The sequence below is a fragment of the Vombatus ursinus genome, unplaced genomic scaffold, assembly GCF_900497805.2.
Source record: "Vombatus ursinus unplaced genomic scaffold, bare-nosed wombat genome assembly UNPS02014973.1, whole genome shotgun sequence".
Lineage (NCBI taxonomy): Eukaryota > Metazoa > Chordata > Mammalia > Diprotodontia > Vombatidae > Vombatus > Vombatus ursinus.
In genome coordinates, this window is record NW_020954751.1 from 12,874,887 (window position 1) to 12,946,975 (window position 72,089).

Here is a 72,089-nt window from a genome sequence, read left to right on the forward strand (position 1 = left end):
TCTCCTGCCTTTTGTGGCTAACTCCTTGAGAAGGCCATCTACACTAAGTGCCTCCACTTCCTCTCCTAACTCTACAGTTTGGCTTCTGATCTCATCATTCAACCGAAGCTACAATCTTCAAAGTTACCAGTGCTCTCTTAAATGCCAAATACAAATTTCGTTTTTCAATACTTATCCTTCTTCACCTCTCTGCAGCCTTTGATGTTGTCAATCACCCTCTTCTCCTTAATAGCCTCTCCTCTCTAGGTTTTCAGGGCCTCTCCTGGTTCTCCTCTTATCTGTCTGATCCTGCTTTCTCAGTCTCCTTTGCTGGATCTTCATCCAGGTCATAGCCACATATTATCAGTGTCCCACGGGGCTCTGTCCTGGCCCCTCTTCTTTCTTTATACTGTTTCACTTGGTGATATCATCAGCTCCCATGGATTTAATCACTATCTCTATGCAGATTCTTAAATCTACCTTTCCAATCTAACCTCTCTGATGATCTCCAGTCTTGAATCTCCAACTGACTAATAAGCACCTTGAACTGGATATCCTGTAGACATCTTAAACTCAACTAGACCAAAAATGAATTCATTATGTTTCCACCCAAACTTTCCCCACTTGAAAAATTCCCTATTACTGTCGAGGGCAACACCAGTCACCTCACCCCACTGTTCGCAACCAAGGTGCCACCTTCAACCTTCTCACAATCTCACCCTTCCTCCACTCCCATACCCAATCTATTGCCAAAACCTGCCAATTTTGCCTTGACTACACCTCTATCTCTCCTCTGATACCACTACCACCCTGGTACAGGTCCTCATTTCCTCACCCTTGTCCCACTGCAATAGCCTGCTGGTTGGTCTGCCTACTCTACATCTCTTCCCACTTCAATCTATCCTCCACTCATTCTCCAAAGCCATTTTTCTAGAATGAATGACCAGCCATGCTACTCAATAAACTCCACTGGCTACCTATAACCTCCAGGATCACATTTTAAATCCTCTGTTTGGCATTCAAAGCCCTTCATAACCTAGCCCTGCCTCCATCTTTCCAGTCTTCATATTCCTTACATGCTCCACATACTCTTTGATCCAATGACACTGGACTCCTTGTTCCTCACACAATATACTCTATCTCTGGGCATTTTCTGGGTCATTAGATTTAGCTTTTAAATAATCATAGTAATGTTGGAGAGAGAAGTTTTGGTTGAATCAAGTCAGAAGACAGACTGCAGAGAGCTAAGAAGAAAATGAGAGAAAAGAAAGTAGAGGCACCTATTGTAGATGGCTTTATTGAGTTTAGCCATAGAAGAGACAGGATTATAGCTAGGAGGAACAGGTGGATCCAGTGAGGATTTGTTTTTTGTTTTCGCTTTTGTTTTTTTGAGGAGGGGGAAGAGATGGGCATGTTTGCAAGCAGCAGTGAAGCAGCCAGTAAAGAAGGAGAATTGAAGTGTGAAAGTGAAAATGCTGGAGAAGACAGGGATGGAATGGGATCATTTGTGTATGTAGAGGGGCTTGTACTGTCAAAGAAAGGGGCTGTCTCATCATGTGAGACAAGGGTGAAGGTGAAGATAGACAAAAGTGAAGTGATTTGAAGAGGAAGGCAGAATCGGCTCAATATTTTCAGTAAAACATGGGGCAAGGTTCTCAGCTGAGAACATGGGGAAAAAGAAGCGATAGCAGGTTTGAAGAGGAATGAAAATGGAAAAGCTTTTGTGTCGAGTGAGATAATGATTCAATTAAAGAAGTGTAAAGTCTTACCTTGCTATAGGGAGAATACAGTTGAGATTATGTAACAAAAATTTACAATTGATCTAGTCAGCATGGTTTCTTGAGTTTCTTTTGGCAATATGTAATTATGATCAATGACAGCAGATGTTGGAAGTAGTTCAGGGTTGAGGTTTGGCAGGGCAAGATAGGAGATATGATAAGGGGGCAAGATATGAATGGTATAACTCACTGTTGGTCCATAAGTTGGATGACAGCAACAACAACAACAACAACAACAACAACAACAAAAAGCCAGGAAATATAAGCAAAAATGGCAGCTGCTTTTTTTAAGCTTATCATCACGAAGAAAAGAGAATAGAAAGAAAAAATGCCAGTGTATGTTATTATCAATGTCAATGATATTTGAGGGATCCCAAAAATTGGCAGAGGTACCACAACATTGGAGAAGGGTAAATGTGGTTCCCAATTTTGGAAGGAAGGATGGAAGGGGGGGAGAGACAGAAGAAAAAAAAAGAAAGGAAGGAAGAAAGAAAGGAAGGAAGAAAGGAAGAAAAGAAAAGAAAGAAAAGAAATTAAGAAAGAGGAATCTAAAAACTTGTCCTGTGAGCTTGACTTCAATTGTTGACAAAATCAATAAATGATCATAGTTGTTCTTTATTGTTGTTGCTATTTGTCCTTTGTTCTTGAAGAGGACCACAACATCATGACATTGGGAAGGTAATATCAAGACTTGCAAGTGAATTGGATTTAAGTGAGGCAGGGCTGTGCAAAGTCACCAGCCTCACTCTCTCCTCTGGAGCCATCTGGGTCTGGTGGCAAGTTATAGATCAGAAGACTGGAGATGGCCTCAGAAGCAGTGGGAGACCTTGCTCTTTTAAGCGAACGTCTTTCCCAGGTTTCAGTTTGTCAGAGGCAACGTCACTCAGTGACATCTAGAAAAGGAAGCAGTGATTGCAAAGAGATAGACGGGCTTCATCAAGAACAGATTTTGCTTTATGGACAAGATTATTAAACCAGTAGAGAAGGGGAATGTTGTGGAAATAGTTTGACTGGATGTTAGCAAAACTTTTGATAAAGTATCTGATACTATTCTTTTGGGAAAAATGGAGAGATATGGATTAGACTATAATATACTCTGATGGATACCAAACTGATTGAATGACTAATCTCAAGGAGTAGTTATTAATGGTTAATTGTCAACATGTCAGGTGGTCTCCAGAGGAGTATCCCAGGGAATCGTGCTTGGCCCTGTGCTATTTAACATATTTATCAATGACTTGGATAAAGGCACAGATGTTATGCTCATCAAATTTGCAAATGATACAAAGCTAGGAAGGATAGCTAATACACTGGACATCAGACAGGCTCCAAAACAACTTCGATAGAGAAGGGCTATATGTAATAAGTTGAAATTCAACATATATACACCCACGTTATATATATGCATATATATGTATTAAAGCTCAGAAAGCACACATGGTAAAGGAGTACCTCACTTCCCCTATACTTTCTTTTGCTGGAATCCCCAAGATAGTCCACTGAGGTATGGCACAGCTTTTCTACTGGGGTCTTTGTAGAGCCCTGCATCTGTCTAGTTTGTCCTTAGTTCCTAATGCTGATCCTATCAGTAGTACACTGAGAAAAAAGTCCAAATCACCCAGATGCTTCAAAGTTCACAAAGCTCCTCTGGCTAAGGAGGGTGCAGAAGGGAGGACACCAAGACTGAGGCTAGCCTAGGTTTCTGTTTCTACCTTTGTCTCACAACCCTCCCCACTTTTCCAGCAGTTTAGCTGGACAACCCACCTCTCTCTGCTACCAGAAGTTTGAATCTAATTCCAACAAGCTTCCTGTTCTTTTACAGGTCCCAGAGAGCATGACCAAGTGTCTCATCCAATCTGAATAGTCTTCTGATCACACCTAAGGAAATGTGTTCACACCTTGTTCACAGAGTGAAAGATGAAAAGTGTTCTCACCCAATACATCAGGGCATGGTATCTTACCACTTGCTTTAAGTAAGGTAAAGGTAATGTCTAGGGGCTGATCACTATCCCTAAATGTGATTATTGTAGAAAGTAGTTTCTGACAGTCCTGCTCTCCTGAAGAGTTCAGATACTGGTACAGGAATCTTTTTATGTTTGTGGGGTCCATGGAGCAAGTCACAGCCAAATGCAAGGCCAAAGTGAACCTATCTGTGGGAGAATTTCCTTTTGCAAAATGTTTTATTCGTGGAGATATGTTGTTATGTTAAATTTTGAAGTTTCCAGAGGAATCCTAGGTTGGAAGCACAAGCCAAAAGAGAATACGACAGATAACTGGGCATGATACAAACACAAATTTTTAATGAGAAGCCCCAAGACTAAAGTCAGCCCAAATTAAAGCATGCTCATAGTGCTAAATAAAACATGTGACCAAACTTTGGATCAAAAAGTGTGTGCTATAAACAAATTAGTCCTCTTGTACAATTCGGAAAACTGATTCTGAGAGCGGTTCCAAAAAAGAGATATTCCCAAAGTGTTTTCAACAATGAGACAAACTGGAATAAGCGCAAACCTCCTAAGGTAGTTACTTTAAAGGATAACAGTCATTTGGATAAGTTCTGACATGTTTATTTAAAAACATTTATTTCAACAAACTTTTTAGAATAATAAATTATGACTCATGCTTAAATTGTAATACAAAGCTCCCCATTTAAAAGTTTCCATTGTAAATAACCTCCATTAAAAGGGTTGCATTTTAGAAATGGCCACCAAATGAGCGTTTTAGATTACCAAAATGCCATACTTACCATTCTCAACCCACAAGTTTTTTGACATCCATTAAAGAGGGCCCATTTTAATGGAAAATATTAGTTTGGAGACAAAGGAAACATTTTTTATAGCTTTCAGTATTTACTTCATCCTTATAATTTTTTCCTGGAATTTGTCTGCTTTATATGAATTCGGAAAGGTGTTTTTTTTTCATCCTTATAATTTTTTCCTGGAATTTGTCTGCTTTATATGAATTCGGAAAAGTGTTAGGCTTCTTTTTTTAAAATTTGTTTGAGAGAGAGCACCGGCCCTGGATTCAGGAGGACCCGAGTTCAAATCCAGCCTCAGACACATAACACTTACTAGCTGCGTGACCCTGGGCAAGTCACTTAACCCCATTGCCTAGCTAAAAAAACAAAAAACAAAAAACAAAAAAAAACTTGTTTGAAAGGTTTAATATGGGTTTTTTGTTTGTTCTGCCTCTCTTCTATGTAAATTTCTTGCCCAGTTAATCAGCTATGTAGTTAGTAGAATGTAAATTGCATGAGAGCAGGACTGTTTTGTCAAACTGAGTCAAAAGGCACACGATGACAAAGTGCTGGTTTTTTTTAATCATACCCTTGACATTATTTGTCCATCCATAATACTTAGTTCTAAAACATTTCATTTTTTCAATGAATCCCCAAGTTGCAAAGTACCTCAGAAGCCATTAAGTTCAGCTTATACCTGGACAAGAATCCCCCCATCTCATACCTGGCAAGAGAATACCCAGCCATTTCTTGAACACCTCCTCCTCCTCAAGCAGCCCATTCTACTTTTGGATAGCTTTATTTATTAGAAGTCTGTTCCATTAGGCCAAAATCTCCATTTCTGTAACTTTTGGGCCATCCTTGCTCTTACTTCCCTCTGGTGGCAAGTAAAACAAATATAATCTATCTTCCAAGTGATAAGCCTTCAGATCCTCTCACAGGCCCTTAAATTTGTTCTTTAGGCTAAAGATCCCCCATTATTTCCCCTAATTCCCACATGGCATGATCTCAAGGTACTTTCCCATTCTGACTGCCATCTTCTGGAAGTTTTCTAGTTTATCAGTGAATGCCCTTCTTAATGGAATGCCTACAACAGAAATTAAACCCTTCAGATGTGGTCTGAACCAAGCAAAACTCAGCAATATGATAACCTCTCTAGTCATAGACACCATGCCTCTCTATGCAGCCTTAGATCTCATTAACTTAGGCTTTTTTATTAACTTTTGGCTGCCTTATCATAGGCTCACTGAGTTTGTAATCCACTGAAATTCTCAATCTTTTTCACACTAAATGCTAGCTGGACACATGCTTCCAATCTGTACCTGTGAATTTTTTTTTAACCTTCAAGTTTAAGAAAGTACAGTTACTCTCAATAAATTTCACCTTACTGGATGCAGCCCAATCATTTAGCCTGCCAAGATCTTTTTGGATCCTGGCTCATTCATCCCTGTTGGCAATCCTTCCTAGTTTTGTATCATCAGCAAATTTGGTAAGTGTGCTATCCATGCCATCAAGTTCCCTACTCTGTCACAAAGGAATGAAGCCAGGGGAAAGGGGGGGGGGGGGAAGTTTGCTTGCGGGTGAAGGCACTAAAAATTATGATAAGCAATTTTTTTTTTTACTTCAAGGTATATTCCTAAGATTCAGTCATATTTTATAATCTTGTTCAGAAATCACCAATGGTAATGACTAAAAAGACACTTCTAAGTATTACAGATAATTGTTCTTTATGTGTTCTTTATATAAAGTCTATGACCTAAGTCAGTCCCTCATTTTACAGATGAGAAAACTGAAGCAAAAAGAACCAAGCAATATTTGGGGGAGGGGGTCGGGACTCTGGGACATAAGCTTTAGCTGCTTAGGAGCCTACACACTAAAACATTCACTTATTTATACAAGAACCTCAAGGACTCTCACTCAAAGCCCACTGAACACTTAAAGACAATTAATTACAGTGTTGGTTATCTGATTTCTAGGCCCACAGTTCATGGCGAACTGCAAATTCTGAGGTGTGCGTGAAAGGATGGCCAGGAATTAACAGAGGTAGATAAACAAAATTCCATGAGCCATTAATAATGTTATAATGTCCCAAATGAGGGACATGATAATCTCACAGTACTCTTCCCTGGTCAGACCACATATGGAATACTATACTCAGATTTGAAGGCTACAGATAGAGGAAGGACATTGACGTACTAGAACACATCTAGATGATCATGACCTGATTATCAAGGATGACTCAAAGCCAAGTCAGGAAGAGGATCAGTTTAAGAAATGAGAGATGTCTAACCTATAAAATAAGACTTGGGGAAGATGTAATTACAGTCTTCAAATATTTGTCAAATTGCCATATGAATTCTGCCTGTTTTCTTGGATTAGAGTACTAGGTAGAAACTAGAGTGGTAAAGATTTTGTCTCAACATAACTTCATTCATAACCTAAAAATAAAATGGGCTATCTTAAGAAATATTAAGTTCTCCACCATTAGAAGTCTTTAAGAAGAGGCTAGATAGTCATTTGTCCAGGATGCTACATAACAGACTTAAAGTTAAACACTGAACTATCAGGGGTGGAGAACCTGCCTCAAGGTCACATGTGGCCCTCTAGGTCCTTGAGTGAGGCTTTTTGACTGAGTCCAAGTTTTAAGGAACAAATCCATTTATTAAGGGGATTTGTTCTGTGAAGTTTGGACTAAGTCAAAGGGCCACACTCGAGGACCTAGAAGGCCACATGTGTCCTCAAGGCACAAGTTCCCTGCCCCTAGATTATCCCTAAGGTCCTTCAACTTTAAGTTTCACTCATTCTATAAAACAAAAAGCAGCAAAGCATTTTTCTATACAATAAACAGAAAACTAGCCTCAGTCAAGAAGATCTGGGTTCAAATTCTGTCTCTGACAAATACTGTTTTTGTGACCCTGGGCAATTCACTTAATCTTTTAGTGCTTGAGAAAACTCTTTTAAGACAAATACCAGAACAGTTGCCAATGTACATTGGCAAAGGGAATTTTCTCACTGGCATTCTCTAACAAATGAAATCACAAGTTCAGACATTAAAAAAAATCTATATGATAGCTTACAGATTAATTGTTAGAGAAGAAACAGGAGAAATCATAAAAAGCAGACAACAAGAACTCAAAAAGCATAGCTGGGGGCAGCTAAGTGGCACAGTACATAGAGCACTGACCCTGAAGTCAGGAGGACCTGAGTTCAAATCTGGCCTCAGACCAAACACTTGACACTTACTAGCTGTGTGACCCTAGGCAAGTCACTTAACCCCAACTGCCTTAAAAAAAAAAAAAAAGCATAGCTATCCAGGGACATTTATTGTAGGGTCACATAGCCCCGCAAATCTCAATAAACCTTAAGAGCATCACTTCCTATAACACAATATATTGGTGATGAGTGTTCTGAAAGGAAAATCTGAAGCATTATTTAAAAAAAAGTCAAATTCTGTTCATTATACTCTTAGGAAGGGAAACAGTTCATCTGAGAGAGATTTGCAGCAAAAATAGTTAGTGGGAGAGTGTACTTTATTTAAGCAAATTTTTAAAAATCAGTTGGGATTCTAATAATTTTCAAGTACCTTTGAATCCTTCATTTTTTTTCTAATAAAGACCAAGATCATCAGAGTAGGATTATTTCTCCCTTACCTATGCCGTAACAAAAAACACAGATTCCACAGAGATGGTTACGTAACTTTCTGCAATAAGCATGTATTACCTTAAATTTCCTATAAGTCTAAAGATTTTCACTACCTGGAGATAACTGTGTCCATTTAAAATTTCAAAATCAAAACTACATTTTCAAATTCTTAAAATATGTTTAGTTCAATTTATCTCAGTTAAAAAAAAACAGTTGTAGTTAAGCATACAGTAACAACAAAATACACTCAATTTACATGCATCCACAAGTTAAACAAAAACTAATACATGGACATGTTATGACTTAAATGAATACTGTTATGGCAGTTAATACTATTCTTGGCTCCATTATTGTTTCAGTGTTCAAACATTAATAAATAATTAACATGAGAAATGAAGGCTCCATTTTTAATGGTAAGAAAATACCATGACAGACTCCAAGAATTAAAAAAGCTCATATGAAGACATGATCTTGGGAAGCCAAACTGAGAAACTACTTTGTACAAAGCACCATACTTAGAATTATGATTGTGAGTGACAAAAACCTTTGGTAAGGGTACAGGCATTTCATTTACTTTAACAATAGTTCATTATTTGAATTATCCAATTTAGTCTCAAATTAGGAATTTATTTACTTCACATTCTGAAATGATAAATTATGTCAAGAATGTTGCATTCAAGCTCTTACAGGAAAAAAAATTGATGTCAAGATCAGATTTTGTTAAGACTGCATTAATTTGAGAAGGGAAAAAAATACCACAAAGCCTTTTCTGGACAACAGTAGGCATTTTGAGATAATAAGTTTAAAAAATAAAATGCAAGCACCACACTGAAATATTTGTATGAAAATAGGTGGGACTGGTTATACACAACAGCGTCTAAAGTATTTAAAACATTTATTTAAATAAGTCTTCATTTAAAATAACACACCACAGTACTCATATATCAAACAGTCCAACATAATTTGGCATTGGCCTGGTAATTCCTGAATGGGCAAACAATATAAACCACAATTTTTGGAAAGGCCTCAAGTCCTATAATTCTGTACAAGGTAAATGACAGTGTCAAATTACTTCTGCATCATAAAAATTACACTTTCTCTATATTTCCCTATTTTTGCATCCTGTAACTTTTTTAGGTTACTGTTTCTGCTTCTTTTCCTCTCTTCACCTGTAATTAAAGAATGGCACTGAACATGTGAAAGTGGTTGAGAGAATTTATAACTAATTCTTTTATGTGACAGTTTAGCTCTTCATTTTTAAAATGGGCTGTTATAAGTAAACAAATGCCAACTGCAAAAATAGCTTTAACATATTATGGCTGTAAATATTACAGTCATTCTACAAGTTTTAAAAGCCAAAGCAGCAGCGTAACAACCTTGAATAGCCAAAATAAAATTCCTACCTGACAATTCTCCCCATAACATTTTTAAAACACCATACAAGGTAGGAAATTGGCTTAACTAATACCCATTTATAATTATGTAATTAATAGTACCTATTCTGAAAAGCTATAAAGATTGAGAAAATTAAATCTCATTCACAATTAAATTTCAATGAGATATAAAAGAACAGAAATGAGCAACTTCTATTCAGAACAACAGAAAAACACGACCTCAGACATAAGCCACTTAACCCCAATTGCCTCACCAAAAAAACAAAAAAAAACAAAAAAAAACAGAAAAACAAGGCAAAAAAAAAAGGTTCCTCATCAATTTTGACTATACAGTAAAAAAAAAAAAAAAAAAAAAAACCCACAAAGGCTAGTTTTGCCCACAAAATATTTTTTTTTCCAGAAAGCAAGTTCATCGATAAAAAAGACACACATGTTGACATCTCAAGTATTAGCATAATTTAGATATTTCAGCAATGGAAATCTTATGGATAAAGATGAAATTTTTGAAAAACCCTCTTCCTCAGCAGAGCACGAGAACCTTTCCAGTTCTGTTCAACTTCACTATTTGTACCACAAGCCTTCTTAGGTTCCAATTTCTTCTCTTAATTTTTTCTTGTCTATAGAATTCACGTATCCTTAATTTTCAACTCTCACATACAATTTCCATTTTTCTCTCCCTCTGTTCTCTTAACTATAAAAACAGAACACCATGCTTAATTTTGTGATAATTTCCCCCATAAAACATACCAAAAATTATTAGTTTTTCTTTTCTATGAACTCAAAACAGAACACAATTACTCAAAATTGGGAGTTTTAAGGTAAAAAAAAAGCAAAAAAAAATGAAGTAGAAAGTACATTTTATAATGTGGGGTATTTTCTGTAAGTGGGAAGATATGCTCATTAACTTCTGGCTCTTAAGACTCAAAAAGATCAAAGAAAATGAAAAAAAAAATATCCAGTAACACTTAAAACAAACAGCTCAATTCCACAATGACTGAATGAGTCAACAAGGAAAGAGAAGTACTGTGCACGAATGGAAATTCATTATCTCAAATCAGGCCCAAACTGATACTAGGGACAAGAACAATGATGGAATTAAAAACCTTTAGCAAAATGACCAATAGTTTTTGTATATGGGAAAAATTCAAAGCTGATTTGAAACAGCCATGAATAAGAGGATGTTTTCATGCAAGTATATGTAGTTAATAACAAAAGCAAATCCAATTCTATACAGTACATCAAAGACTTGGAATAACATAATAGCCTTGCTATATATAACATATGAAAAATAAAAGTGGAAAATAAAAATGTTGATTGCCACTACTGAAAAGGCATTTCAATAATTTATATGAAATTAAGAAGCCATTTTTTATAAAAAGATGTGCTAAGAACACCAAGTCACAATAAGTTAGTGTTTTAATAAAACATGCTTAATTGCTTGTTCCCATATCTATACATAGTTACTGTCTTAATTCCTAAATATTGTGACAGCATACTTAATAAGTGAGGTACATTATTTTACATCTTTCTAAAGAGATTCTAAAACAGTTAATTTTTTTCTTCCAGTTTTTTTTCTTCTTCTTCTCCTCTAAAGAACAACAAAGGAAACATTCCTAAAATGCAACCAATAGTCACTCCAACAGCTTTGCCCTAAGGAAACAAAGAAGAACAAAAAATAAAATATTTAGTATCACTTTTTTAAAAGTTACTTTATTCCTGAAAGAGATTTGCTTACTTCACTATCTATGTAATTAGAAAAGTAATTGAAATATATTATAAATTCAGGCTTAGTATTTCTTCTGATAGAAGCCACATTCTCTCTTCTGACAGTCTCATTTCTCCCTAAGTCCTCAGAGATGCTGTCGGGAGCCAAAAGCACTATTTCAGCTTAAGGGAGGTGATGCCCCTCCTCTGCCCCACAAAATACTGTGCTCAGAAATCCTGATCAAGTAAACATGGTATTTAATTTCGGTGACAAAACTCTAACAAACTGCTGAGTTTATCCCTAAATGTAAACATCAATGCATACTGGATAAGATTTTTCTTATTTTCACATTTGGTTCATTTCCTATCAACATATTATTGAATTAAGCTTATTACTTTATTCACTGAATTCCATTAAAATCTGTAATTTTTTAAAGTTAGTATATTACAATGACTACAACAATACAAATGGAAAGAAAATAAAAATAAAATTAAACAATGAATAGTTAGGATAACCAAGGTTGGTCCAGAACAAGAAAGAGAAAATGTACTTCCCTTCCTTCTTCACAGACAAGGGGGAATATGAGTGTTGAACACTGCATATATTATCAGACTTGGTTATACACACATACATATATAATGCACTTTGCTGACATATCTTTTCTCCTCCTCTACTCTTTGTTATAAGGAATATTTTGCTGGGTAAGGGATAGGGAGAAATATATTTAGGAATGAAAGTAATATAAAAACAAAAGATACCAACAAAAACTAAAAATGATTTAAAAATCAATATTTACTATTCTTTGAGGAAAATCTCAAAGATGAAAGAAATTAAGAACATAAAATCATTAATTTTCTTATTAGTTGAGTCAATTAGTGAGTTTTCCCCAAAAAAAGGTTTAAATACTGCTAAAAATCAAATCTGTCTTCTGGAATTGCTCACAGGATTCAATCACATTACAAATTACAATGTTATTACAATCTTACCAAGTGCTTACAAAAATGCTTACCAAGTGCGCACTAAGGCGTGTTTGCCACATATCAACTTGCTTGGGTGTGAGATCAGGAATTGACAGGCCTAACCTGGAAGCTAAAGCTTCAACATAGCCTGCAAGACTTAAAAACAAACAAATAAGTTAAGTGGCTATAATGTATTTTTATATAATGTATATAATGTAACTTTTTTTGATACAATGATTAATTTTCTGAGGCATAAAACCCTTCAATCTTTCTTCCAATCAAAAATAATAAAACTGAACAAGCATTTATTCAGCACCTGCTATATACCAATCCCTTCTTTCAAGGAGCTTATTATAGTCTATTGGAAGGAAACAGCACTTACTATACACTGAAAAAAATACAAAATATTTACAAAGGAATTAGGGAGGGGGAGGAAGAATACTATAAGCGAAAGGAATTTAGGTTATCAGCACTTTAGCTGAGCTTTAAAGAAATATCGATTCTATGAGGTAGAGGTGAGAAGAGAGTGTATATCAGAATTAGGTGGCCTAAGCAAAAGCAGGCAGATGATAGACAAAATGTGGATACAAAGAACAGCAAAGAGGCCAGTTTAGTTGTAATACAAAGTACATGAAGGAAAGTAATATCCAAAAGCCTTGAAAAAAAGTTTACAGCCACACTGTAAAGGGTTATCTCGAGGTAAGAGGGTGCCCCTGGAGGTTCCTGCACAGAGGACACATCTGGTCAGGCTTGCGCTTTAGAAATATCCAAACATCCTTTTGCAGCTGTGTGAAGGATAGATGGAAGAAGGGAAAGGCTGAAGAGAGGGAGACCAATTAGGTGGGTCATCGTACTAGGAGAGGAAAGAGATGATGAGGGCCTGAATGAGGGAGAAGGAAACATGTGGTAAGACAGACTCCACGATGACTCCACTACTGTGAGCCTGAACAATTAAAAGGAAGGTGGTACACTCAACAGACCTAGGCAAGTGAGAAAAAATTGGGAACGTTGGTGGTGTGAGTGAAGGAAGAGTCTAAGTTCTGTTTTCAACATGTTTCATTAGTTGGAAATATCTAATAGACAGGTAGAAGTAAAGGGCTGATGATTCAGGAAGGACTGAGAGTGGACATGTGGATCTGCAAAGTCTGGAAAGAGTTGACAACTAAACCCATAGGAGCTGATGAAACCCCCAAAAGAGAAGTATGGAGAAAGAAGAGAAGACCCAGGATAGAGTCCTGAGGCACACCTACGTACAGGGAATGAGACAATGATGGTCCTAACAAAGAACATTGAGAAAAAATAACAAGACAGGTGGGAACAGATCCAGAGGAGAGCAGTGTCAAGGAAATCCCGGGAGGAAAGAGTGTCTGGAAGGAGACAGTCAAGAAAGCCAAATCCTGCAGAGAGGTGGAGGATAAATGAGAACTAAAAAGGATCATCACTTCAAACAATTAATACATCACTGGTAAATGTGGAAAGAACAGTTTCATTTAAGTTTTCTCTTTACAGACAGAATACAAGTGCCTTGGGCGCAGGGAATGTAATTTCTCTCTTTGTATCCCTAATGTCTAGCTGACACATTTATGATGTCATAAATTTAGACATTGCCTCCAACCATACAGAGCAAAACCTATCCATTCCTGCCCATCCTGTGTTACTTCTGCCCACATTCTTCCATAAGTTTGCCAAAGGGAGTCAATCACATAAGCTGGCAATTTTCCTCACTTTCTCTTGACATTTTGATAGTAGGGTTAGTGCCTCAATAAACATTTATTAAAGTCCCTGCCTTCAGGGAGCTCACAATCTAATGGGGGAGACAACATGCAAATAACTATGTACAAACAAGCTAAATACAGTAGAGTTTGAGTATTCTGGATGTCCATCTATAATCGCTTGATTTCATCACATAACTAATCCACATTCTTGCAACATTTTTTAATGATGTTCATCAACATTCCTCATTGATTACGTGTTGTAGCCTAATCATCTCCACCACATTATCCTCTATTGCCCTCTTTGCAATATATTTTTGGAGACTGTTGTATTCCATTAGAACATAAACTCCTTGAGGACAAGGACTGCATGGTTCACTTTGGTCATTGTATCCTCAGCACTTAGCACAGTGCCTTAGTTCATAATAGATGCTTAATAAATATTTGTTGGTTGATTCTTTGTTTTGCTGCCTTAGAGCAATGTCTACAGAAGATTGACATTGAAAAGACAGGCCCTTATCTTCATGAGAAGCTTGAAGTCATTAAAAGATCTTTGCAATTTCACAAAAGTCTTGTTTATTGATTATGAAAAAGCATAGGGTTAGGTAGAACAAAACACTACAGTATATACTGTCTTACAAGGTTTCTCCCATCCACACATCAAAATTGTTCAAGAACCCTTAAAAGAGATAATCCTGATCAACCACCCTTAGAGTGTAAGCTCCTTTCAAGTAGGTATTGTTTCATATCTTGTGTCTGACACACAGTAGGTGCTTGATAAATGATTGTTGCTTAATTCATTGATCAGGTAAGACATATGAACAGAGATGCATCCTTGCCAAAGGTGTCTGACATTGTGACAGACAAGATCTAGTGCAAAGTATAGAGTGAAGAAAAAGTACCGAGTGGAGAGGTCAGGATGTTTATGGATGGCATTGTACTTTTCATGGCAAACACCAAAGTGTTGACAATCTCTTGGAAAAGTCTTGTCAGCATTCAAAAGTGGTGAGTCTGACCATCCACAAGGAAAGATCAAGTAGATGAAAGATGTCTATTTCCTGGTTTGATAACTAATTGAGCAATAAGGCCAAAAAAACTGCAAGGAACCAAGAATTGATTTTAAAATGTTTTAAAACTATTTAAACGTCATTTTAAAATGAGCACAAACAGTTTTTTTAAGAGTTTGGCTGTGAAAGAAAAGAGAAAGGATGGTAGTTAGGGGAAGGTAGGGTCAATTAAAGGTTTTTTAGGGATTCAGGAGATCCAGGCACATTTTTAAACATTTGAGTAGTCAGCCGACTAGGAAGAGAGAGGGTTATGAAAGGTGCAAGTTCCCCAAGAAAATAGAAGGAGATGAGATGAAAGTAATTTTACAATTTTAAGGCACACTTTTTTTAAATGGCCTTGAAGTACTGGCTACAACTTTGAAATTATACCTTGTAAATTTTTTTAATCTTGCAAAAACAACAGAATTAATTTATATGAGCAACTCTCTACTACCTTAGCAAAATTTCATTAATTCCAAAAATATTTTAAACAGGTTTTGCAGTGTTTTATGTTTAAAATATATGACAATTAATGATATAAAGCCTTCACCACTTGGCATATGGAAGGCATTAAGAATACATAAAAGAACATTCAAAGAAAACTGAAGCCCTCATGATTTGAGAATGCCTAACAGAATCAGAAAAGAAAACCAAAGATTCTGAAATGTAAAAGATATCAAATCCATGCCATGCTGCATTCTAATTCAGAGATGATTTTATAAATGTAAAAGAGAATTAAATACTACTAGATTATAAGATCCATGCAGGGAGAGATCACTTCTTACGTAAGCTTTGTTTCTCCTCCAGCACCTAAATGCAGTGGTCGGCACATAATGGCATTTAATAAAAGATGAGTGATTTGAATTATTTCAAAAAATTCTCTCTTGGTTTGGCTGACTTTACTCAACACATCCAAAAGCATCAACAGTGGGGACAGAGTAAGTCAGAATCACCTACCATATCATTACAGAATGTGACAACTTAGATGACCCTCAGTCCAACCTAGCAGAGTGCAGAGCAAGAGGGACTGGGCTTATTTATCACCTGTAAGACCTTGTACAAGTCACTTATGATGGGCGATGGCCTCTAAGGTCTCATCTAGTTTTTACTCCTTGAAGAGCTAGTCTGCAAATGCCTCTTTGCCAGCAGCTCATCTAAGATTTACAGGGAATGACAAAATGACTTTTCTAATTTTGCCCTGACATTTATTAGCTATACAACTATAGGCAAGTCTCTTAACCCCCTAAAACCTCAATGGCCTCATCTACCATGCCTGCACCTCACATGGAGGCTGTGAGGAGAATGTAAATAAAGTGCCTTGCAAACCTTAAAGTATTAAGTGAATGACAGCTACATTATTATGTTATGTTATAAAGTTTTCTGATCATCATAAAGCCTTAGTTCTGAAAATCTCAGTTAAAAATAAAATGTACATTCTTGCAAATGTTTCAAGTTTTAAAAACACAAAACTTACCCAAGTCCAGCTAAATCTGAAACAAGATTTCCCAAAGCAGCAGCTAAAGGATTAGAAAAAATTATTTGAAAAGTAAAATTAGAAAAATGCTTACCAAAAAATCATAATTCAGAGACTCTAACATTAACATATTTCCCAAACTATGTGAACTTATGACCACAGAATAACTGACCAAGATAGAAATAGCACCCCCAAATTAAAAAGCAAAAACAATTTCACAGAGGACATATTGTTCTACCTCCAACAATTAGCATTTTTTTTTTAATTCTAGCAACTGATGTCAACTCGTAGGGAGGTGCCAGTGGACATCCTAGGGAAAATTTCCTTGATCATGTGCTATATAACATGTGTCTAAAACTCCAATAAAGACAAAGAAGATATACTTGTCAAATCTGCAGATGACAAGAAGCTGGGAGGCAGAACTAACAGGATCCAAAAATATTATAGGCTAGAATGATTGGGCAAAACTAACTAAGAAGAAATGGAATAGGGATAAATACGAAATTCTATACTTGGGTTAAAAAAAATAAAACTTAAAGGATTTAGGAGGGAGAGATAGGCAGCTGTTGGTCTAAAAAAGATAGGGGATACAGGGATGGTACCAGAGCACAAGTTCAAGGAGTCAACAGTGCGTGACAAGGCAGCCAAAAAGCATCAATCAGCTTTTTGAATACCATGCAAATGTGCCTTCAGAGGCATAGTATATTTGTTTAAATCACTTAACATCTGAGTGTCAATCTCATCTGAAAAAAAAAGGATAATGATAATTGCAGTATTTACCTAATAAGTATATTATACCATCGCGTTTGATCATCACATGTAAAGCACTTTGCAAACCTTAAATCACTACACAGAGGCAACATGATGCAGTGAATTGAGGGCTGGACTTGGAGTCAGTAAGATCTAAGTTCAAATCTCCCGTGACCCACTTACTAGTTTATATGGCCCTGGGCATGTTACTCAGACTCCCTCAGTTTCTCATCTGTTAAGTAAGAAGTTGAACTAGATGACCCTAAAGTCCCTTCAAATTCGAAATCTATAATCCTATGATCCCAGAATGAGGGAGTTGGCAGTTCTGTCCCACTCTCCACTGGTCAGTCCATTTGTGCAGTATTGTTTATTTCTGGGTGCCATATTTTAGGAAGGATACTGTAAGGTGGAACAAGAACTGGAGATCATGTCATGCAAGTGTCAGCTGAAGAAACTAGGGACATTGAGCCTGAAGAAGAGAAAAATTGTATACACCATGATAGCTGTCTTTAAGTATAAGACCAGTTACATGTAAAAGAGATTAGACTTGTTTTGCCTGGCCCCAGAAGGTAAAAGTAGGAGCAATGGATAGAAGTAACAGAAAAGCAGGTTGAGCTTTGCTGTTGGTTAAAAAAAAACAAAAAAAAAAACAAAAAAAACAACTTCCTAGGCACAGCCATACAAAAGTGGGAAGGATAAGCTCAAGAGGTTTCTCTTTCCCCGTATTGTATTTCTGCTTATGCAAGGTGAAGGAACAGAGAGAGTTGAAAATGACTCAGGTTTTGACCCTAAATTACTGGAAGGGTGGTGGTGGTATACAAAGGATCCTAATTGTAGAACGGGAAGGGATCTCAGAAACCATCTAGTGCAACCTCCTCATTATACAGGTAAGCAAACTGAGGCCCAAGGAAGGTTACTACTCAACCAATGTCACCAAAAAGCAAACATCAGAGGGAGGATTTGAACCCAGATCTTCTGACTCCAGAGGCAAAGCTTCTTTTATTGTACTATAGTGCAAAATTTAAATCTCCAGTGATTCCCTATTAATAACTTAATAGATGCATCTCATAGTACACGGTATGAACCCCTCCACTATACCAATCACATTCTCCCCCACGTCAAAATTATTTATATATGTGTTTCTTCCTCAGTTAGATTTTAAGTAACTCAAGAAAAGTGTACATATTTCTATTTGTATCCCAGACCTAAGTCTTTGAGAGGCTGGAGAGCTCCATGCCAGCTATGTTAGAGAGCATTCTTAGAGAAGCACATGTCTAGACTGCCTCTGAGGTAGATGCCTTCCATATCTGAAATTGTACAGCTTTGTCCTTGGCCCTTCTTCCCTCTCACTTCTCTCTCATTTGGTGACCTCATTTACTCCCATGGCTTCAACATATTACCTCTATGGAAACGACTCTCAAATTTAAATTCTTTTACCTTCAATCTCTGTCTAGAGTTCCGGTGCTATACTTCTAATTGTCTTCTAGATATGCTATAACATGGCAAGTCCATAATGTTCAAAACTGAACTCCATCTCTCCCCAAATTCTTCTCCCTACTCAACTTTTCAATTCCAGTCAATATTACCATAGTAAAGTGAGAAAGGGACCAACTCGGAAATCTGAGGATACAGGTTCAAATCTTGCCTCCGACATACTATTATCGGTCTGACTTTGCGAAAGTCATTTAACCTCCCTGCGACTCAGTTTCCTCATGTGTAAATGAGGAAATTGGACTAAATGGCCTGTGAGGTTGTTTCCCATTCCAGATCTATGATCCTATGTATATCACTACTGTTCCAATCATCCAGATCTTTCCCATTCCACATCTATGATCCTATGTACATCACTACTCTTCCAATCATCCAAGACCAAAACCTCAGGCATTTCCAATTCTTCCTTCTCCTTCGCCCCATATAACCAGTCAATTGTCATGTCCTGTCAAATCTTTTTATTATCTTCCTCCTCTATCCCTTTCTTTCCATCATCACTGCAATCATCCTAATTCAAGTCTTCATCCCTTACTGCCTACTCAGTAGACTATTAAATAATTTTTCTAGTTCCAGTCTACCCTTTATCCAATTTACTCCTTCATACCACTTTCAAAGTAATCTTCTTAGTGGACCATTCCAGTCATTCCTCTAATCAAAGACCTTCAATGGCTCTCTATTACTTACTGAATAAAATCTTCTCATAATACACTGAACCTCTTCTCTATCCTGATCATATTCTCTCAAATCAAAATTTGTATGTTTTTTTCCATAAATTGGATTTTAATGACTTTAAGAATAGTGTCTGTGTTGTATTTGTTTTTGTATCTCAATCACCTAGCAGAGTATCTTGTACTTTTTTCGAGGTCCAGATTTGTATAGAAAAGTTCTAGAAACTCCACTAATGAAGACTTGCAACCTAGTCATAACATATTCTTCAAGAGTTTTTTCCTAGGGCACTGAAAATTTTAATGACTTTCCCATGGTTACACAGCCAGTATGTATCAGAGACAAGATTTAAACCCATTCTTCCACACTGTAAGGCTGGTTTCATGCACAGTAGAAACTGATTTTGTTGAACTGAATTTAATTTGTTGAACTGAATTTTCATCATCTGCCTTCAATGTAAAAAACATAGCAACCATAAATCTCACCATCAAAAATGGAAAGGTTGTGTTAAGGGAAGAAAATCATATCTTACGGTACTTTTTCTCTTTTGCCTCTCTAATTTTCTACCTAATTGCAAATTAAGTGTGATATAGCAGAAAGACTATAGACATGTAGTCAGAAGACTTCAGTTTAAATCATAGTTCTACCACTTATATATTTTTATTCAGTAAGTAATAGAGAGCCATTGACGGTACAATCTATGCAAGTCAAAGGGAATGCTCAATGGGAGTAAATATATTGCCCAGGAGCAAAATATAACAAAATGTTTTGAGCTCCTCAGAAAGGTGCTACATAAATACAAAATGGGAGACAATAAATAATTTCTATTTTAAAAGACACTTCAAAGGCAAAATCTATTAGAACAAATTATCTTCCTCAATAAGAATTTTGGGGGAAAAAACTTTTAGCGCATAAACAGTAATAGAAAGATCTTTTATTTATATTACTTGCCTGCCATAGTTGAAATCCCCAAAATAATTCCAATAGACAACTCTATTTGGGTTCCCTAAAAATGAAAAATAGGAAAGACATTTTTAATATTTTAAAATGAAGTTTAAAAATAAAACATAGAAAACTACAAAACTTTATACTGAAATAGATATACTGATTATCTTCTTATTCCAGTATTACATATTATACCATAATAACATCAAAAAATTCTTATATCAGAGATTTCTAACATACAGTTTCATATTACATAAAGTATATAGCAGAGGTAACCTTAGAAGATATTTTAAAGTTAGGTTTTGTTTTTTGTGGAGGGAAAAAAGGAATATACATTACTATAGATATTGAACAAAATCAAGCATATTTTACAGAGAAAGACATTTTAGAAGATGCTTGAACTAAGAGAATACTTGCTCATATATAATTTTAATACTGAATGGTGACCTTTTTATTAATTTACTTTCTACTAAAAGACTAAAAAAGAAGACATTCATTTCCTAGGGACCCCTAGAATTAGAGGGCCCTCCAAATTATTCTTTAATATTAATACTTTTAATAATTCATTTATAAAGCTTCATACAATTTGAGTTTAGATGACTCATTTACAAAGAGAATTAGCAGTATTTGGGCCAATAAATCTATTGCATAAGACAAAGTCCCTTTTTATTTCTATAACACATTTAATCTAAGGAATTCAAAAGTATTATATAGACTTTTCATTACTCCCCTGAGAAAGAAATTAGATATTACTACCTCCATTTTAGAGATGAGGGAACTGGGGCAATAATATATTAAATTATTCAATTGGAATTGATTATGTAGAACTGGGAAGTAAATCCCAGGTTTTCATTTTCCAATCTAATCACTCTGCTACACTTCAGTCAAGATGACTGACCTCTCAAGTCTTTTACACTCTTGTCTGAGAACGTATAGAAGATTTGGAAACCTCTAATCGTGTTTCTGAGAAATATTACACTCTTTGATATAAGGGAATATGGAGTTACCTGTCAGGAATTTTTCACACAGTTGAAAGATGAAGATTTAAATTATCTTAAAGTTTGTTTTGTTTCATTTTTTCCTATGGGACGTCTTTGTTTTACCACTATAATATCTAATACTTGCTATATATGTGCCCCAAACAAGCTGATGTGTAAAAAGCCTACCAGGTACTTTTAATTACAAAGTGGTAACCAAAGTGAATTTTCAAAGAAATAAATTCAGAAAAGAAAAAAGGAAAATACAAGCAAAACAAAATGAATGATGCTAAGTATTTTAATCTGCTAGAAATGAAAAGTAACTTGGGTACTAATATAAAAGCGAAATAACTAGCAGCTTCAGCAATATAAAAAATATTTATTGCTTCTTTTGAGAGGAATGAAAGGGCAGGTATAACAGTGAAGTCGGAGGCGAAAATGTAAATAAAAATTATTTTTCAAGTAGCTGCTAACTCAGTTTCACATAAGAGACTTATTTGTCTTCTAAATAGCAAAAAATAGAGGTGGAAAATTCCCAGATAAAGCAAAAGACAGTTTTGGGGACAATTTAAATATAGCTGCTAGATCACTGTTTAAACCCAACTTAAATTATATTCAAGTATTTCAAAGTTTTGCTAATATCCATTGTAACAAAATTGGATGAAATATGATGCAATACTAAGTATATATAAAAATGATGTAAGAAAGAGACTGTCTCTGTATGAGCCAAAGCTTTACACCATACAGGTCAGATCCTAGTTCAGTGACATTTGCAGACTTCTGACTAGGAATTCTGCCATGAACATTGCTGGGGAAGCAAATGGTAAGGAATTTAACCCAGGCAGTTAAGGGACCTCAAGTGCCCAGTGAAACAGGGGAGGAGAAAATTAAGAATCCTGTAAATTCTTTTATTTCTATAACACATTTAATCCAAGGAATTGACATTCAATGCACAGCAGCACTACAAGGTAACAGTAAGATAAAACAAGACCACCTCATTTTTGTTTATTGCTGCAAGAATTCCCCAATAATGGCTTTTCTTTTTTGGTCTGAGGAGAAACTATGCAGGATGTTCTGTATTAGTTTTAGCTGTTACTATTTAGGAGATGAATCTTCTTTCAAGTTAGTTACTTTCTAAATGTCCTCCTTGTACTATGCAAAATAATAAGGTGTTTCTTTACTTTTTCACTATGGTATTATGTAATAAAAACTGGAGACTAATATCACAGTATTAAATATGTAAACATAATTCAATCAATGAAGCACTATTACTATAGGGAATCTGTCTGGGGCTTATAAATTCAGTCAATTCTCATATTTATAGAAACAATGTAATAGATAATCTGAAATGTTAAATAATCCCAAAAAATTTATCTTTGGCTTCAGAGTATGTTTTTTAATAAACATTTACGCTGACAAATAAGATGATCAGGAAATTTACTTAAAATAAAATAATGGGGGCAGCTAGGTGGCATAGTGGATAGAGCACTGGCCCTGGAGGCAGGAGGACCTGAGTTCAAGTCCGGCTTCAGACACATGATACTCGCTACCTGTACGACCCTGAGCAAGTCACTTAATCTCGACTGCCTCACCAAAAAAATAAAAAGAAAGTGCTTCAAATAAAATAATGAAGCCATAATGTGATTTGCCACAAAAGCATAAATCCTTATGATCTGCCATATATATGTGCATATTAAGTTAATTTTGTAATCAACTATTCACCATGGATATATTTATTATAATTATATATGATCTATTAACTATTTCAATATTATAGTGTACTAACTACATAATATAACAAGCTATACTCAGACACATAAAAGCAATCAACACTACATAGTAAATTCTGTTCTAATATATAAATGTAAGCAGCTAAATATCAAATAGGCATTATTTTCAAATGACTAGACTTTTTAAAATTATGTTTTAGGGATCAAATCCATTGCTACACCTCATGTATCCTATTGCAATCTTCTAGGGTCTCCAGTTTGTCTAGATTTTTTTCTGGTAAACTCTCAATTTCTTCCTTGGATTACTATTAACAATGAGAAGTCACAATTATGAAACATATTAATCTCTTTAGATAAGGAGGATTGAAAGTACAAAACACTACAGCTAAACTGTATTAATACTAGCAATACTATTTAATATGTTTAATTATACCTTAGGGAACTGAAAGATTTAATTCACTCCCTTCTTCCTCTCTCAAAAGTAAAGAAGATATTTTCTTTTCTTTTTTTAATTTTCTTTAATTTCTTTTAATTCTCTACTACTACGTTCATTTCTGTTCATTTTTTTTTAACAAATGCTAATCAATCCCCAAACTACAACTTCTTCCTCCTATTAACTTTCAGAGATAGTTTTTTATGGTAGAAAGAATGCTAACTGAAGCACTGGAGAGACCAGGGCTCAAATACTACCTCTGGTACTTACTAGCTGTATGACTATGGGTTAAGCCACTTAATTTCCTTGAATCTCCAGTTCCTCATCTGTAAAATGGGGATAATATTTGTAGTACCTCAAGAGTTGTTACGAAAGTCAAATGAGGTCAAGTAAGGTCATGTAAAATGCTTTAAGGGAAAATGTACAAATTTTTAAAATACAAACCTGTTTTGTAAACTAAGAATTATCTGTATATATCTCTAAAGAACATCAGAAAATATGTATATTTATGCATATATATGCAAATGTATGTACATATGTGCACAGTATATACATATACACATTTGTAGTTTTTTCTATTCAAAATAAGTTTGAATCACAAAAGAAGCAATTGAAAATATAAACCTAATCAATCCAAATTGATGATATAATCAATGCTGCACATTACATTGTGAAATGTTTCCTCTGAATCATTTCTTAAAATTTAACTAAGGTAAACAGTTTTTAAGAAATATAATAAGCAAAATAATATATTTTCAATACATAAATTAAAACTTCATAAATGAATGAACAAGAAAATGTTTAAGATCATATTAATTCCTTTACTAAATAAGAAGTGGGGGGGAAAAAAAGGAACTTACTGCAACAATCATAATTGCATTATCCAAAAAGCCAAACCCTACGAAAGGTAATGCATTGTGGATGAATACTGAAAAACATCAAAAAAACAGAAAAGCAATAAATACCTTATATAGTTTAAGGCTGCCACAACTTTAGCACAAAAAAAGGAAAAAAAAAAAAAAGAAAAACATATGGTCAAGTCTTCCAAAAGTCTTTGAAACTCATGGAGTTTATGTTTAATACAATATTTCTGTCATTTCCAGAATGAAACAGTAGTTAATAAATATTTATAGTCATGGTGCCTAACAGGCACAAACAATACTAAAGCTCCAAACTCTTCTAAACATTGTATATATATAATATGTAAAAAAGATTTGTTTACTATGATTGTGTGTTTTATACTGATAGAAACATAACAGGTACACACTTATAGAAGAAATAAAAATAACAAATAGATAAATAACTTTTCCATGTTTGACCTGGTCACAATGCTACTAGGAGTAACCTGTTTCTCTCATACATAAAGATATAATTAAACTTATTTCAAAATTAGGAAAAAAATGTAAGCTTTAGTAATGAATGATAACCCACGAAATCAGTAAACCCAAGTAAAATGATTCTGATAAACAAAGGACAGTATTCAAAATATCAAGAGAAACTGGTAACTTCACACAAGTCATAAACATTGACCTTCCAAATATGTAATTTTTCTCTCAACTTATTATCAATACCCAGAAACTTAGTTCATGTAACTATAGCAACTACTATTGTATTTAAAGGGAAAGCAATAGGATCCCTACCCAAAGGTAGCAACTATCCAGATGTCACCTTAATCTGAAGCTGGTTTTGAGGCCTATCCAGTGTAAACAAATACCCACATAGAGGTTGATCACAAAATCACTCAAGAAGTGGCCTCAGAAGTTATCTATTCTAAATCCCTTCATTTTACAATTGAGGAAACTGAGGTATAGGGAAATGAGGTGACTTGTCTGAGATCACATAGCTAATAAGTGTCAGGAATAGAATTTTAAATATCTGATAGTGTGCTTTGTCTACTGTGCCATACCTATCTTTCTAATATTCTACAGAAGTTTGTACTATTCAATTTACAAAAATAATAACAGCAGTTATATTGGGGCTCTCTGATCAATAAAGTGGAAAAAACCCCTCTAAATTCACAATGTCTTAATTTGTTGTTTTTCCTAAAGATTAACATCAAGGGAAAACTGTCAACAGTACCCCACTGAAACAAATTTTACATGATAGCATATGACAAGGAGCAGTTAGTATATGGGTTCAACTAATGACATTTCATAAAATTACTGTAAAAACCCTTACCTTACAAAGCAAAGCCAAAAGATAGCCAAAGGAGTTATGTGGTATGTTTTAATGCTCTTAGGACTCTTGTTAACTCCTGTTAACTCAAGTTTAACAGAATCCTATATGTCAGCTCTCACTGTGGTAAGCTTTGTAGCAAAAAAAGAAAATCTTTTTTGGCTAAACGCAAATGGTAAAAAGAACTTCTTACTCACGGCCACTACCAAGGATTTTAAGGACGAGGAAAAAAACAGTGAATCATAACCTAACTATAATTTCTTTTCATGTTCTACTTCTCATGATCTGCTTATGGTAGAAATGACAGGAAAATATACCTTAGTTAAGCAGTATGTTTAGTTATACTAAAAGCTGACAGAGATGATAAAAATTTAATAAACAACATAGCAAACTTCAAAGCAGTAGAAGAGACTCTTTCAATTACAGAACTATAAATTAACCCAGCTTTGATCCATTAATCATTCATCTTCCTTAACTAGACTCAATATTTCAGTATTAACATTTTAAGGAATCCATGTTATAAATGGGAATACTCAAAATCACTGAATTCAAAGCTAGAAGAAAACTCAGAGCCCATCTAGTCCAAATTATTATCGAAAAAAAGAGAAGACATCCTACAACACATCAGAAAAGTGGTCAGGAGACCTCTGTCCGAAATCTCCAACAAGAAGGAAGCCATTTCCTAAGAAGGCGGCCTATTCCACTTTGAGGCCAACTCTAATTCTTAGAAGTTTTTCTTTATTTCAAATCTAAGTTTGTTACTATGAAACTTAAGCCCATTGTTCCTATTTCTATAGTTTCTTCAACTGAACCTTTTTGGAGACAGGAGGAAGAGTTGAGAGGAGCAGAGAAGAAGTATAGAGTCGGGCTAGAAATGAGTGACAGGTTTGGAAAGGAGGACAGAAAAAGAGACTGACAGATGAACTTAAGAACTTTATAAGAACTACAATTCTTATAAAAAGAACAAAATAAATTAGTTTAGTTATTGACAATTAAACACCAATACACTATACTAACTATATCAGCAGTACCAAAGCAAGTACTAAAATCCCCAAACGTTTCATGAAAAAGATCTCGTTATATGGAGAGATGAGGCCCACATGAGGTAACTATGAAATTTATGGATAGGTGAAACTGCTTTACATAGGATATTTTATAATTTGTGCTTTAATCTGAATCTCCAAGATAGAGTTATAATAGTTACATATACATATCTTAACATTTAATGAAAATATTTTTTGGTATAAAGGATGTCTCTCTGGGAGAGGGGAGAAGGGTAGACAGGAAAAAAAAATTAAGATAATATTAAAAAAGATATCAATAAAAATCTATTTTTTAAATGTTTAAGAAAGGATCAGTAAGTTAAGATTTATTTTAAAATGGAATCAGAATTACCCTCCACCTAAAAATAGTTATCAAGAAAAAGCAAAATAGCATAGGGTGGCTTTGAAATCTTAACTGTACAATATCTTTATATTTACTAATCAAGGTAGTTGTCCTTTAATAGAAGTTTAAGTTTTATTAATAATGCAAAATAAGATAAAATACAAAATGTTTGGGGAAAGTACTTCCTTACTACCTGCAAAAAGAAGGTAGTTACTCATTTTGGTAAACAATACTTTATGGAAGAACAGGAAAGAGAGATAAGGAAAGGGGAAAAAAGAATTAGAATCGCCATTATCATATCTTACTCATTTCAATTGTCATTTATTGAGCATCTATTATGTGTTAAAACAGAATTAGATGCTAAAGGAAAAAAAAATCCTGCCTTCAAACTTGAAGGGAAGGGAAGGGAAGGGTGTGAAGACAACTTGTATACCATTAAGTACATACAAAATACAGAAAAGAGTATATACAAAGTAAACTGGGAAGGGGGGAGCAGAGAGCACTAGCTCCTGGGGTGGGGGGAGGGAATCAAAAAAAGCCTTTGATAGAAAGGAATCTCTCTCCTGGTTCTCCTGCTACCTGTCCCACTGAAGGGGGGGTTTTGGGGTGCTCTTAGATGCACAGAGGCACCCCAAGATCGTAGAAAAAAGCCCAAATCACGGCGCGGATCTGCCTGAATGAATTCAACTCAGATCTTCTTGCAGCCAGAGAAAGTTTATTAAAGATAAGCACATAGGCCAGACTCCAAAGGAACCCCAAACATCAGTGATCTAAATGGGGTTCAAGGTGGTCAGGTGATGCTCACAAGAAAGAGCAGCATGAGGCAGTCTAGAAAACTCAGAGTATGAGTGGGGGCTGGGCCTAGGGTGGTCAGGTCAGGTGACGCCCATCAGGGCGGGCATGAGGGGTCTCAGCTTCTAAGCTTGAGAACAGCTCAGCATCAGAATGGGGGAAAGGTGAGCCTTAAGTACAGACTGAGGGAGGAGCCATCCAGTTTGGAGTGACGGGAGGAGGGGTCCAAGGAGTGGCCAAGCAGTTTGGGGTGAGGGGAGGAGGGGTCTAGGGAGATCTGGATGGGGGTGGCCAGCAAGCTGCGGCAAAAGGAACACTGGCGCCTAGCTAGGATTAAGGGTGGGAATGGCCAGGAAGGCAAAACAATGGGAAAGCCAGTTGATGGGGGAGGTGGACCCTTTGGAAAAGGGTCCAGGTGAGAATTTCCATTTGGAATGTCTGAGTGATTTGAACAGACAATGAGAATAGATAATGAAGGGAGCTGGAAGGGGAAGTTTGCTTTCAAAGGGCAGTTTCTAAAACTTTAAGGGTTTCCTGGGACTGGTAAACAAAACTGAAACCAGGTTCCTTTCGTCAAAGAGATAAGTGAGTCTACAAGCAATCTAAAAGTTTTAAGATTTTTCTGGGAATTGTGGGTAAACCTCTTCACCACTGCTCCTTCTCAATTTCCTTTGCTGGGTCATCATCCAAACAACATTATCTCACTATAGTTGTCCCCCTATCCCCAGGTTCCATCTTGAACCCTCTTCTCTTCTCCCTCTATGCTACTTTACTTGGTGATCTCATCATCTCCCATGAATTTAATTACCATCTCTATGCTGACGATTCTCAAATCTACCCCTCTTGCCCCAAACTTTCTACTGACCTCCAATCTCCTATCTCCAACGCCTTTCAGAAATCTCAAACTTCATGTCCAATAGACATCTTAAATTCAACATGTCCAACTGAACTCCTTATCATTCCCCCCTAAACCCTCTCTACTTCTAAATGTTCCTATTACTTGTCAGGAGTACCACAATCCTCCCAGACTCTCAGCTTACAATGTAGAGGACATCCTCAACTCCTCACTATTTCTCACCCAGCCCCAATCCAATCTGTTGCCAAGGCCTGTTGAAATCACCTTTGCTACATTTCTCTCCTCTGACGCTGGTGCAGGCCTTCATCACCTCATACTTGGACTATAATACCACATAGCCTACCAGTGTGTATACCTGCCACAAGTCTCTCCCCACTCCAACCCATCCTTCATTCAGCTACCAAAGTAATTTTCCTAAAGTGCAGGTCCAGCCACATCATCCTCCTAATAAACTCCAGTGGCTCCTAAATACAAAATCCTCTTTTTGGCATTAAGAGTTCTCCATAACCTTAACCTAGTCCCTCCTACCTTTCCAGTCTTCTTACACTTTACTTCCCAACACATACTCTTTAATCCAGTGACATTGGTTTCCTTTCTATTCCACAAACAAGGTATTCCATCTCTTGGCTCCAGGCACTTTTTTCTGGCTGTCTTCCAATGCCTACCATGCTCTCCCTCATCCTGGCTTCCTTCAAATCCTAACTAAAATCCCACTTTCTTTTTTTAATAGTATTTTATTTTTCCCCAGATACATGTCAAGAAAATTTTTAGCACTCATTTTTATAAGACTCTAAGTTTCAAATTTTTCTCTCTCCCCTCTCCTCTTCTGAAAATGGTAGGCAAGTTTGATGTAGTTTACACATGTGCTATCATGTAAAAATATTTCCATATTAGTCACAGCTATGAAAGAAGAAACAGATCAAAAGAAAAAAAACCCACAAGAATGTATAAAGTAAGTGAAAAAAATATGCTTTAATCTGCACTGAGTCCATCAGTTCTTTATCTGGATACAAATAGCATTTTCCTTCGAGGAGTCCTTTGTACTTGTCTTGGATAATTTTATTGCTGAGAAGTGAGGGTCATTCATAGTTGATCATCACACAATGCTGTTGATAAAATCCCACCTTTTTACAGGAACTTTCCTACCCCCCTTTTAATTCCAGTGCCTCCTCACTTAACTATTTCCCATTTATCCTGTATATGGCTGGTTTGCACATATTTGTTTGCTTGTTGTCTCTCCCTTTAGAATGTGAGCTCCTGGAGGGCAGGGACTGTCTTTTGCCTCCCTTTGTGTCCCTGGTGCTTAGCACAGTGCCTTGGCACATCATAGGCACTTAATAAATGCTTATTTGTTGACAAACTGAAATAACACCTAAACTATTCCTTTAAGAAAAATAGAAATTCTACTAGGCAAAGGTGAGGAAGGAGAACATTCCAGGCAAAGGGGACTGCCTATGCAAAAGCACAGAACTGTGAAACGGAATGTCTACGTTTCAAAGTATTGCACTCCATTAACCCTTTTATTTAGTCTAGTAATAAATGGATTTCATAAGTCATAAGAAGTGCTTTAATATCCCTTGGAAAAACAGCCATTCAATAATTCAGTAATAGTTGCTGTTATAGCAATATTCAATATTTAACTCAAAATTTTAACCTTTCTAAATTCGTTATCAAACTTGAAATAAGCATCTTTCCCAAGGCAACTATGAGCCTAATGTCGAGATTTAAATCCCAGTTCCCACCTTCCTAAAACCAACTCTTCAATATTTTCCATACAATAATATACTTTGACTCATAAGCTTGTTGTGCTGGGAGGCTTTCCTTAATGCTCTGAGCTCACTCCAACACTCTCTTTACTAGTGCTTGGGGGAAGCAATACCCATCAAAGAACAGTCTACCTATCATTACAGTTCATATTCTCAAGTCCTATGATTCCTAACTCGTTAAAAGATGGATCTATTAACCAAAAGAGCAAATAAATACTTTTCCTAGGGAACTGAAAAACTCTCTACCACCAAAGCAGTTTTTTTTTCCCTTCCAAAGGATAGTTATTATACTTGAAATATTTTAAACTCAAGTTTTATCAATAAAATGCTCCACAGTATTGTGATATTTCTTAACAAGGATTACAGACCTTGTCCATCAGTACAATCAGTACATATCCCATAAGTACATACATATGATATACATAGTATATATTTAATTCACTAAAATTCCTTCTACTACTAAATAAAACCATCAAAATCTAAAAGATACACATTCAACATTTATAGAACTATTACCATATCTCAGCTGTCCCTGGGAAGGTGGTGGGGCCTCCAATTTTTCTATGGGGGAAAAAGCATATGATGCAATTAGTTACTTTTTCATACATTTCTGATTTCAATGTTGTATGAAACATTTTCTTTTTAATAACAGGAATTTACAAAAGATGAAAAAATCTGAATTTACTTTTATGCTACATTTCACTTAACCAGCTACATATATTATTTAAAGACAATTATTATTACCAGAATGACAATGATAATTTCACAGGGCTAGTAAATAAGAATAATCCCAGATCTACCCTGTTCTATGACCTTTGGTTAATTATTGAGGTCACCTACAATATGAAGAAGCCGTGTTGATCAATTAGTGTCAGATACACCACAAACTATTCACAATTATATTAGATCTGAAGATATTAATGATTTATAAAATATATGTCTACATTAAAAGCTATCCTGCAATTTTTCATACATTTCTAAAAAAAGAACCTTTCATTTATGAAAAAAGAACACAGATCTTTGAGGTAACCTTAAAAACAGCCATGGAATATATTTAAAATAATTTATAACAGCAGTAACATTCCTAGATCTGTGCCCTATGCCTTGGTTTTTTTCTTTTATTTTTTTACCTTGATGAAACCAAAAGAATCGTTTATGGACAATAAGGAACAAAATAGCTTTGTTCAAAGAGCTGAAAAAGTTACAAGTGCTAATTAACATTTCTAGTAACAGCACAAATATGCTAGTTTACAAAAACATATTTGAAAATTATAAAAAAATTCCTTTTGATAAAAGCTGGAATGTTTAAAATATTATCATCAAATATAAAAACTACATGATTACTCTATACCAGCAAAGCAGCAACCTGTCTACTCTGAAAGAAGTAATGATCTCACCAGCTATAAGTTCAAAACAGTTATACAATGATAGATAAAAACCATATTATCCATCTACCAACAAGAAAAAGAATGATCTTAGAACAAACATGAAAGAACTGTGTTAAATTCATGATCTTCTTTTAAAGATTCAACTCTGTTTTAAAGTAGATCTATTACAATGTAATAAAAAACATCATAAACAGAAAAGATACTAGTTGGGCTAAGATCTTTCTAATATAGTCACTTAGTTTCAGATAAGGCCAGATTTTAAAGAATTCAAGTAAAAATTAAATAGGATAGATATTATATATTACATATTACAAGGCACAATAAAGAAGCAATATAACATTTATGGCTTCATACTTCGCTAAGAATAAGAATATCACTACGCATAAGAAGGTACAAAGAGATTCACCAATAGTCAACTTGCTACCAAATTAGTTGGAAACCAAACTAGAAATATAATTTTTAATGTTAGAAATACACTGGACATCACAGAATTTGGAATTAAACAAGATTTTATTCCCTACAAGTTCTCTTTTACCAGTACACCACAACCTACTTTCAAGACATGCAAATACTTCTTCTGATATGTTTTTCAAAATATAATTTACCCCTGTAGTCCATATAGCTTTCTGGTAAAATAAACATGCAAAATAAGGGGTTACATACCAGCACTATCTGTTAGTTGCATTACTCTCATCATCACCACAGTTCTGACACTGTGAGGAGAGGTCCTTGTCAGTTGACTGGAACTTCTTGGAATACCTAAAATTCAATAAGCACGACCTTCCCAGTGGAATAAGAATTATATGGCGCCCCTGGCTTCCATCTCTTCAAACTGCCTGAATATTGAACAAACACATTAATGTGTTCTACACTGTGTGAAAAGAAGGTGTAAGGGACAGGTTTATGAATAAATGTGTAGTAGTAAAGAGACGTCACTCCAATAATTATTTTTCTTCTTTCCCACTACACATAAAGATCTGAGAAACAAAGGCAATAGGAAAATCAAAGATGGGGTGGGGGTGGGGGAATAAATACTGCAAGGAAGATAAAGCAAAGGTGAAATGGCATACAGGTGAAACAAAGCCATGATTTAGAATAGATTCTGTCTCTTGTCTAAAGTACTTGCTGAGAAATAGTAAGCAAGCAGAATGATGAGTTCTAATTAAGTGGAAGAAATTTAGTTAGAATAAATTCAAAGATATTTCAAGGATTTGTGATTTCATCAGTGTGGGTCCTACCTCCAATTGCAAAACTGCTACAACTTAGTAGAGCGTCTTTGAGACCAAAGAATTCAACACCCTGCAGTCAATCTGGTGCAAAGCCTTTACAAACTGTGTGGACCTGTCACTGACATGTTCCAGAAGTCTTTTTGTTTGATACAGTCCACAGAGTTAGTGGTCTATAGGCACAGCCTTCAAGAACTAAGCTTATCTACAGGCCCAACAAGGCATTTAAAGTAAGCTATTAGAGTTGAATCCATAAGTATAACTTTTTAAAAATAACAATTTACATTGTTAAGTTTTGAAGATTTGAATACTATACATAAACTATCCTGTGTATGCTGAATGTTTTGTTTGTTTTAACAAATAAGAGAAAAAAAAACCTTCAGAATATTTTACTTAATTCCTAGTTGATAACCAACCCTAACTGATTTTATCTTCCATTTCAAAAACTGGAAAACATACAACCCACAACAGAAATAAGTGTTACTTAGAGATTAAACAAGTACTAGAATTCTATACTATGGCCTAAAGACAGACCAGTCACAGATGTAATCTATGCTGAAATGGATCCAAGAAAAACTAAAGTGATTTTTGTACACAGGAGTAAAGAAGATAATAAACAAATACTAACTTTAGAGGGGCTCAGTTCTAAAATATATTATACACTGAGAGTTTTAGGATCTAGTACTTCTTTATTTTTCCTGTCTTTGATCTTTTTATACTACTAACACTATACTTAAACAATTTCTCCTTGGTACTTCTACTATAAAGGGGGTGTGGGGCAATAAGGAACTAAGTTATATGTGAATAGGGATCCTAGTCCACCTCTCTCTGGAAGAACATTCATTAACTCTCATCTCTGTTTTCTAAAGAGCAGATTTATCTATAGTAATCAGTGGCAGAACTTCAACAAAAAGAGAAGTGGGGGGGGGAGAGGGAGAGAGAGAGAGAGAAATGGGGAATATGATATGTAAGTGACTAAAAGGTAATGACTTCTTTTCTTTCAAGTTTCTTCAAGAGCCTTTACTCTCAGGAAAAAAGACTCAAGCAATTGCATGATAATATTATTTAAGTCTTCCTATTCAATTCAATTTACAAAGCACTGGTAGAGTGCCTACTATAGGGGAGGTATGGTGCTACACACTAAAGATAAAAAGATGAAAACAAAACAGCCCCAGCCCTCAAGAAGCTTACATTCACCTGCAGGAGAGGTAAGGTTAGGGGAGGGGCAGGAGAAGGAGGACACAGGAAAGAAATGAAGCATACTGAGGCAGGGAGGAAGGGGAAAAGTCCAAAGAAGGTGAGAGAAAGACAAAGATAAGGTGAGAAGCTGCCAGGCCAGGTTAGCGGAACAAATATTTATGATCGATTCTCTATCCCAACTTCCTTCAAAGGCATGTCGCTTCAATTTAAGCTCCCGCATGCCCTAGAGAAACAAAGTATTTTCTGCTTTAATAAGCCTTTTTGCTGGCAGCTCAGTAGCTGTTTCAAAGCAGAAAAGTAACTGTGTTAGAAGAAAGAAGAGGAAGGGGAAGAGGGGGAGAAAAGACTTAATGAAAAACATATTTCTTAATTTTCTTCTCCAAATAAGGAGGTGCAGAGAAAAATATGCAGGTAATTCAGTAACAGTGTCACACTAGAACTATATTATATTCAAAATGAAACTTTTGGGGGCCAGATTTGTGGTTTCATTAGTGTAGAGAACACCAAGTGTGGAAACTCCCTCTATTGATGCAGATGGTGTGAAATTAACATTAGAAATCAGAGAACAGATAATCTATTTAAAAGACACACTTCATTAAATAATGCTTTGTATTCAATACAGAGGATTAGTGAGGTATAGAGAAAGAACACTAGATTTGGAATCACAGAATCTTGGCTCTGCTGTTTACTACCAACTGTGTGACTTTGGCCAAATCACTTGGGCTTCAGTTTTATTAGCTGTAAAATAAAGGCTTTGGACTAAATGAACTCTAAATTCCTCTTCAACCTTTGGGACTGAAGGGAACTTCAGGGGTCAGCTGGCCGGAAGTCTCTTCCTATTCTGCAATGTCTTCAGCAACATCCCTGACATATATTCAGACAACCTGTGCTTAGGCCACTAGATGGAACCCTGACTGGAGTGCTGGACTTGGAATCAGGAAAATCCAAATTAAAATCTTACCTCACTTAATGTGTGATCCTGGGCAAATCACTAACCTCTTTCAGCCTTAGTTTCCTCTTCTACAAAATTGTAATAATAATAGCACCTACCTCCCAAGGTTGTTATGTGGAGAAAATGGGATTTAAAACACTTTGCAAACCTTAAAGAGCTATATAAATACTAGCTAGTAGTAGTAGTAATAGTAGTAGTAGTAGTAGTAGTAGTAGTAGTAGTAACCAAGAATACGGAAATTTGATTGCTAGTTCTACAATTTCATCAGCTAAGAGGCTTCCTTAAGAGTGACTTTACTTGTCAGAGTCTCAATCACCTTCTCTCTAAAACAGGACTATTACTATTACTTACCATCTCACCAGGCTATTGATAGCCAAAGTACTTCGTAACTGGATAGCAACATGTAAAATACAAGCAATTAATCCAACAATGGGAAGTTCATTCCTTTGTGAAGCAGAGATTGCCAGACAGCCAGATAGGTAAACTCTTTTTATCAAATCAAAACCTGTCTTTTTAACTTCTCCCCATTTGTCCTAGCTTTACCCTTTGGAGATACATAAAATAATTTAATTACCTTTTCTATATTTGAACTCTTTAAATATGAGCATATATTAGCTTTTTAAAGAAAGAGTGGAAAGAGCAAAGGACTTGGAGACAAAAGACTTAGGTTCTACCACTCACTAGCTAAGTAACCTCAAGTCACTAAGCCTCTCTGAAGTTTACCCTGGGCTTCTAAAACTTCCCCATCCTGATCCTCCAACCCACTTAATAGTTCCTTTACAGTCATCTTCCTTCCACGCAAGACTGAGTATGCCTCATCTAATTTTGTTCTTTTCAGTTCAATCACTTCTATACATTTCTATATCACTTCTAAATCAATAGTTTAAAGTAGCAATGTAGCTACATTTGAAAAGTAGTTATGAAGCAAATAGAACCATACAAGGAAGAAAAAAGATGTCTTTTAAATCTATGTATCCACTTTCATTCTCCCTCCGCACTTCAGTCCTACATTTCCATCTGCCTACTAGATATTTCCACTTGTGTACTCCTATAGCAACTCTGCATTCTGCATTCATCTTCTTTTCTAAACCTGCCCCTCTTACAATGGCCCTAAGGTCACTTTGGCATCATTACTGACTTTTCCTTCACTCTCACCCCCATATCCTACTGATGCTAAATCCTACTAATTCTCCAGAATCACTATATATCCATTCCCTTCTCTCTACTCATGCTGCCACCACCCCATTCTGGCCTTCATTATTACTGTTTCGACTACTACACCAGCTTCCTATTTCCTGTCTTCAACCTCTCCCCATATCGAGATCATTTTTCACATCCTAGCCAAAATAATCTTCCTAAAAGACAGTCTAGTCTGTTCAAAAGCCTTTGTCAGCACAACAGGAAATGGCTCTAATAGGCAAACTCTTTATCCTGGCATTTAAAGACTTCAACAATCAACAGAATGAGGGGATTGGACTAGATGTGCCAACCTAACTTTCCAACTTTGCTTCACATTATTCTTCTTTTTGTATTTCATAGTCTTTCCAGATTGAAGTAGGTGGTGTTTCCAAAACTCACATCATCCACTTCATACATTCCATCATGGCCCCCATGCCAAAAAAGTACTCCTTCCTCATTTTTGCCTTTCAGATTATCTCTTAAAGGCTCAATTTATCTTAAAGGCTCAGCTAGTCTTAAAGGCTCAGCTTAAAAGGGATTGTCTTGAATAGGAAATCTATCCTGATCCCACAGGTGAATATGTTCTCCTCCTTAAATTTCAAACATTTTGTCAAGATCTCTTCCTTTGCCTCCATCATATACTATATGGTATCATGCTTATTTCATATACCAAACAATCTCCTTCCAATACCCCAAAGTAGGATGTAAGCAAACTGAGGGCAGCAAACAAATTTTATTTTTACATCCCCAGGACCTTGTGTGTTATCTTGTGGATAGCAGGTACTTCATAAAAGATTAGTTGAACTGAATTTCCTCATCTGGAGAGAAAAAAATCAATGAGAAGTTTGAGAAACAAAATAAACATAGCAGAGAAGCAAGAAGTGGCAGTGCTAGGGAACTTCAATTATCTGGAGAATGTTTTTCTCTCTACCTAGGCAGCAAGGTGGCACAGTAGAGTGCTAGGACTCAAGTCCAGAAGAACTGAGTTAAAATCTGGCCTGAGACACTTACCAGCTATGTGACCCTGAGCAAGTCACTTAAACTCTGTCTGCATCAGTTTCCTCATCTGTAAAATGAAGATAATAAAGAGAAACTACCTCCCCAGGTTCTTGTGAGGATCAAATGAGATATTTGTAAAGTGAGTAGACAGTACCTGGCACATGGTAAATGCTTTAAAATGCTTGTTCACCTTCCTTTTCCCTCCCTAAAAGCAGATGGGCTAAGGAATTCTGAACTTCACTTAATTATAACTTCATCCTTAAAAAGGCAGAGGAAGAAACAAGGAACTGCTATTCTGGATATGATCCTGATCAACAAAGAGGAACTGACTGATGATGTAGAAATTATAGGAATCTTGGAGGTAAATTACTACTCACTACTGAGCTCATAATGAAGAAAATCTATGCAAAATCTGACATATTAGAAATCAAATTTCAAAAAGATCCACTTAAAGGATAGGTAGGATCCAAAGGACTGATATATTAGAGTGAATGGCTATCCAACAGAGTTACTCAAGAATAAAATCCTATATAAGAAAAAATTATTTCAATGAGGAGGAAAAGAAATCTGTGTGACTTCACTGGAAACTTATTAACCAACTCAACTTTTAAAAAGACATGTATAGTGGGGGCAGCTAAGTGGCGCAGTGGATCAAGCACCAGCCCTGAAATCAGGAGGACCTGAGTTCAAATCCGACCTCAGATCAAACACTTGACACTTACTAGCTGTGTGACCCTAGGCAAGTCACTTAACCCCAACTGCCTAAAAATAAAAAAATTTTTAAAAATTAAAAATAAAAAAAGACATGTATTGAACACAGAAGCAAGGGCAAGGAATTGAAGTCAAATATACAAGAATAGCACAGTCATGTAAGAAATCCCAAGAGTCCTAAAACCCAGGATAATCCAAGGTTGGGAACAAATGCCTAAATCATGAAAGAGGATGATTTGGTTTTGTTTGTTTGTTTGTTTGTTTTAGGCACATTATGGTCAAGAGGAAGACCAAAGTCATAGGTCCAGTGCTCAGAGTAGATGGGATGACAAGGGTAGGAGAGTGAAAAGGTTGAACTCATAAGGTCTTATATTGTTCCTGAGTTGTTTTTTTGTTTTCCTGCTGAGGAAATATTTGGAATGGGATGGGGAAAGGGGTAGAGAGGGAAGAGAATGTTTAAAAGGGAATAAAAAACAAAGATAAATAAACACCACCTTCAATAAGTTCAAGTTGCCAAGGCCAGATACACTATATCCTGGGGAACTAAAATAATCTGTAGATGTGATTGCTGAGCTTCCATGTACGATTCTTCAAATACTCTGGGGAAGAGTAAAAATGCTTCAGTAGTGGAAAAAGAAACATGTTACAATTTTGCCATTTTGTCAAGCTCATTTCCTGGTATAACAATGAGTATAGCTACAGCAACTGTATTTATACTGAACCTCATGATCTACATGGCCTCCAAGAAGTCAAGCGGAAAGCCATGGATCTTCATCCCCAGTCAAAAAAAAGGAGTTCCACAAATGGGAAGCCCACATCCCTAACATATGTTCCTATAATGGAGATCCTATGTCCCATTCACATCTTCGCCCCAAAGCACCCCTATAGTCGGGGGGGGGGGGAGAAGCCTAGAGTCCTATATTGTGCACCATCAATAAAGTCACCATATTCAGTTTTTAAAAAAAAAGGTAAAAAGGTAAAGTCTTCAAACTGAAAACCAGAGAATTACACTTTTAACTACCGGCAAAATTTTAGAATACACTAATAAAGGGGACAGTTTGTGAACACTTAGAGAAGCAGTAATGATTAAAAGCCAGCATAGATTCATCAAAATAAATCATATCAGACCAAGGTCATTTCAATTTTTTGACAGGCTAACTAAACTAGTAGATCAAGAGACAGAATAAAATAGACACACTTCACCTGGATTTCAGGAAAGCAACTTTCTCAAGCTATTCCTATGGACAAAAAGGAGTGATATGAGATAGCAAAATGTAGTGGATTCAGAACACAAATGGCGGAATGGCATGGGTAGGTAGGAACAAAGAATAGAAGACGCAGTGAAGCAGATTTAAACTCAATTTAAGGGAAAACTTTCTAATCTCTCATACACATATACCCTTACATACAATATATCTTTCTATTTTCATATTTCTTTTGTTCCAGTAATCCAATAAAATGAGAGGGGGAGAAAAGGAAAAACAAAGAAGCAACACAAGGAAAGAGATAAAAAGAATGCTAGAAAAATACACACAAAGCAATTCAGATTTTGAAGAGATAAGAAGAGGTTCCTCACTACACTGGAGCCATATTTTGTTATACCATATCATCTATTTCCTAGTGAAATGTTAATTAGCTGGTTTAATAACATTAAAGTGCTCTAATCCTTCAAATTTAGGGTTCTACTTTGAATGGGGATAGCCAAAGAAAACTGAAATATACTCTGGGCTACCAAAACAATCTCCCTGAAGGCCAAATGAGATCAATTTAAAAGCCAGAGCTGGCACCAAGTATAAAGGTTTCACCACTTTTGGTACAAGAGACAGAACTAGGCTAAATGCATAATGAATCCAGTATACACCTTGAAAGTTTCCCTTTAACGATTTTTAAAATTTTCAAATAACAAGTATTTTTATTAATCTGTTCCTCTTACTCCTCTTGGGTTCCAATCCAACTGAGCAAATTTAAAAAAACAAACATGAAAAACAAATCCTTCAGTAGTCAAGTCAACAAACATTCATTAAACATACCTACTATATACAAGGCACCAAATACACTCAAAGAAATATAAAGACAGTTCTGCTCTCAAGGAGCTCACAGGCTAACAGGGGACACAGCATGTAAATTTAAATAACTATGTACAAACAAGATATCTACACAGAATAAATGGGAAACAATCAGCAATGGGAAGGCAGTAGCATTAAGGCGAACTAGGAAAGGCTTCTTGCAGAGGGTGGGATTTTAAATGACGTGTGAAGGAAGCCTGGAAAATTAAGAGATGAAGATGAGGGAGAAAGGTCCAGGCACAGTAGACAGCCAGTGAAAATTTCCATTCAGTCAAGAGATGGGAGCGTCGAGCACATGGCACAGCCAAGAGGCCAATGTCAGTGGATCACAAAGTAGATGGAGAGGTCTAAGAGATAAGAAAAGTGGAAAAGTAGGAAGGGGTCAGGCTTTAAAAGCCAAGCTGAGGATTTTACATTTGGAAGTCGCTGCAGCTAATTAAATAGGGAGATGGATTTTGGAAATGTTCTGGGAGATTGTTTTGGTAGCCCAGAGAATATTTCAGTTTTCTTTGGCTATCCCATTCAAAGTAGAACCCTCAATTTGAAGGATTAGAGCACTTTAATGTTATTAAACCAGCTAATTAACATTTCACTAGGAAATAGATGATAACAGCAAAATCTATGGCTCCAGTGTAGTAAGGAACCTCTTCTTATCTCTTCAAAATCTGAATTGCTTTGTGTGTGGAACTTGGATTTTAGAAAGATCAATTTGACAGCTGAGTGGAAGATGGACTGTAGTAGGAAAGACTTAAGGCAAGGAGACCAACCAGTGAACTATTTCAATAGTTCAGGTACAAGGCAATAAAGGCCTACACCAGGGCAATGGCAGTATCAGATGAAAGAAGGGAATATATAGGAGAGAGATTTTGAAGGTAGAAATGACAGGACTTGAATAAAGAGGACAAAAGTGAGGAGTCAAGGGTAAAACCTGGATAACAAGTCAGCTCATTTTACAGATGAGGAAAATGAGGCAAACAGATTAAAGTGACATGCCCAGGGTCATACAGCTAATAAGTGTCTGAGGTTGAATTTAAACTCAGGTCTTCCTGACTCCAGGCCCAGCACTCTATGCACTGCACCAAGTAGCTGCCCTAGTGAGTCAATTAGGGAGGTACAAAAGGATTGCCTTCTTCAGTGAGGACCCAGTTGACATTATGTAACATAAATCTGTAATGAATCCAGTCAGTAGTTTTGTGCTTTCATTCAGTAGCTCACGTAAAGGAGAAAAGGCAATCAGAGTGACTAAGGGCACAAGCTTGGCAAGGCAGGATGGGTGATATAAAGGGGCAAAGAACTTGAGAGAAGACAGAGTAGAATTGAACTGGTTCACCAAAGGGTCAAGATGGGCATGGGAGAATGCAGCAAAGTGCAAGAAAGAAATGAAGGGTGGAGGGATTAGATGTCCATAGATATATGCTGAGGTACAACAAATTTTCACATTAGCTATGTCCAAAAATGTACATCTCATTTTACATTTTAGGTTTCTCACCCTTCTGCCAGGAGGAACATGCCACACAGTGCATACTTGTGTTTTATCTTCATTCTTTTGGATCAGCAATTTATTGTAGAGTTGATCAGAGTTTAAAGTCTTTTAAGACGTTTTCATACAAGCATATGAAAAATGCTCCCAATCACCAATGATTAGAGAAATACAAAGCAAAGCAACTCTGAGGTCAGACTGGCAAAGATGAAAAAAAGAAGAAAACAATTGCACTGTTGGTGAAGCTTGTGAACTGATCCAGCCATTCTGGAAAACAATCTGAAATCACACCCAGAGAGTTACCAAACTGTGTATATTCTCTGACCCACAACAACAAAAGGATATTAAAGGATAAAATGAAAAAGCACATTACTAAAACATAAATCAAGAAATATAATTGAATGAACTTCCAAGTAAAAACACAGACATGCAGAAGTAGCTTATACAACCAAGTTTTAACAAATGGAAATTAAAATTGCAAGAAAACACGCATAAATGAATGAAATGAGAAATTTTAAAAGGCAGAAAAATAATAAAAAGACATCAAAAACCTCTCTCAAAAACGGATTATAAATATAGAAATGTTAGTGAAAATACTTCTCCAAATCTTTTTAGTAACTTTTAAACAAATATTCTGGCACCTCATTATCCGTATGCACTCTAACCTTATTGTAAATTAGCAAGCAACCTCGCACTACAGAGACTTCCTCACCACCTATACTGGCAAATGTTGAATTCCTCACAGGTGGCTTGGACCTGCTGGTAGTGAATAGGGGCAAAACAATCCCTACCTCCTGGAAAAAACTGGAATAGGAGCTAAGGAAGTATAAAACCAAAGACTGGACAGGTCAGGAAATCAGGAACTTAGATTTCCCTATGGTGCCAAAATCCAAAAGAGCTTAATTAGAACCAGAGATCTATGTGCAGAAGCTGAGTTCACAACAGGAAGCAACCTTTTGAGGCTCTGAGTAAGCTGGTTATAACCTAGGTACCTAGATTAGTGAGTAAAGGATTTACATCTGTGTCATACCATTTCAAACCTCTACTCCTATTTTAACATGAAGGAAATATTTATCTACCCCATATCACCAACATGTTAATGGATTTGATGGGGAGTGGAGGGGGGGGAGGCACACATGGTGCACCTAAGGGTTAGTTCATAATAGATGCTTAATAAATTGTAAAGGGTGACTGAGGGAAGGAGCCACAACAGCATTGCTTGCTACTGTACCTAATCTCCCCCAAAGCTTTTTTTTGGGGGGGGGGGGGGTTGACAGCACTATGAATTCCTACCCTGTACAGACATTTCAGTGCAGTCATGAGCCCAATCCACCACACTACCCTTTTCCCTTATCAGCCACAGAGCTGGGGCTCTGAACGTAATCAGTATACTTGTGAGGCCATTGTTCTATTCTGGGGGAGGGGGGGTGTGGCATGGGATATGGAAAGCAGGTAGACTTTAATTAAGTGGCATTGATGGAGGTCACAGAGCCTGATAAATTACCATCTTGATTATCCAAATTATTCAAACTCCCATTCTATTCATTAAGAATATATTAAACAAAAATTATCAAAATTAAATAATGGGGGCAGAGTAGGATATTATGTTCCGTTTTATAACAGGAAGAAACAGTCACACTTTTTACAATGCTCTTCCTAAAATAAATCAGGAATAATTTAAGAAAAATATCCTTAAAGTTCTTGGGGTGGAAGAATGAAGGATATTTGGTTGTCCCAGGTGCATGAGAAGAGTGTACTATACAATGATTAAGAATGAGAAAGAACCATACAGCTTGACTAAAATAGAAGAATAAGAGATGAGACAGACTAAGAGAGGAAATCTATCACTGCTCTTTTAATATTTTCACCTCAAGAACAAAGCTAGGAAATTAAAATAGCAATAGTTCAATTTTTTAAACAACATAAATATACCAATATCACATCATAATAATAGTGGACTAAGATGTAGTTTATCCTTTTTTGTAATTTATCCTTTCTTTCCAAAAAAGGAATTAATCACCCATTAACTAGACATCAGATGATAACTGGGAAGCTTCCTTAAGTACCAGCAACTGGTCCAAAAGATGAAAACTCATAATTCATTTGTATGATGTCTTAAGTGATAAAAGTCTCTCGCCACTCTGTACTGGCTGCTCTGCCTGGTTTCAACTCCACCAAACAAGATGCTGCTGCTGCCCCCTCACCAGTTACCGCAGGCTCTCTCCCCCACGTCCTCCACTCTGCTTTCCTGCCTCATTTTGTGTGTTGTTTCTACCAGATTGTGAGTTCCTTGAGGGCAGGGACTGTCTTTCTTTTAATTATTGTATCCCTAGCACTTAGCGCAGTGCCAGGCCCTTAATAAATGTTTGTTGAATTGTACTGGATAGATTGGACAATGCATATCCCAAAACAACATTGTCTAGACATAAAGTTTAATGAAAATACAAAGTTATGGATAGAAATTGCTGCATAAGCAGGAAGAACTGAAGTTCAAAACTTCATGATCAATGAACTCTTTTCCTTTAAGTATTTCTAACATCAGTATGTTTTGTTTTGCTTAAATTATAAAGGGATCTCAACACTTGATGGAATAAGTGTAAGCTTATTCAAAGGCTTTTTTGAAAAAAATCTATTATACATATTATATATATATATATAATGTATATCAAAGACTTTGCTACAATTCAGTCATTTGAATAAGGTAAAACTGTAATCCTCTTCTGTAAACAATGAGGATTCCTACATTCTGACTCCACAGAAATATGAAGTCTAATTCATCACAAAACAATTCAAATGCCTTAAAAAGGAATCATTAGCACTAAAATACAACTTATATATTCCACTTAATTTATGTGATCATAAAAATCATTTAGTATTATATTGGTACTAGAAAAAATATAGTGTATTATATGCAAAAATTAAACAGAATATTTTGAAGAAATCTACTATACCTTATGTAACTCTATTTTTGCAACTAGACTTTACCTTTTCACTTTTTAAAGATCCTTAAAAAAAAAAAACCACCTGTAAATAGTTTTACTGTTTTTTTAACCTAGGTCAACAAAACTCCTACTGACCTACAATCAAAAAAAAATGTTATTAGGTGATGTGAAACATTTGGGATACAAAGATGAAAACAAAACAATCCCTGTCCTCACAGAGCTTAGATTCTATAAGGGGAAACAACACAAATATAAAATGAACAGAAAAGTCGTGCTTTCCTTTACAGGGAAGAAACTAGCAGCACAAGAAGGGGAGAAATCAGGCAAGGGCTCATGTAGAAGGTGACAACTGAATTGAGTTTGAAAGGATGAGCTAGGAGATTCTAAAAGATGGAGGTGAGGGGCTAAATTCAGGCACAGAGGATAGATGATTTGTACAAAGGCACAGACACTGGAGAGGGAACATTATCTATGAGAAAAATCAGTTAGGCCAGTTTTGTTGTTGTTCAATCGTTTCAGTCGTATCCACCTCTTCGTGGCCCCATTTGGGGTTTCCTTGGGAAATATACTGCAGTAGTTTGCCATTTCCTTCTCCAGCTCATTTTACAGATGAGGAAATAGAAGCAAACAAGGTGAAGTGACTTGCCCAGGATCACACAGCTAGGCCAGATCTGAACTCAGGGAAATGAGTTGGTTTGGCTGAACCATAAATAAATGAGAGTATTGTATAATCAGTCAGGTTGAAAAGGACTTTAAATGCCAGAGTAGTTTGTATATGATCTGAGAGGTAATAGAGAGTCACTAGAGTTCACTAAGAAGGGAATGACACAGTCACGATGTTGTTTAGTTGTGTCTGATTCTCAATGACATTTGGTGTTTTCTTAGCAAAGATACTGGAGTGGCTTGCCATTTCCTTTTCCAACTCATTTTACAAATGAGGAAACTAAGGCAAACAGGGTTAAGTGCCTTGCCCAGAGTCATACAGCTAATAGATGTCTGAGGCCACATTTGAATTCAGGAAGATGAGTCTTTCTGATGCCAGGCTCACTACCCTATCCACTGTGCCACATAGCTGCCCACTAGCCGTACCTATATTAAGAATATCATTTTGGCTCCCATGTGTTGAATGGATTTGAGGAGTGAGAGACTTGAGATCTGGAGACCAAGCAGGAAGGATATTGTCAAAGTCCAAGACAAAGGAAATAAGGGCCTGAACTAGGGTGTTCATGGTGTGAGTGGAAAGAAAGGAACAGATGGTAGAGATGATCAAACTTTGGCATTCTTAGAAATGTGGATGAATGAGGGTAAAGAGTCAAAGAGGCCTCCAAGGTTCTGAACCTGATTACTAAAAAGGTGATGGTACCCTCAACATAAATAAAGAAGTTTAGAAGAGAGAGGGATTTGAAGTATAACCATGAAATATGTTGGGAATAATGGGAGCTGTTGAGTTTTAGATGTCTACTGGACATCCAGTTAAAGCATTGCAGGACTAAAGCTCAGGAGAGAGACCAGGGCCAGATTGACAAATTTGGAAAAGATCTGCATAGAGATGACTATTGAACCAGCGAGTGTTGTTGATAAGATCACCGAGAGAGAGCCTAAAGAGAGAAAAGAAGACCCAAGACAAAGGTTGGGAGGATGTCCATTTTTACAGGGCAGGATATGTATAATGATCTAGCAAAGAAACTGAGGAGAGGTCATATAAGTAGAAGGAGAACCAAGACAGAATAGTGTCACAAAAATTGAGGGAGGAGATGGTATCCAAGAGGTGAGGGTGGCAAAGAATGTCAAATATTGCAAAGTTAAGAAAGATGCAGATTAAAAAAAAAAAGTCCTCAGATTTGGCAATTAAGAAATCAATGGTAATTTTTAAGATAGCAATTTCAGTTGAAAAATGAAGTCAGAAGCCAGACTGCAAAGAGCTAAGTGAAAAAGAGAAGAACTGAAAGGCAAAAAATACAGACAGCTTTCTCCAGGGATCCTGGCTGTGAAAGGAGAGACATTGGCTAGTGGCTTGAGGTAATAGCAGGAGGTCAAATGAAAGTGGATTTTTCACTTGCTTATTTAAGAGTAAGAAAACCTGTACAGTTTCCTGACTGCAACAAGAAATAAGTAGCAAGTAAGAAGAACTTAAAGATTAGGTGGAGGATATGATTTTGGAAGCAGTCTAGCAGAGGAAATAGAAGGGAATGGTTTAGAGGCACTAATAATGGAAAGAGAAGAGTAAACTCAGAGAATACAATAAAGGAGAAAACAGAGAACATAAAAGAGTTTTTAGATGAAAAGAAGGCTCAAAGCAAGTGGCTTCTGGTTTCACAGTATAGCATGAGGCTGGATCTTTTGCTAAGAGAATGGGAAGACAGTATTACAGAAGTCTGAGGAAGAAAAAGTTCCAGTGAGGAGTAGGAGAATCAATTATAAAGGACAAAGATATTGAAAATATTAGTCTTTCTCATATAAATAGGCTTCCAAGAAATGATATATCTGTTGTAAAAAAAAATAATAATAATAACCCATTAGGGAAAAGTATTTAAGCACAGAAGTTATACTTTCCATTTTAATCTCAATTTTACTTGGCCTTTTTTTTTTTCTTAAGGCCCAACTTTATTTTTAAGCTCCTAGGTCACTGTTAAATTTGCACCTAAATGTTAGTTTAGTTTTCTGAATGTTTAACTCCTTGAACTATTAAAAGACTTTCTTATGCATTTTGCTTACTGTGCTAAATTAGCCCTTTTTGTTCATGAAATCACACTAATTATTTTTTATTATATCCTTAACATAATTCTTTCAGGCTCTATTTTTCCCATTACATTGATAATGGGTGCATAAACAATTTCTTGATGTTGCTTTTATGAATGTTTCTCTTCCTGAAAATTTTGCTGTTTTAACATAGTCCAAGTATACCTAATTTTTATAGTTTTGATTGTTTAACTAAGTAGACTCTTTAGATTATTGAAACATGCAACAGCAAAAGCACTATGCTTTTCAATCATCCACAAAATGAGTTAGATAATTAAAATGAAAGCTCAATATACACACATTGTAAATATTAAACATCTAAAAATGGAAACAAACCAAAATGCAAACTTTTTTATCATTACCAAAGCATTCTCTTCCAAACAAGCACAAAACTGTCAGACTGTGCTTTGCCATACACAAACATCTGCCAAACTTAAATATTAAAAGTTTACTATACCAAAACTATTAGGGGATTCAGTTGATGTCGCTTGCTTCACTCGCTGCATAAGAGCAATCTCAGGTTTGGGATATCTGTATGCTAAAAATATTTTCAAAACAAATAGTTTTTATATGCCACATAATATTTGCCTTTACTCTGAATTACCATTACTTGTTAGCAGTAAAATAATAAATGTAATACACCAAATACACTCAGAAAAAGAAATACTATCTTTTTAAAAACATAGTATGCGTATTTTTGTCCACACATATTCATATTTGGGAAAAGGTAAAAAAGGAATGGACTTTCTCCCCCCTCAAAACAAAGATAGGTTTCATCTAAACAGCTCAGTAAACTAAAGTGTCTGACAAACAGTGGCTGTCAAAAAGGGACAATACCACTCACAAGGCTCAGGAACGGAATCCTGCTAAATTACTAAATTAGTACTGCTAAATTAGCTCATATACATCTTCAACCAATGATATGAGGATTCATCAGGGATACAACCCACTACTACACCATGCCCTTGGGTGATATCTAGACCTGGGGGTACATGTAAAGTTTAGATACAACAAAGCCTCTGTTCACATGGAGAGCAAAGTCTAAGAGGGCATAAGAAACTAAAAAATACAGCTATAATATGCAATATTATATGATAAATGCCCTAAGAGGTTAAAGGAAAAAAAATGTTAATGAAGTCTTATGAACTAATTCAATAAACTAGTCATCCAAGCGCACATCATAATCTAGACAGTAGAGATTTGTGATCCATTTGATTTTTGTTTTTTTTTCCTATATGGGTTGTTAGACTTATCTACTGAGGAGACCCAGTCTCACTAACAAAGCCCAATACTGTTCTGGGGCTTAATGCAATCAGGAAAATGTCATCTGCAAACAGAAATGTAACAGACTTCACCATTTTTGGGGCATATGACTTGCATTTGAATTCTGTGCAAAACATCCTCTACAAATGTGGTGATCACTTCTATATAATATGTTAATCAGGGATTCTTAACTTTTCTGTGTCATTGGACCCCTTTGGCAATCTGGTGAAGTCTATGCATCTCTTCTCAGAATAAATTTTTAAATGTATAAAATAAAATACATAGAACGACAAAGGAACCAAGTAGACTGAAACACAATTATCAAAATATTTCTTTAAATATGTTCACAGACCCCAGGCTAAGAACCCATGAAGTTGAACAGCTCTCTCTGGCAGCATTTATTAAGGAATCTTACATATGACCTTAACATATGCAGAAGACACTCCTTGCATTTGAGGAAGGCTTTAAGGCTACATACTTGTAATGAATTAAATTACACAAAAAATCAAAACACAACAAAGCAGAACTGTATATTCTCTACACCTTTCAGTTAGCCATGCAACTGAGACAGTGTAGGCTTCTGTTCTGTCATTTGTAAAAGCCTACCTCTTTCTTTTCTTATCATAATTTCACCGAGGTCAATTACCTTTGAAAGATTTCATAAGGCTGAGAAATTGGTGTGTATGACTTAGTAGTTATGTCCTTTACCACCTTTCCTAGATAATAATACCATTCATGATTTTTTTTTTCTGTTCCTTTACTCCATTAAAATAAATAAATAAGATATCAGCATTTCTATATGAGGGGCAGCTAGGTGGTGCAGTGGATAGAGCCCTGTAGGAATGAAGACCTGAGTTCAAATCCGATCTCAGACACCTACTAGTTGTGAGACCCTGGGCAAGCCACTCAAACCTGTCTCAGTTTCCTCATCTGTAAAATGAGCTGGAGAAGGAAATGACAAACCACTCCACTATCTTTGCCAAGAAAATCCCAAAGGGAGTCACCAAGAGTTGAACATGACTGAACAACAGCTCTATTATGAGGGAAACTTACATCAATGAGATCAGATATGCCCTCAATTATGCAGAGTCTGAAGAACATCTTTAACAACCATTCCATCTCCCCTCTCCGTGTGCATTCCTGGAACATGCTCTTTCCTTATTCCCACCTTTCAGAATCCTTATCTTCTTTCATGTTCCATCTTAGGTTCCAGTTCTCCCATGAAAACATACCTACTTCCTACAGCTATTAGTCTCTGCCCCCTCAAATTATCTCATATTTATTTTTTTGGTCTATATGTTGTATTTTCTCAGTTGAGAACTAAGACTGTTTCACTTTTATTTATATTTTTGTCCGTAATGCACACAAATGCCTTCCATATAGCAGAAACATAATAAAGGTTTTTGAACTGAAGAGAATGAGGGAGAGAGGCAGACAGAGAAGAGATGAGAAGATATCAAAGAAGTAGCATTTTTTTTGCCCTGGAATTCAACAAGTGAAAATAGGGGAGTGAGGGCAATCCAGGTATAGGTAACAGAGTATGCAAAGGTATGGAGACACAAATAAGTGCATTTATGTGTGTTCAAGGGGTAAAGAATAGTCCAGTTGGGCTGGAATTAAAGGGCATCCAGAGGATAATATGAAAAAAAAGCTGGAAAAGTGGGTTGGTGCTATCCACATCCAGAGAAAAAACTATGGAGTCCGAATGCAGATCAAAGAATACTATTTTCAGGGATTTTTTTCTTTCTAGTGGTTTCTCCCTTTGTTCTGATTATTCTTTCACAACATGAGTAATGTGGAAATATGATTAATATGATTGTACATATATAACCTATATCAGATTGCTTGCTTTCTTGGGGAGGGGGGTGGGGGAGGGAGGGAGGCAGAAAAATTTGGAACTCAAAATCTTATAAAAATGAATGCTGAAAACTATTTTTACATGTAATTGGGAAAAAATAAAATACTATTAAGTAGAAAAGTTAAAAAAAAAAAAAAAGTGGGTTGGCACCAGATTCTACAGGGTCTTGAATTTGAGGCTTTCCGAAAGTCTAAACTTTTCTTTGTGGCAATATGGCATCGCTAAAGATGTATGAGCAGAGAAAAGACATGACCAGATAGATCTACAAATCTATGAATAAGAAAAATTACTCTGACAGTGGTAGAAAAATGGACCATAAATGGGGAGAAGGAGGTAAAGGAGTTGAGAGCTGGGAGAACCTGTAAGGACTATTACAACAGTCAAAGGAAGTACCAATGAGAGCCTCTACCACAGTACTAGCAGTGGGTACAGATAGGAGGGAAATAGATGCAATAGATGTTATGGAGGTAGAATCAACAAGACTTGCTAACTGATTTGGAAATGATCAATGAGAGGAAATGAAAGAGACAAAAATAACCAAAGGATATTGAGAACCACATCAGAGTTCTAAAAATACAATATATAACAAAGGGTACCTGCCTTTAATAAGTTTACTGTCTAGTTAAACAACACTAAAATATATGAACCAAAGGGTTAAATTATTTATTTAAAAAAAATACCCCCGTTTCCCCAGAAATAATTCCTTTAATAATATATTCTGCTTCCAGGAATCCAAGCAAGATAAGCTCACCAATCCACAGCATGAAAGTCTCAACCTTTTCCCTCAAACTGGAGTATTTATCCATGTCTAATCATTTTTTAAAAACATATATTAAGCACCTGCTAGGTGTAAAGCACTATCCTGAAGAACATTTGCCATTATCCATGAGTTTTCATAAATCACTAATAGCAGCTCACCAATCACAGGTACCAATTCTTTCAATACTGAGATCTGGGATCTTTAATTAACAGCACTAAGCACTCTCTTACCATCTCCACATTTATCTTTGGTTTCAGCTCCCCAATTACCATTCACTCTTTCCCAATCCAAAGACTGTTTTCCTTGGGCAAGAAAACTGAACCATATTATAAGTACTTATTCTTTCTTTTTGTCATCTATTATTATCATTCCTACTCTCCTAAATAATGGTTTTATCTCTTTTTTGACTTTCCTGCCTCCAATGGAGTCCAGGCAAAAGCTAAGGCTGAGGTGCTGACTGGAAATGCAGGTGAACATGTCTAGCAGCACTGGAACTTAGGTGATGAAATGGGGTTTGATATATGTATATGAGGAGAATGTAAACATTCTACACAAAGAAGTGATAACTAAAGCCATAAGACTGCCAAGGAAAAAGAATTGAGAAAGAAATGAGAGCTAAAGACAGTTTAAGGAACATCCACTTCCAGCAGTGAAAAGAGGAAGACAAACCAGTAAAGAAGACCTCAAATAATGCTTGTTAACTAACAAACAGTATGGCTGGCTCTAAAACCATACTTCCTTATTTTTCCTTCTCAGGCTCCTTTCCTGGATCGTCATCTAGGTCACATCCTCTAACGATGGGTATCTCCTAAAGTTCTGTTCTGGGCCCTCTTCTCTTCTCCCTCTACACTGTCTGGTTTGGAGATCTCATCAGTTCCCATGGATTCTCAACTCCCATGGAATTATCAATTCTATACAGATGCTTCTCAGATCTATTTGTCTAGCCCAGCTGTGGAGAACTCGTGGCCTTCTAAATCCTCAAGTGTGGTCTTTTGACTGAATCCAAATTTTACCCATCTTGCACTAAAATGACATAGTGGATATCCCAAATTGGATGACCCATAAACATCTTAAACTTATAAACGCAAAACTTATTATTTACCCAAAAAACTCATTACTCCCTCCCAAAAAAACCTTTCCCTTCTTCCTAACTTCCACATTGCTGTCGACAACACCATTCTCCAGGCACCCAGGCTCAACTTTCATTCAACCTACATATTCAATCTATTGCTGAATCCTGTCATTTCTGCCTTTGCAATATCTCTCATATACACCCCCTTCTCTCCTCTGACACAGCACTGACCACACTGGTCTAAGTCCTCTTCAGCTCATGCCTACACTATTCCAATGGCCTTCCAATTGGTCCTCCAACCTCAAGACTCTTTCCACTTCAGTCCATCCACCACTCAGCTCTCAAGATGATCTTTCCCAGGTCTGACTATGCCATTTCCCTATTCAATAAACTTTAATTGCTCTCAATTACCTCCAGCATCAAATATAAAATCTTCTGGGGCAGCGAGGTGGCACAGTGGTTAGAGCACCGAAGTCAGGAGGACCGAGTTCAAATCTGGCCTCAGACCAAACACTTGACATTTACTAGCTGTGTGACCCTGGGCAAGTCACTTAACCCCAACTGCCTAAAAAAAAAAAAAAAAAAAGAGAGAGAAGAATCATAGAAAGGACAGGGCCACTGTTTGGGATAAATGGAATAAGATAATAAGGCCCCATCATCCTTGCAGTGACCCAAATTCAACACTGGCCTGAGGAAAAAAACTGCCAGAAGAGGCACCCTTCCCCCCTGCCTTCCTTTTACTACTCCTCCCAAAGGGTGAATTAACCCTTTCTGCAGAAGAGTTACTTTTTATGAAAGATGAAATAAGATCAAGCACTTTATGGTTTATTTGGTCAGCTATTTTTATACGTAGTAAATAGTATCCAAAGAGCCCATATAGATAGGAGAATAGAAAGGACAAATTAAGACTACAGCTGAGTCAGCAAACAGTGTGTCTTACTCTAGGACCCTTCCCCTTCAGTGGAAACAATGGCTGAAAAAGCCACTGTGACACCTAAACCCTCACCTCCACTCTTCCCCCCCCCCCCAAAAAAGCACCACTTGGTCTTCTCACAGGTTTGGAATGCATGGGTTCCTAACCTCCACCACCTCCTTTAAGAAGCAGCTTAAGCACCATCTTAAGCATGAAGCGAAAACTTTTCCATAACCTCTCCCACCTCCAAAAGCTAGTGCCCTGCCTTCCATACTACCTTGTATTCAGCTACCTGTATTAACTTTATATTTGTACTGTATATGTTTATATATGTACCTATCTCTCTCCGTTAGAATGTAAGTTTCTTGCAAGTGGAGACTGTTTCATTCTTTGTACTTTTGTCCCCAACACCTAGTATAGTGCCTGAACCATAGGTAGTAATCAATAAGCCGTTGTTGATTAACTGAAAGTATATCTAGTATATAAGGTTTGGTTTAACCTCTGTCTCCTAGTTCCAGACACAGTATAAGTCACGTGAAAGGAAGGACTGTCTCATATTTTTTTCCCCACTAACACATTCAGCCTTTAGCTGGGTACCTATATGACCAGTATCAAGGAAAAGTGACTGATGTTGGTAGTGGTAGGAGACTATAGAAGTTGACTTTAGAGACCCAAAGAGACCTTCCTATTACCTGGTCACTTGGGATCTGGGAAGGCCATAAAAACGGAACAAATCATAGATTTAGAGCTGGAAAAGGATCCTAGGTGATAGACATACAGGGAGTCAGTGGCAGTTTCCAAGGAAGCAGGCACCTTATTTGGTAGAACCATACTTTCCTATACTTCTATATAAAATAGCAGAAAGTAAAAGGCCTTGTGGTATAATATAAAAATAGCACATGGACCGGAGACAAAGTTGATTTAGATTCTAGTCCTAGCCTGTCACTTGCTTGCAAGGGACTAGACATAATTTGGGCAAGCCATTTAACTTTTGGGTCTCAGGGACCTATCTCATAAGAGTTTTGTGAGGATAAAAGATCATAATGAATGGGAAAGCACTTGAAAAAATGCCCAATGGAAATAAGTTTTAATAATGCTTTTACACCTAGATCTCTCCCTAATACCTGTACCCTTATCAACCAAGAAACCATCATAACCCAATCACAGTACCCTTACTGTGTGTAACCTCTTCATAAGTTATCAGTTGTCTAAACCTCTATTTAAGTAATAAAATATTTAAGTATGAGTTAAAAGGGAAAATTAGAAAACCAATGCCAAACATACCCCTTTCACCTATACAGAAGCCTTTTATAGAAAAAAAACTATAAAGATATTCTTACTGGATTGACAAACTCATAAATAAAATCCTTTATGAATGATAACATTTTACAATTTTTTCAGCTATTTACAATTTTAAAAATTGTAAATGAACAGTCAATCAATAAATATTTATAAGCATCTACTATGTGCCAGGAACTGTGCTAAACAGCAGGGATACAAAAAAAGGTAAAAGAGAGGCCCTGCTCTCAAAGAGCTCACAGGCTCACAGGGAGACAACATACAAACTATGTACAAACAAGCTATACACAGGATAAATTGGAAAACTGAATTGCCATACTATGAAAGCTGAATCTTGACAAAATTTACAGAAGCATCTGAAGAAACAATTCTAATTAGCAGTATGAATGTATTCAGCAGTTTTAATACTACAAGATAAATATCTAAAAGCTATTTCAATAATGTCAGCTGTGCAATCAAAACATCAAACTGCCAAAAACAGAGCCAGCAGAGTATCTCAGAAAAGAAATAGATTATCTCTGGCAAAATGCGTCAACTTAGTAACTAAACTCATACGGCTCAGATTAGGAAAATGTCAGGGTGATCGAGGAAGCAATGAAAAGATCACCTTGTAACAACTCCATTTAAATTTGTAACTTATCAACTAGCACTAGAGATCTTCAAGAAAAAGGCTGGATGACTAGCATCAGGGATGCTGTAGAGAAGGCTTATATTCAGGCAAATATTGAACTAGATGTCTCGTGAGGCTTTTATGGTATAATACTCTTCTCAAACTATATTGTTGCCTGGAAGACTAATCAAGAAAAGGTCAAGCCAAAACTGGCTTTTGGAAAAACACTACCTCCTTGATCTACCTCAAGACAACAGGGAGTAGTAACAACAGGAAAGATGAAAATCATTTTCAAATCATCCTGATGTCTTCCTGGCCACCCTCTATTCCTCCTAGGGTCCAAAAGTCTGGTGTTCTTGTACCTCAGTATTTCACCCACACTGATTCTAGAGCACTGATCCCAATTTAGCACCTACCCAAAAGTCAATAATTCAGTGTCACATATGATCACAAAGCATGTGTTTGTGCAATAGCCATTACTGCCCAATATCTTCACCTCATTAAAGAATTCTAGTTTTTTACATTTTCTGCCTTTGATTTTCAACTATTAAGCTAAATTAAATGAAAGTTTTTGGAGAAATGTTTACTCTCAGAGATTTTTTTTTTACCACAAATTATCATTTAGATAGAATTCCTTGCTTTTCTACTAAAAGCAAAATCTATTTACAAAATTATGCACTAAAATCAAACAGGTATATATCCGAATTATATTAAGTAATCTGCCTGAACATATCACAACATTCAAGAGATTTAAGAAAATGGGAAAATCTCCTAGAATAGAAAATATATATTAAATAGTATTGTATAAATTTTGAGTAACTAAATTACATTCCCAAATTTTCAAACTATTTACTATTTAAGGCACAATGTGTAAACAAATTTGAACTACATAAAGAAATACAAAAGACAAAAAAAATTTTTTTTTTGCTTTACTCACAAGAAAATTGATTCTTAAGCTTTATCTCAATAGGATGGCTGATATACAGATGAAATGACTAAGTAGAAACACTCAAATTTCTCCAGAAGACCATATAGCGAAGCTTGACCAGTGATGATTTCTACTTTCTGTAATGCTTCCTCATCACTTCTACTGTACATCATTTAGCTATGTAAGTCTCCTTTTCAAGGACACGGAGGATTTCTAAACTCATGAAGGGCCCATCCTAAACATGAACCTATTTTATTAGCAGTCAAGCTTACAATACTTAAAATATTTAAGAGAGGATTTATACAGCTAGAACTAGGATCAGCATTTCAGTGTTCTGATTGCTAAGTCAAAAATAAAAGAAAAACAGAACATTTTTCAGTGTGAATTAGGTAATTCAGGATGAGCTATACATATTTTAGATATAAACTCTCCTGCAGCAATAAGAGTTAGTGAATATGATAAATTGAATATCCTATTTAAATAGGCTATACCAAATTGTCAATTTGGATTAGAATGCAACAAAATATGGAACACAAACTACACTGAACATAATTGAATCCTCGGTGATTATTATAAACATCTGCAAAGTTTCTTGATTAAACAGCACTATTTAGCTTCTGAGGTTCTTCACAAGAGTTTACTGTACTTCATTGCCTACCACACTGCATTTCCTATATTCTTACCAATATTTCTCTGTAAGTCCAATGTTGATTACTAATTTTAGTAAAAATCCACAGAATTGGCCATACAAAATAGGTGTTAACTCAACAACTCACTCTCTGCAAGTTTTAGGCCCTTTATGCAAAAGAACTACATTTATTATTAACATTGTGTATATTGTTCAGTCCTATTCGAACAAATATTTATTGAGCATCACTACCAGCAAGGCACCATGGGGGATGAATATAAGAGTTTCTGTCCTCACATTCAAATGTGAGTCTCCCTATAAACTCTTAATACAGAAATAAACTTTTCAGTTGTGCAAAAAGTGTTTTTCAAGAGTTGCCATACAATTATATCCAAAGACCCTTACATCAATCTCAAAACAGACTTAATTTCCAAAGCAAATACACAGAATAAATGTTTTAGAGTGGTTGCTTAGAAGTCAGGAAAGAACCACGGCCTCATGTGAGTTTATGGAGGAAATTTAGAAAAATAGCATTCCACAATATGGCCATAACTATTAGGATTTATAGCAAACATCTGATGTGCTGATGACTGAAAATGCTCAGTCTGTGTGTCTCTATATAGTAACACAAATTCCAGATACACACATGCACACAATTAAATGGTCTCACACAGCATTACGTTGCTCTAAATGTTTAATAATTTAAGTTTAGGGTGTTACCCATAGTACAATGCAGGTGAATGTAAACAGCATCTGGGATCCCAAGCTACTATAAATTCCTGCACTAAAAAAGCAGGTAAAAAGCACAACTGTGAAATTCCAGGAGCAGTAGCACAGGTAAACCATGTAAAAACAATTTAGTATCACCTGGTTAAGGTAGACAACATTCTGCAAATGAGCCAGGGTCATACTTTTGTAATGGTTTCAGCAAAGAGTCCCTATCCCAAATCAATGTGTCCTAAAGTGTGAACTGCTCAAATAAAAACGTGCTATTTTTACTGGGGAAAAGATACACATTTTAGTTAATATCTATTTAATATTCTTGGATTAACACTTCCTTCTCTCCTGTTTAAGTAACATTTTGAAAAACTGATTCATCTCAGCCTCTGCTGCCCATCACTGTCATCATTTCAGTTTCCTGGATTTTTTTTTCCTAAGCTCAAACTATGAAATAAACGCTGCATATGCCACCATTTTAGAGAAAATCTTAACTTGAGTTTGGGGTCATTTATTTCAACTTACTTATTTGGGCTGCTATGGTTTTCCTGAGCACTAGTACTAACACTAATCCATACAAAGAAACTTCTGATTTATTGACTTTTTCTTCCCCCTTCCGGAAAATTGTTGCTTACATAGGTGCTTAATTTGTGCATAACCAAATCCATACGAGCTGCCTTCTATCCATTCAAAGCAAACATTTCATTGAGCCGCTTAAACTGACATATGTTGCACTGTAAAAAAACAAGCGGCTGAGAATATCTTTAAACGCTAGGTCAATGCCCCACTTCTTGAAAAGGGCTAAGTGTCTACAAGAATGTACATGCACTTGGTAGCACTAACTGGAAAAGACTGACTTGCCACACACCCTACCCTAATAAGAGGAAGGGCTGAAGTTCAGAGTTTGGAGAGGTGAGAGGGAAAAGCAGCCCCCCTCCCCCCAAAAAGAAACTCCCAAGCCGGGCCGAGTTCCAGGGCCCGGGAAGGCAGAGGCTCCCAGGCTGGAGCTGGGAGCATCCCGGCGGTCACGCCCCTCGCAGCCTGGCAGGTTTCACACTTATCTCACTGGCCCGGGAGGGGCAGGGGGCACCGACCGCGACGCGCCCGCCGCCCCGGGAGCTGCGAGAAGCGGGCGCACGGGCGGCACACAAGCGGCTGGCCAAGGCGGGGCCCGAGAGGCGGGGGGCGCGCCGCCCCGACCCTCGGCTCCAGCCCCTTACCTTGGGCTATGGCTATGGACTCGAAGCGGTGCAGTTCCTTTAGCAGGCAGCTCCTCTCGGTGGAGTGCAGGCTGTAGATGAAGTCGCGGGCGCCCTGCGCCGTGTTCAGCGCCTCCATGGGCTCGCGCTTGGGGTGGGTGCCCAGCCCCCGGGAGGGGCGCGGCGCGGCGGCCCAGGCGGGGGCCGCGGCGGCCAAGGCGGGAGGCGGCCGGAGGAGCGGCGCCGGGGCCCCCGCCGAGCCGCGCGGGCGACAGTCCGGCAGGGGCCGCAGGCTGTGCGCAGTCCGGCTCCTCAGCAGGGGCAGCAACAGCCGGGACATGCTGGGGGATAGGAGGGGGGTCAGGAGCGAGGCCGAGGGAGAGAGCCGCGGGGGAGGAACTCCAACCCGGGCTCAGCCCGACCCCGCCCCGATGCCCTCCTGACGGGCGGCCGGAGCGCCGGGCACCATCCACTCCCGGGACCGGCGGGCGGCGGCTCCTCCTCCGGGCACAACTTTTGTCTGCGGGCGGGCGCGGCGGCGAGCAGACCCTACCGGAGCCGGGGCGCGCGGGCTAAGCGGAGCCGGGAGGGCGGTTCGGTGTGTATATTTGTGCGTGTGTGTCCGTCTGTCTGTCTCCTCTGCCGCGGGGAGGGATGAGTCAGCCGCACACCGCCCTCCCGCCGCCGCGGCTCCTCCTCCTCGTCCTCCCAGATTTCAGCGTTCAGTCAACGCGGCTCCACGTCTTCAAGGGACCCGCGCCGACTCCACCGGGCCGCCGCAGCCGCCGCCCTCCGAGGCTGCTTTGGGACAGTGGAGTAGAGGGGCGGGCAGCGGAGGAGGGCGTTACCGCGCAGGCGCCCTGCCGCCGCTCAGGTCCGGTCCCGTCCGGGCCTCGCTCGCCCCCTTCTGCCGTCGCGCACGCTCTTTGCCTCTCTCCCTCCTCCTACCCCCCCCAGGGGCGCGCGCGCAGCCCCGGCAGAGGGGCGCGAGGCGCCTCTAGGGCCCACGGGAGCTCAAGGAGACTGGGCTGCGGAAGGACGCCCTCCCCCGCCCGAAGCGGCTGGAATGGGGAGAAAGGGCTTCGGGCCTTTTGCCCGGCCCGGCCGGAGCAGCTGCCCTAGGTGCGCGGCGGGGGGGAGGATACCTAAAAATGGGGATCGTCCTGAAATGCCCCGGCCCGCGTGCGGCCTTGTCACCACCTCCGGCCAGAGTGCGGGGTCGGGCGGTACAAGTGCTGTCCCAGGTGACCGTGGCTTTGCACCGCGGCTGTAGAGCCCCGGCCAGGCCTCTGGTGCAACCCCATCCTGGACACCCACCCCTGCTTGGCAGCCCGGTCCATTGCAAAGTCAGCAGGGCGAGGCTGGGCAGGTCTAACCACTCCCTGGCACCCGGGATGCTTCCAAAGAGGGCGAGGCTCAGCCCACACCATATTCTCCCCCCACCCTTCCTGGAGGAATGTTTGGGAGCAGGAATCCTCAGTCAGTTCCCCAAAGTCTACAGACAGCTGCAGGACACACGATGGGCCCACAAACGAGCAAATTCTTACAAGCAGGCTTTTTTCTTTCTATAGCTGTCTGCTTTATGACCCTAACTTTTCAAAGCTAAGGAAACAGAGAAATACATATTTCTAATACTTCTCTGAAGGTTGTGCATAAGTCGGAGGACAGGACAAGCTTCTGTCCAAAAATATCCCCTCTGAAATTGCACTGTTGAAGATAGATTGCTTTGCCTTAACAAGCTGGGTATAAAATTTCATATACCCCTGAGAGGATTAAGACATTTGAACTTTAATGTGACTTAGTTTCTTCAGGAGATGTACAGTGGGAATGGCAGTGTTGGGGAGGGGTTAGAGACAGTTGGAGAGGATAATTTGGAAGAAGGAAATAGGCTTAAGGGGGAACTGTGAGAGCTCTGGGCAAAGATCTTGGACAGGTCACTTAACTTCCCCTGGAATTCAGTTTCTTCATTTATGAAAGGAGAGGATTGAACAAGATGGTGTCTAAGGACCTCTCTAGCTCCACATTTATAATCCAAGTGAGCAGCCTGGAGGTCCTGGGATTGAAGGGGAAAGTCAGCACCAGGAGAAGGGTACCAGCATACAGAAAGAGAGTTGTGAATGGGCTCTAAACAAAAACGCCTACCCTACAGTTTTGCCTAGGTTGGACCCTCACTGCCATATGTGTTTAAAGTCATGCCTCTGATAATGATCATCCTTATCCTGGATATGAGTGAAAAGCCTAGAACTCAACTGTCATTCCTTTTTAAGCTGCTTGTCAGTTCTGGCCAAAATGCAGGGCTATTGAGATTTGTTGCAATCTCATTCTTGATAACTCTGTACCAACTTAACTGTTTTCCATTTAAGCTTTTACAATTTTGCTTCCCAGAATTCTTATGTTTGCTGTTGTGTCATTGAATCTTTTATATGCTAGCCATTTTAATATTTTCCCTTACTTATGCTTAGGGTCAACATAGCAAAATGGATACAATCCATGCTAGACTTGGATTCCAATCTGTCGTCTCTGGCACAACTAATTGTGTGACCTTGTGCTAGTCTAGTAGGGAGGTTAAGTAAACCTCTTTGAGCTCCAGTTTCCTCACCTCTGTTGGGGTGGAGGGAGTGGCAGTTACAATGCCGGTAGTACTTATCCAGTTTTTGTAAGACTGAACTGAGATACTTCCCAAACTTTAAGATACTCCAGAAATATCCATCTTAGTATGCTAGGGCTCAAGTCTCTCAGCCAGGGTCTAGGGCAAACAGCTTACCCCATGGGAAATGCCCCCTTCCTACAAAGGCCATAATGCCTTTGAATCTCATTCTCTTAATTTAGGGCTGAAGAAGGGAATTCATCAGATGGTTCAGAGTTCCCTTGATCAACCCCCATTACAAAAACAAAACAAAACACCCTGACAATTCTATAGCACTTTAAGGTTTGCAAAGCACTTTCTTACCTCATTTGATTTTCACAACAACCCCATGAGATAGGTACTAGAGGTATTATTAGCATTCCTGTTTTACAGCTGAGGAAACAGGCTCAAAGAGGTTAGGTGAAAAAAAAAAAAACTGAATGGGGGCAGCTAGGTGGCACAATGGATAGAGCTCTGGCCTTGGAGTCAAGAGGACCTGAGTTCAAATGTGGCCTCAGACACACAACACTCACTAGCTGTGAGTAATGTAAATAACTCACAGTTCAGGCCTTTTTTAATAAGGAGACAGGAACAAACATTTATTAAATACTGTGTACCAAATTATCTCATTTTATCTTCACAACAGCTCTGAGAAGTAGATGCAATTATTATCCCCATTTTATAGTTGAAGAAAGTGAGGCGGACAGGTTAAGTGACTTACCCGGCTTTAAGTAATTTACAGCTGGCCAAATCTGAATTCAGGTCTTTTCTCCTGATTCCATACCCAGCACTCTATCTACTATACCACCTAGATGCTGGATTTTTTGTGGTGATAAATAAGGACAAATGTAAATAACTCTCATTCCTATAGTTCTTTACGGTTTGCAATGCACTTTAATCACAAGAATTCAATTCAGGCATAATTTTAAGCACCTACTATGTGCCAGTCCCTATACTAGGTACTGGAGAGCCAAACTGAAGATTGAAACAGTACTTGCCCTCAGAGAATTGCATTCTAATACAGGAGGGGAGCACTTTAATCAGGAAAGGCATGTTTAGTAGATAGTCCAAGGATTAAACATTCAAATGGACCTATGATCTCATTGGTTTGGAGCGTGACTCCTCCATATGCATCAGTCTACCAGAGAATGTCCATCTAACATTCTGGAGGCCTTCCTCACTTTTCCTTACATTGTAAGGATTCCAGTGGAGCCCTTTCTCTGTCTATCTATCATCCCTTATCTTCTTCCATGAGACCAGCTTAGCTATCTTCTCTTCTGATCATAGTTTCCTTTCTTTTTCAATATATTTTATTTCATTAAGTATTTCCCAATTACATACATATAAAAAATTTTTAACATTGATCTTTAAAAATTTTGAATTCCAAATTCTCTCCCTCCTTTCATCCCACCCCTCCCTGTTCTGTGAGAAAGCAAGCAACTAGATAGTGATTATATATGTGAAGTCACAAAAAACATATTTCCATATTAGCCAGATCATATAGTTATTTCCTCTACCAGGGCTTCATCTCTACCAGAGCTTATCTTATGAGAGTTAGTCAGTGCCTGTAACTGGTGCTGTTGAGAAAGATAGCCCCTTCTAAACAATGATTTCTCCCCCTTAATGATGACTCCAGGAGCTGGGCTAAAATCAGGTCTAGTGGTTTAGGGTATACTGCTGTGCCCAAACCTCTTGGGTTCAGGGTCTTAAGTTGTCTAAATCAAGGTCCAAATTGAAATGGTGGTCAAGGTGATGGTAGTGGTTTGGCTTGACTGGCACATGCTGCCTTATGTCACTCCCTCAGGGTGCCCCACTATGTCAGCTAGGCCAGCTTGCTCTATAGGAAAGGGTAGTATATTCTGGGAAAGACGTTCTTTGTCCACTTTTTTTCTTGTGTGGATGGTCAAACCAAATTCTATTGAGTGATTACATATCTATTCCAGAAGCCTCTGAAGTGTTCCTGAGATTGATGCAGTCAGCACACTGTCACCTATAAATAAAAGCATGTGTAGGGCTTCATCATTGATCTTTTGGAGAGCATCCATTTCCTTGTTTGATGCATCACCTGATATTTCTGATCAGAGATTTGTCAAACAAGGTTATTTCTGTTGTTATATCTTTCGAGAAATCTTGAATGATTTTCTTAGATGGGTAAGAGGTGATTTCTTAAAACAAAGGGTGGGGGAGGGACAACTAGGTGGTGCAGTGGATAGAGCACTCCACTTCCTGAAGTCAGGAAGACCTGAGTTCAAATCTGGCCTTAGACACTTGACAATTCCTAGCTGTGTTGACACTGGGCAAGTCACTTAACCCTAACTACCTCACCCAAAAAAAAAGAAAAAGCCTAAAAAGTGATGTTTCACTTTTCTGGACTGAACCATTGCATCCCTTTGCATGGATTAGGGTTGCCACATTTGAGGCTTAGGATGATACTGCCAAAGCACCAGAGGCCTATCCAGGCCACTCTGTATCTAAATGTGCAGCAGATGTATTTGTCTTCCAATTTTTCATTATCAACAAACAATAAACACAGTGGGACAGTGCATCCTCTATGTCTTCCAGCCAATTATGAAATGATAAAGATGTGGCCTATTTGTTGAATATCGCTTGTAAAAGACTGTTTATTCCTTAATAAATACCTAAATACCCTCCTCAAGGATGCCTTCAATTGATATATAGATATTTCTCATAAATATTTTACACAGATGGGACAGCAGGTCAATGGTGTTCTCTTAGTCATGTTTTTGGTACTAATTAGGTCCAATATTGTTTGATTTGGATCCCTTCAGATACTTTGCTTTTTGGTCCCTCATAATGCCCCCAAATTTATCTTTCATCTAACACATATCTCCTCTTCATTGTCCTCTTTATATTTTTGTCCTTAAATGCCCTTGGGATGGTTTTGATTAAACTACTGTCTTGCCAAGTTTTATTTAAACTGGTTTTAGCCTCTACTGCCTTCTTCTCTGCTTTATGAGATAGTATTGCTCATAATCATCCATCAACCTTCTTTGTAAGATTCTACATACAAGTTTATTTTCTAACTTGGTGTTGCCTTTGGCAACCATCTCTCTCCATTTGGTAAGCAAGTCAGATGTTTTCTGACTAAGGCTCTTTCTAGACTCTTTTAGTCTCTTTGTTGTGGCAATCAATTTATGTAAATTGGTTAAACCATTATAGAAAATTATTGCTGCCAATGTGATTTCTTTTGTCCATTTCTCATTTTTTATCATCAATTTTTAAAAATAATGCAAGATTTAGGTTTTTCTATGATGCTGTATATCTCTCACATTTTTTTACTAGTTCTGATCTTATCTTTGAAAAATCAATGATCTAACTATACACAGATAGCAGATTCAGTCATCTCACATTAATAGCAAGTCTTTTCCTGTCCAAATGTAATCTATTTCATTTTTTTGTGACGTATTTGATGCTCTCCAAGCGCCTACCATTTCTAAGAATAATCCTATTTTATTGTTGTTTGGTCATTTCAGTTGTGTGGGACTCTTAATGATCCCATTTGGGGTTTTCTTGGCAAAGATACTGCAGTTGTTTGCCATTTCCTTCTCTAGCTCATTTTACAGAAGAAGAAACTGAGACAAACAGGGTTCAGTGACTTACCTAGGGTCACATAGCTAGTGAGTGTCTGAGCCTGATTTCAACTCAAGTCTTCTTGACTCCAGGGCCAGTATTCTATCCACTTCACCACCTAGCTGCCCTAAAAACAAATAAAAAATAAAAAATAAAAAAATTCCTATTTTACAGGTGAGGAAATGGCGTCTCAGAAAGATTAAGTCCACAGTCACATAGCTGTTATGTGCCAAAGCCCAGGATTCAAAACTCTCTTGACTCCAAATCCAGTGCTCTGCCTGGAGCAGAAAAACTGTATTGCTATTCCTATTGCTGTTGCTTTAAACCATTCTCTAGGCTTGGGAAACGATAACAATTGGAGGAAAGTCAAGTAGGATGACCTCATGCAAATCATTTTATGTTTTTGGACCCAAATTTCCCCATCTGTAAAGTGCTCATGCATATCTAGAGTCCAGAAGAAAGTGCACTTGAATTTAGACAGCATATGTGGCAAAGAGGTGATTCATAGTCCCTGGTGTATGGAAATCTTTTGTCTCCTTTTGTGTAATCTTCAATATGGTCTAGTTTTCTGCAGGGCTTCTTTTAGAGTACTGACGCCGACTTTCCTTTGTATGTCTAGTTGCCATCAGCCACTGCTATCCCAGGGGTACTACTAGGATGCCTATCGGAGTGGTCGCGTTCTCTGAAGCAGAGTTTAAATGCTTGGCAGTTTAGTTCGAGAAAGGACCTCGGTGCCTGGTATCTCATCTTGCAGGTGATCTTCAGAATCTTCCTAAGACCATTCAAATGGAAGCGATTCAGTTTCCTGGCATGGCGCTGGTGTACTGTCCAGGTTTCACAGGCATACAACATGAGGTCAGCACAACGGCTCTGTCAACCTTCAGTTTGGTAGTCAGTCCAATACCTCTTCTCTCCCATACTTTCCTTCAGAGCCTCCCAAACACTGAGCTAGCTCTGGTGTCAACCTCATCATCAATGTGTACATCCCAGGAAAGCACACTGCCAAGGGAAGTGAACTCATCCACAGCATTGAAAGCAATGGTCCCACATATGGATGGTGTGGTGGTCTCTGCTTCAGAGAGCACAATTCCCATGGGCTGACGACACTGTTCAAATGCAAAACATATGCTAAAACAGTATGCTTGCCAAAAAGACTACTTTATGGAGAGCTCACACAGGTCGAGCACTCACATGGTGGTCAGAAGAAGCGATACAAGGACACTCTTAAGGTCTCTCTTAAGAACTTTGGAACTGATTGTGTGAAATGGGAGACACTGGCACAGTGTCGCTCAGTATGGCATGCCCACATCAGAGAAGGTGCTGTCTTCTATGAGCAAAGCAGAATTGAAACAACTCAAAGGAAATGCAGGATACACAAATTTAGAGAATCCACCCCAAATGTTCACACAGACTATTTGTGCCCAACCTATGGTACAGCATTCCAAGCTCATATTGGTCTGATCAGCCACAGTTGGACACACTGAAATTTGACCATAGCACAGTGATGTCATTTTGGTCCTCTTCGAGAACGAAGGAAACCAATCAACCAACTAGGCTGCATAAAGGAAGTCTAGAATCCTCTGACCTTTAAAGTCACAAGGTCATACTCTGATCAAGAGGGCAGGGAGGAGACAGAGACTTTGCTTGGCTGAACCTGCTCTCCTCAGTCTGACCAGCCACTGGAATGGAGGCTTCTAAACTGATTTGTGGCTATTTTATCAAGAACCTCCAGAGGCATGAGTGAGCTAATCTCTATACTTCCCGACACTTCATTTCATAAAGGCAGCTAGATGGCACAGCAGATAGAGTGCTGGACTTGGAGTCAGGAAGAACCGAATTCAAATCAGCCTTAAACTTTGTGACCCTTGGCAATCTGTTTCAACCTCAGTTTCCTCATCTATGAAATGGGGTTAATAATAGCACTTACCTCACAGGGTAGTGGTTAGAACAATCAAATGAGATAACATATGTTAAGTTGCATTGAAAACCTTAAAGCAGTATATAAATGCTAGATATTATTATTCATTCAGTGGTTTGCATTCCTTCCAATTGATAAAGGACCTGTCCTATCTAGCTTAATGCCTTTTCCTTGATTCAACATATGTATTCTCGCCTGATAAAGTTATCTGGACGTCAAGTTTAGATAAAACAGGATCCCCACTTTCATAGAATTTACAGTATAGGAATTCATCCACCAGGGCTCTAGCTCAAGCTCATTAGTACATTCTTCCAAAGGCAAGCTCACTCAAGTTTTTCATGCTCCACCTGTATTACCAGTAATTATTTAGCCAATTTTCCCTTCCTATCCAAAGACAAATAAGGAAATTTAACCAATACTAACAGGGTTCATGGAAACCTCAAAAGTCAAATTAATCCAACTCAACACAGGAGATGACCCCCAAAGTTCACAAAAAACAACCCCATACTTGATACACTTCTTAATCCAATTTCTACTCTAGTCAACCAAATCTGCTATGTGAGCCTTATCATCTGAACATATCTTTACTTCTAATATTTTTCCATCTCTCACCTTTGTCATTCTCCATGACTAGAATGATTTCTCTCCCTTTAACTTTCCAAACACAGCTCAAAACTTACACCCTTTTTTTAAAAGTCTTTCATGAGTAGCTTCATTACACAAATTTGGACATGTACTGGCTATATAGTATTTGGGATCATGGAATCATAGACTTTGAGCTAGTAGGTACTTTAGATATTGTTTAGTTCAATCTCCCTTCACTTTGTTGATGAGCACTGAGTCCTAGAGAGATTAAATTTCTTACCCACTTACTTATCACTTACTTACCCACTTACTACTTAGGTAGTAGATGGCTGTGGCAGGATTCAAATACAGGTTCCTTGACTTCAAATTTGCTGACCACACTGGTTTCATTAAAGAAAACATCATAATAGGTCTTTCAGATGCAGGTTCTAAAGTGAATTTTCCTCCCACTACATCCTTGTTGCACAAAAGATGATTAAAGAGATTAAGCAAACACATTTATCAAATCAACCAGGAAAACCAAACAGATTGGTTTAGACAACTGAATATACAAGAGTTACTGTGTTATTGGACCTCAAGTGAGATGAAATCTCAGCTCACCTTGGGAGAGGACCATGTCACTCAATGGGTTCCCTCTTAGTGGTCTGTGGAGGTTCAGGTGCTGGGAATCATAAGACATGTTGTGGTGCTAGTTTTTCCCCACAAACTGGAAGTCCCATGGGCCTCTTGTTTGCCATTCAACATGCCATTTCTCCTTCCTTCACAAGCTTCTCTCTCCCAGAAGTCTCTCAGCCAATCAAGAGTCACATCTCCCTACATGTACACAATGTCACAGACTGTCCAGAGGGTTGGGCAGGAAGAAGATACACTTACAAAAACCTAGTGAGGTGTGTAGGACAATAACTCTTTTGTGTTTTCTGGGTGATCTATCTTTTGAGGTCCAACCTAGGATTCACTTAGAAACAATGAATTGAGAAAAAACTTGGCTGGTATCTAATCCAAATCCCTGCCTAATACATGAATCCCCTATATGATATAATTTTGCCCTTAATGCCTCCAGTGACAAAGAAATTCACTACTTCCCAATGCAGCCCCTTTCTTCATTGAACAGCTTGGATCTGGAATATTCATTCTTTTGTAGCAACTGGTACTCACATTTCCAAGACTTATTGCTGAAGGGCCCTTTGCTACTTTCCTAAGATCATTGAGGCTATTTTGAATAGTTAGGTTGCAAATCAAGGCCCAAACCCCCATCCAATACAAACTATTATCAGACCATAAAAGAGGCACATATATACATTTTTAAAGTATTTAAGATAGTTTATCAATGTAAATAATAACCTAGACAATCAAATAGTAAAATCATTCTCTGTCCCATACACAAATAGATGCAGTTTCCTCACTCCCTAATAAGTTTTCCCCAGGGGGCTTCTACTTCATCCCTCCTTCTCTAGAGAAGTGTAGGAAACTGCACATGGGCAGATAGGATGAAAAGAAATTCACCATAGTCTGACATGCACCCTAGATTTTGGGAAAGGTGAAGTCAAAGGATTTGGAGGAAATCTAGGTAGAATCCCATGGATGAAAATATTACCGGGAACTCCAGCCTCACAGGGAAGGAAGATGCACAAGAATGACATTTGGAAGATGAGATCAAGCTTGGCAATTGAGAAGATGTACCTCTTTCCCTTCATTGCAGAGGTGGGGGCAAGGGCAGAGGCGGGGCAGGCCACAAGAAGGAAATATGCCACATTTTCTCAGACTTGGCTCATGTATTGGTTAGTCCCAATGAACTTTTTTACCTCTTTCTTTTTTTATTCTTTGTTACAGATGATGATTTGTTGGATGGAGTAACAGGGAAGAGATGTATTCAAAAATAAATGTGGTGAAAAAACAAGCTATCAGTAAAGAGATTTCAGTTTTTAAAAGAAAAATCGAATAAATACATCAGAAACATTTTCATCATATACACTATCATTTAGAGCATTTACATACTGCTTTTCATTTTGGTTCATGAATGTGAGCTAATTAAAATGAGGTATATAATCCATTTAAGTAAATACTGCATCCAGAGACAAAGGGATGATTAATAGTAAACCTGGCACCTATGGCTTACAGAGACATAAATGTTCTCTTCAGGAGGTCAAAATCTTAAGGGCCCATCAAACACTATATCTTTTAGCTGGCATTAATTTAGATGTATGACATCATGTAGGGCTTAAAGTATCTAATAGGTATTTCAAGATTTTGAAATAAATACACAAAACATGTAACAGGATGACTGGTTTCCTTTTGACTTTTTTGGCATAATTTAAATTGATCTCTTCTTTAGCTATATTCAAATCACAAATGACAGGAAATTAAAGAATATATGCAATAGTTCTCTTTCAAAAAATAAAGTACACAGGCAGTATATGGTGAATCAAGTAATCAGCCTGGCAACAGGAAGATCTGAGTATGGATCCTGCCTCAGACCCTGACTTGTTGTATAACCATAGGTAAGTCTCTTAACCTCAGTTTTTTCATCTATAATATTGGAATAATAATTGCACCCACTTCATAATGCCGTTGTGAGGCTCAAATGAGATACATGTAAAGATATTTGTATAAGTGTTAAATGCTGACTACGTCAGATATAGTATGAACTTCATAAGAAGCAAGTCAAAATAGCTGTATGTCATTTCAAATCATTTGGTTTTAGAACATTTTATAGTAATCACATGGAGAGCAATTGCAGAATCAGCTTTGAATCAATCAACCAACAACATTTATTAAGCACCTACAGCCTTACCAGGCACTGTGCTAACCTTTGGAAATACAAAGACAAAAGTGAAACATAAAATCAAAGAATATAAGAACTTGAAAAAAACCTCACAAGTCATGTGGTCCAACCCTTCTTTTAACCAATTAGGAAACCAAGTCTCAAAAAGGCTCAATGACTTAACCAAGCCAATACAACTGGTAAATAGCAGAGCTGGGACTACAACCCAGATCTCCTGACTCTTGTGGATCTTTCCAACATACTACCTTTCCATTAATAGTACCTAAAATCTGTCTCTACTGTTTCCAGTCTCAAAGTTAGGGCAGTTGTTCTGTGGGGGCAAGAAGGCCACAGCTGTTGTGATAATTCCAACAATGACATTTTACTCCCTTCCCTTCTGTGACTGTTTGCCTATAGCCAGTTTTAAAAAGCAGAGCTTCTGGAGTGGTATTCCTAAAGTGGCCCCTCTACTGATAATGAACTGTGTTAACAAGGAAGGACAGGAAAAAAGTCAGTTAAGTGCTCAATATTGCAGAACAATGTGGTTCTGGTAAGGATCATTACCTGCACGACTTTCTGGTATCTATGTTTTCAGTTCCTCAGAGTTTTGTGTGTCTCCTGAAGTGGACCCTGCCTCAAACTGCTAATACTCTTAAAAGAACCATATACAATAAACCTTACAGCAAATAGTTGGACACTGATGATGATATTATCAAAAGGTCAGGGACAGGTATATCCTTCTGAGTCCTCCATTCTCTTGGCTGTGCTTGCATCAAAAGCATGAGATCGTCTAAGTAAAAATGACAGGCTTCTTACATATACACATTTGGAGCAGAAAAATTCCAAGAAGCATTCTGAGCATAGCTTTCCACAAAGCAGATGCAAGTAGACAGTTTATCTAGAACCATAATCAGAAGAAACCAAGAAATATCAGTCACCTTGATCTTACCACAGAGTAGACAGAATTGTTCAGCATAACTCAAAAGTTCCGATTAGAATCTTTCTCAGAATCTGCATAAAGTCACAACCCCCAGCCCCTACACACACACATCTTCAGCAGTGTGCAGTGCCAAGGGTGTGATTACTACTGTATCTGCCCCAAGATCATGAAATGAACAGTGGTGATTTTTCAAATAAGCAAGTATAATGTGTGGTCAAAATACCTTAAAACACTGAAGCATCCAGATAAATTCTACAGCAAGAAAGGAAAATCCAACTGTGTGGCTCCATCACTGTTCCTGGATAATGACAAACAACAGAAAATTCATCTTAGAGAACAGGCAGTCCCTACTTTTTGCTACTTCATGTGCCCTGAGTCCACTCATTCATTCAAAGTTGCATACTAAGTAACTATACTGTTGTACATGGTTGACTGGCCTCCCTCTGGGTCACTCTCAGGTCTGTTACATTTTACAACACCCCCCACACCCCAGGGTTCTCAGGTACCTTGAAGGGGTTGGGAAGTCTCTTCACTGCCATCAGCTCAAGCCACCCCACTCCCCTAGCTATGTTCTCATTTGTAAGGGCCCAGACTAACACTCTGGTCTCATGTTCACATAGAGTAAGAACAAATGGACAGAAATTTCTCCCAACACCTTGGAGTATAATCTCCCTATATAATAATAACAGCATTTATATGGCACTTTTAAAGTTTGCAATATGATTTTTAAATATTTCTGATCTTCACAATCCTAGGAGTTAAGGTCTATTATTATCCCCATTTTTATAGATGCAAAAACTGAGGTCAATAGGTTAAGTGATGCCCAGGATAATACAAGTAGTAAGTGTCTGAGACAGGATTTGATCTTAGATCTTCTGGTGTCCAAGTCCAGTACTTTATCCACTGTACCACCTAACTGCTTTGGGGGAAGGAGTAACAGAGGGGCTGCATGATATGAGGTTCATAGCTCAATTTCTTCATAGCATTAGTCCCACCAAGTTCATGTCCAAAGTCAGCATAAGCAATGGTATCTGCTGAACTAGAGTCCTAGAACTCTTGCTCCTCAGAGCCTTGCTGCTGTTCTGGCTGAAACAGCTAGCCTTGGTTCCTGGACTACGAGATAACCATGCCCCGAGTTCCTGGGCC

General features: G+C 37.6%; 1 protein-coding gene across 3 annotated transcripts; it reads right to left on the reverse strand.

The window, feature by feature from the left end:
- Positions 1 to 9,882: 9,882 nt before the first annotated feature.
- On the reverse strand, positions 9,883 to 58,976 carry LOC114030625 (transmembrane protein 65-like). Of its 3 annotated transcripts, XM_027845478.1 has the most exons (8): positions 58,544 to 58,976; positions 32,445 to 32,540; positions 30,910 to 30,954; positions 24,279 to 24,346; positions 20,285 to 20,339; positions 16,427 to 16,469; positions 12,245 to 12,350; positions 9,883 to 11,180 (listed from the first exon to the last, which is right to left on the reverse strand). In XM_027845478.1, exons 1-8 carry the CDS (start codon positions 58,860 to 58,862, stop codon positions 11,079 to 11,081), a joined length of 834 nt encoding a protein of 277 aa, XP_027701279.1. In that variant the 5' UTR covers positions 58,863 to 58,976; the 3' UTR covers positions 9,883 to 11,078. The 3 variants fall into 3 exon arrangements, with proteins under 3 accessions (XP_027701279.1, XP_027701280.1, XP_027701281.1); XM_027845479.1 differs by lacking the exon at positions 32,445 to 32,540 and having other exon boundaries at positions 58,544 to 58,974; XM_027845480.1 differs by lacking the exons at positions 30,910 to 30,954; positions 32,445 to 32,540 and having other exon boundaries at positions 58,544 to 58,975.
- Between the last annotated feature and the right edge of the window lie 13,113 nt (positions 58,977 to 72,089).

Excerpts from the sequence above, each read along its gene's own strand:
- LOC114030625 (XM_027845478.1), bottom strand. The coding sequence starts at position 58,862 with ATGTCCCGGCTGTTGCTGCCCCTGCTGAGGAGCCGGACTGCGCACAGC. Across the intron at positions 30,955-32,444 it reads GCAACTAACAGATAGTGCTG|AAAAATTGGAGGCCCCACCA; the intron begins GTATGTAACCCC and ends TTTCCCCCATAG. Across the intron at positions 11,181-12,244 it reads CACGCCTTAGTGCGCACTTG|GGCAAAGCTGTTGGAGTGAC; the intron begins GTAAGCATTTTT and ends TTGTTTCCTTAG.